The sequence below is a fragment of the Nicotiana tabacum genome, chromosome 18 (genome assembly GCF_000715075.1).
Source record: "Nicotiana tabacum cultivar K326 chromosome 18, ASM71507v2, whole genome shotgun sequence".
Lineage (NCBI taxonomy): Eukaryota > Viridiplantae > Streptophyta > Magnoliopsida > Solanales > Solanaceae > Nicotiana > Nicotiana tabacum.
The window spans coordinates 79,650,009-79,722,097 of NC_134097.1; the positions used below are offsets into that span (position 1 = coordinate 79,650,009).

The 72,089-nt window shown below is 36.5% G+C and overlaps 1 protein-coding gene across 4 annotated transcripts; it reads right to left on the reverse strand.

Moving 5' to 3' along the window:
* Positions 1 to 16,925: 16,925 nt before the first annotated feature.
* Positions 16,926 to 34,569, reverse strand: LOC107804436 (uncharacterized). 4 transcript variants are annotated; one of them, XM_075237007.1, is made up of 10 exons: positions 33,835 to 34,569; positions 28,459 to 28,530; positions 28,248 to 28,372; positions 27,986 to 28,146; positions 27,458 to 27,527; positions 26,549 to 26,603; positions 25,825 to 25,908; positions 25,240 to 25,278; positions 23,479 to 23,525; positions 16,926 to 17,380 (listed from the first exon to the last, which is right to left on the reverse strand). In XM_075237007.1, the coding sequence occupies exons 1-10, from the start codon at positions 33,979 to 33,981 to the stop codon at positions 17,377 to 17,379; spliced, it is 804 nt and encodes a 267-aa protein (XP_075093108.1). In that variant the 5' UTR covers positions 33,982 to 34,569; the 3' UTR covers positions 16,926 to 17,376. The 4 variants fall into 4 exon arrangements, with proteins under 4 accessions (XP_075093108.1, XP_016483835.2, XP_016483818.2 ...); XM_016628349.2 differs by having other exon boundaries at positions 16,926 to 17,397; positions 25,821 to 25,908; positions 33,835 to 34,568; XM_016628332.2 differs by having other exon boundaries at positions 16,926 to 17,397; positions 33,835 to 34,565.
* Positions 34,570 to 72,089: the final 37,520 nt, after the last annotated feature.

Consider the following 72,089-nt stretch of genomic DNA (forward strand, 5'->3'; position numbering starts at 1 on the left):
ATCGAGAACCTTCCATCACGCAGTAATTTCCTTGCTAAAGTCGATATTCGAGGGTAATGCTTCCTAGTAATTGAGGTTGATTATAGAGAGAAGCCTCGGATACTGTTGATGTGATCCTTAATAACAATTCATGATAGGTCTTCCACTCTAAGTTAGCACGATCCATTGTTGCCTCATTAAAAATCTTGCCGAAAAATCCATTTGGGACAAAACCGGTTCAAGGGAAAAAGAGTGCAACTTTCAGACCTAAGACTTTGTACGGCTCATTGTCAGTCACCTGCAAGTGTTAGTTCGAACTATAAATAAAAGAAAATGAATGGGGTCATACCTTAGGAGTAATATCGTTTTAGGTGAGATACATTCCAATTGCATGGTAGTTGTTCTTCGTTTATCGTTTCGAGCTTATAGGATCCTATCCCGGTGACCTCAAGAATTTGGTACGGTCCTTCCCAGTTCGGACCCAACTTCCCTTTGTTCAGATTCCGAGTGTTTAGTGTGACCTTCCTTAGTACTAAGTCCCCGACATTGAAGTATCGAAGGTTGGCCCTTCTGTTGTAATATCTCTCGATCCGTTGCTTTTGGGTAGCTAACCGAACAAGGGCGCTTCGTGCCTTTCATCCAACAGTCCCAAACTCATACCATGGCCTCATCATTTGATTCCTTTATTGCATATTAGAATCTGATACTAGGCTCTTCGACTTCGACCGGTTAGAGCTTCGGCACTATAAACCAACGAGAATGGAGTTTGCCCCGGTACTGGACTTCGAGGTCGTACGATATGCCCATAGGACTTCGGGTAGGATTTCTTCCATTTTCCTTTGGCATCGGTCAACCTTTTCTTAAGGTTTTGGAATATGGTTTTGATGGTCGATTCGACTTGTCCGTTCCCACTAGGGTAATAAGGTGTCAATAAGATTCTTTTGATCTTATGATCTTTTAGAAACTTGGTCACTTTGCTACCGATAAATTATTTCCCGTTGTCACATACGATTTCGGATGGCATTCTGAACCGACATATGATGTGTTCCCAATTGAATTTGATGACTTCCTTTTCCTTGACCTTTTCGTACGCCTGTGTTTCGACCCACTTTGAAAAATAATCAGTCATAAATAAGATAAATTAAGCCTTATTTGGTACCCATGGAAGAGGACCGACGATGTCCATTCCCACATCATGAATGGCCATGACAACAGGACCAAATGCAGTAATTCCCCGGGTTGGTGAATCATCGGAGCATGTCTTATGCATTCGTCACATTTTCGTACGAAGTCCTTCGCATCTTTTTCCATGTCGATCCAGTAATAGCCGGCACTAATTATCTTTCGAACATATGATTCAACGTCTGAATGATTTCTGCAGGTGCCCTCATGGACTTCCCTCAGAACGTACTCAGTATCTCCCGATCCCAGACATATTGCTAGCGGGCCATCGAACATCCTTCTGAACAAGGTTTCGTCCTCAGACAAGCTGAATCAGGTTGCCTTTGTGTGCAGGCCCTCGATTTTTTTGTATCTGAGGGAAGTTTCTCGATCTTCAAATACTCTACGTATTTATTTCACCAATACCAAGTTAGGCTTGTAGAGTTTATTTCGGCGTGACCTTCTTCCACTACCAATCTCGTGAGCTGTACGACTACCCCCCAGTTGAGCTTATCATCTTCGACCGATGACCCTAAGTTTGCAAGGGCATCGACCTAATTATTTTGATCTCAAGGTACGTGCTACAAGGTCCACTCTTTGAACCGATGTAATGTTACCTGCAACTTATCTAGGTACCTTTCCATTCGTTCTTCTCTGACTTCGAACGTTCCATTAACTTGGTTTACTATAAGGAAGTAGTCACACTTAGCTTCGATCACCTCCTCCCGCAAGCTTTTGGCCAGTTCGCGGCCTACAATCATGGCCTCATATTCGGCATCGTTGTTAGTTAATTTCACAATTCTAATGGATTGTCTAACTATATTGCCTGTGGGTAGCTTCAGTACGATACCAAGTCTGGACCTCTTTGCGTTTGAGGCACCATCTGTAAAGAGGTTCCAGATTCCTGAATACGTCCCCGAGTTTACCAACAACTCTCTTTCGACTTCGGATATTTACGTCGGCCACAAAATCTTCCAATATTTGAGAGTTAATGGTTGTCCGAGGTCGATATTCAATATCGTACACATTGATTTCTACTGCCCATTTGCCAATCGTCCTGAGAGTTCGGGTTTATGCATTATATTTCGTAATGGGTAAGTTGTCACAATACTTATAGGATGGCACTGAAAATACGATTTTAGTTTCCTAGAGGCGCTTAGCAAAGGGAGCGCCAAATTTTCTAGGTGAGGATATCTAGTTTCGGCCTCACCTAAGGTCCTGCTAACATAATAAATTAGAAATTGCGTTTCTTATTCTTCCCGAACTAGGACTCCACTTACCATTATTTCCAATACTACCAAATACAAGTAAAGTTGTTCGTTTGACCTCGGTGTGTGAAGAAGTGGCGGGCTCGATAGATATCGCTTAAGTTCTTCCAAGGCCCATTGGCATTCGGGGTCCATGTGAAGTTATTTTTCTTCTTCAGTAACAAAAAAATCGGTGGCTCTTATCGGAGGACCTCGAGATGAATCGTCTTAGGGTGGAAATACGCTCGGTTAGCCTTTTGCACGACCTTCATGTATCAACTATCGTGATATCGTTGATAGTTTTGATCTTGTCGGGGTTAATCTCGATTCCTCGGTTGGATACCATGAACTCGAGAAATTTACCTGATCCCGACTCCACACGCACATTTTTCTGGATTCATCTTCATGTTGTACTTCTTCAATATACTGAAGGTTTCTTGCAAATTCTTTAAATGGTCCTCTGCTCACAGGGACTTAACTAACATATTGACAATGTAAACTTCCATGGATTTCCCTATTTGTTCCTTCGAACATCCGATTTACTAGGCATTGATTGGTGGCCCCGGCATTTTTTAATCCAAATGGCATTAAGTTATATCAGTATGTGCCATACTTAGTGATGAAGGAGGTCTTTTCCTGATCATCCAGGTTCATTAGTATTTGGTTGTACCCGGAGTAAGCATTGAGAAAACTAAGGATCTCATGGCCGGTTGTGGCATCGATCATGCGATCGATGTTAGGCAAAGGGAAAGAGTCGTTGGGACATGCCTTATTAAAATATTTATAATCCACACACAATCTCAGTTTGTTCCCCTTTTTAGGGACTACTACTATGTTTGTTAACCATTACAGGTATTTGACTTTTCGAATGAACCCTATTTTAAGGAATTTAGTTACCTCGTCCGTGATGAAAACATGTTTGATCTCAGACTGGGGTCTCCTTTTCTGCTTGACCGGATGAAATTTCTGATCCAAGCTTAGCTTGTGAGTAGTGATCTCCTGTAGGATCCCTGTCATGTCGAGATGGGACCAAGCAAAACAATCTATGTTAGCTATGAGAAATTGAATAAGCTTTTTCCTAACCTCGAAGGTTAACTCCGTGCCTAGGTATACCTTTCGATCGGGTAGACGCTTGATCAAAGTGACTTGCTCCAGCTCTTCGATCATTGATTTCGTAGCATCGGAATCATCGGGTACTATAAAAGATTTGGGAACCCCATAATCATCATCTTTATCAGTCCCTATATATCTGATTGGGTCGTGGCTGGTGTCGATAAGTGCTATTTAGTTTCCCGCTTTGTGTTTGAACTAGGTTCCTTCGATGTTGTTAATGTTGATATTGGAATCACTTTTTGACTACGAACATTTTATTTGTTGCCGGTTGTTCCCCGTATATTGTTTTAATCCCTCCCGACGTTGGGAATTTTAGCACCTGGTGAAAGGTCGAGGGTACTTCCCTCATGTTGTGAATCCATGGTCTCCCGAATAGGGCGTTATACCTCATGTCCCCTTCGATCACATAAAACATTGTTTCCTGGATGGTCCCAATGGCATTCACTATAAAGTTATTTCTCCCTTAGTAGTTTCACAAGCCATATTGAACCCGCTTAGCACCCGAGCTGCAGGAACGATTTATTCCTGTAGGCTGAGTTATTCTATGGACCTCGATCGAATGATGTTGGCCGAGCTACCTGGATCAATTAACACACGTTTAACTCGAGATTTATTCATGCATACAGATATTACCCGTGCATTGTTGTTTGGGATACATAATTCCTTCTACATCCTCGTCACTGAAAGAGAAAGTTCCTTCTGGGGTTGTAATCTCGAGTGCATTTTTTCCTCGTGTTGGATACTTGGTGCACTTTAACTTCGGACCTTGAGGGACATCGACCCCTCAGTTGATCATGTGGATGATGTGTTGAGGTTCTTCTTGCTCGGTTCCTTTATTGGAGTCCCTATTTCTCAAATAATTCTTGGCTCGGTCACTCAAGAATTCTTGAAGATGTCGTTGTTGAATAATCGGGCTACCTCCTCCCTCAATTGTCAGCAATCTTCTGTTCTATGGTCGTGAATGCCATGATATATGCACGTTTGGTTCAAGTCCCTTTGGTTTGGGTTAGATTGTAGAGGTGGAGGTCATTTGGTATCTTTGATGCGTCCGATAGCCGATACTATAGCAGCAGCATCTACGTTAAAGTTATATTCTGACAACCTCGGTGCTTCTTTGGGTTCGATAGGCCTGTAGAAACCATTCTTACTCATGAGTCCCTGGTTGCTCTGGCCTCGTCATTTCTCCACTCATTTCGTATAGAATTCCACTCGGACCCATTGCTTCTTCGATCCTCATTGTACTGTTGGTATCGATCCCTGTCTGAACATGGTTCACGATCAATATCTCTCTTGACTCTGTTGACGACTCTAATAGGATAACGAACCCGGAAGGAGCCCCCAGTTGATCATCTTCGACTTTGATCTTTGATTGATATCGGTTATGCAAATCATCCCAAGTGACAGCTGGATATTCTATCAGATTTTGCTTTAATTGTTGTGAAGCCACCGAACTTCGAACATTGAGTCTTTAGGTAAAAGCTTGAATGGCCCAGTCATCAGCGATCGGTGGCAGGTCCATCCGTTCCATTTGAAATTAAGATACGAACTCTCTGAGCATCTCATTACCCTTTTGCCTTACTTTGAAGAGGTTTGATTTCCTGGTTTCAACCCTGATAGCCCCAGCATGTGCTTTCACAAAAGAGTCTGCAAGCATAGCAAATGAATCAATAGAATTAGGGAGTAAGTTGTGATACCATATCATGGCTCCCTTTGACACGGTTTCTCTGAATTTCTTCAGCAAGACAGACTCGATCTCATCATCCTCCAAGTCATTTCCTTTGATGGAGCATGAGTATGAAATGACATACTCGTTTGGGTCTGTCATTCCGTTGTACTTTGGAATCTCGGGCATGCGGAATTTTTTAGGGATCGGCTTTGGAGCCGCATTCGGAGGGAAAGGTTTCTGTACAAACTTCTTGAAATTCAAGCCTTTCAATATCAAAGGCACTCCTAGGATCTGGTTGATTCTAGAATTATCTGTTTCCACCTTTTTGTCGTTTCCTTCGATTTTTTTTTCCTCTAATTCTATTCGTTTTGTCAGCTCTTCCATCATCTTTATGATCGGGGTTGTTACTCGACTTGCTTTGACCTTTCTGCGATTGATTCCTCCCCGCGAGTGATCTCACGAGACGAATCTGGCTCGATCTTGCTCGGTACACGGCTCTGGTTTTGTAGTTGAGCTATTGCTACTTGTTGAGCCTGCAATATTTCAAAGATCATCCGTAAATTAACTATGTCTCCTTCATTGTTTTGAGTATTCTGTGTCATTAACCGGGCTCCACCACGGATGTTATTCTCGGGGTCAGTAGGGAGGCTAGTGTCGATAGCCACATGTGAATTAGTGTCCAACGGGTCCGCAATTAGAACTCCAACGGGATCAACGGACGGTATCTCTTTACCGAGCGCTATGTTATTATTTTCACCATGGTGACTAGACTCACTGTCAGTAAGTAGAGGTGTTAATTGTGAGTTTGACATTTTGAGCTTAAGCCTGAAATCAAAGACACTTCAAAGAACTAGTGAAAATAGTGTGTGTTATGAAAATTCATATCAAATAACCACTATTATCCTTAGTCCCACGGTGGGCGCCAAACTGTTTACCACCAAAATCGGATAACAATTGAATTTATACGCGATTTTAAGGATACGTGATATAATTTGACACAAATTGAGAAAACAAATTAATATTGAAATCAATGACAGAAAAATGAATGCAAACCACACAAGTTGAACAGTATTAGCTTTGAAGGTTGGTCATCCTTGCGCCAGAAATTGCCTCAATCGATGTCAGAACAGAGTAGCTAAATAATAATAACTAGAAATAATAATGTATTGCCTTTGGATGCGTGTTACAATACGTATTACAAATAATCAGACCTCATTATATAGTAGCGGAGTCCTACTTTAGATACAATTTCACAAAAAGTAAGAAATCTCATGATTTGCTAATTGGTCTGTCTCTCGTTGATACGTGCCGAGATTCTCACTATAATATCCGGCCGATTACGGATATTTTGGCCTTCTGTTATTTGGTCCGATAGTATTTCCTTGAGCTCGATCGAAGTCAGGGTCAGTTCCGGAGCTACGGGCTCGATGATCTCGAAGACGCATGCTCTATCTTCATACCTTGGTTCGATATAATCCGAAGTCGATCTTTAACCCCTCATGTTTTAGCCCTATTTATCATGCAATAGATAAGTTCGGTTTTGACCGTATACAGCTATGACAGTCGCCATCGATCGAGTGGAAGCGAATAGCCGACCATTTAGTCATGACACTCCGACAGATCCATGGCACACGAATTTGTCACTATTTGTATAGCATTCTATCCAAAGCCTAGCTATGCATTATCAAACCACTCATTTTTTTTTTTCAATTTTTAACTTCTAATGCTTAGAGGCAGATTGATGTTTACAATTCTTTTTTGTTAGTTAGTAGGCTTGATTAATGAATCCAACCCCTGCCTTTGGAAAAATCCGTAATTTGAACTTTTCCGAAGAGGGGAATGAATCTTGATGTCTCTATACATTGGTTGATTTTTTTCCTCTATCTTTTAAATGTCACTTTTCATTGTCAAACACCTTTGCTAGTGACTTGTAACTTTTCTAGGCTCACATTTCTCTAAGGGATATTCCAAGATTTGAAAATTTTGTTGAAGAACTTTGGGATTTGGTTACTCTTGTCCACCTTAGCTAAAGGAAAAAAACAAATGACAACTTTTTCTGTGTCATCATCACTTTAATATGTTACCTCAAGAGATTGTCTAGCTGGTACTTGTAAAGTTCAAGTGGACTAAAGTATAGATTTCATTCTATAGAAGATGATTTTTTATGATTTAGAGGAAGAGGAAGAGGAAGGAGAAGCTCTCTACTGTTAGAATTATACTTACAAAACTAAAAAGGGGCATCCCGTAAAAACTTCTGCTTTATTTTTTATGGTAACAAAGTAATTACTTATTTTAGATTTTTTAATCAATAAAAGAACAGTGAATTAGCGATATGTGTATATTTTAATCCTGCTTGCAATGTACTATCAAACATTTCCATAACATAAGGTTGTCAGAAAAGAAAGCATTTCTTAAAACAACTAATTAGTCTACCATTACTTTCAATAGTCGACTCAAGGTTAAAAAATAGAAATTCATCATCATTCCCTTCTTGTGAGTTTATCACTAATTAGATCGATTATTCTCATTTAAAGCTGATGCCCATATAATTTACTCATCGTGTATGAGGCGCATGTTGCATGCAACCATTTCGGATTAATATTGTGTACTTGACAAGACAAAAATAATCTTTTTATTGGATTTTGGAATTTTCCAAATTAAGACTATATTGAACTAGTAAGCTAGATATTTTACGAAGTATGTTGTACAACAACTCGATAGATCTGTATTTATTTTGTTGGGCTTATTTTAATGGTTCAAACAAAGTAGTTTAGACTTACCAGAGACTTTCATATGTGATGAGAACCATATAATGCTAGAAGTGTATAGCGAGACACATAAGGGTAGTTTTGCAGGGGGGGGGGGGATTACAAAAAATGATCCAATATAAGTTCCACATAAAATTATACAATGCTTGGTGCAGAAAAACAATCCTTAGTATGACCAATACATTGTTTGGTATAGCCGCCTAACAAAAAATAATCTCCGCATAACTAATATAACATTTGGTTTGCATTGTCAAAATATCAACAATAAGTTATGTGAGAATCTATGCGAGATTGAATATTATATTGCTAGTTGGAGTTCAAAGTACTTAAAGATAAATATATCATCAATTGAAGTAGGTAATCCCTACATGATAATCCATGTAGTATTATTTACTGCATAACGATAATTTCTACATTATGCAACCTATATATTGCAGTTCCTTACTATTATTCGCTCCACAAAAATTTATGTAAATATCCCCACGTAATTAGCATGTAAACAAGCGTGTAGCGAGACTTACCACACATGTAGGAACTCAAAATACATGGTTATTAGGCCAACTAGCAAGCTCATTTGAAGCTATCTACGCGTAAAATGACTTAAAGTGCGTGTAGTACAGGGCAATGAACATTGAGTGAAGAGGGGACTTAATGAATATTTAGTGTTGTTATTACAAGTTGAAAACATTGAATTTTCTCTCGACGCGAAAAACATCATTTTCATTTTGTACGACTATTTTTCTTGCAATTGACATCTTTCTTTCTTCAGAAAAAGACTCCACGACCGCATTTACAACATTTATACGGATTATATATAATCTTCAACGGTTCAAATTCCTTCAGTCAAAGGTCGTTCATGTCTTCAATTTGTGGATATGACCAAAAAAAAAGAAGTTTAAAGTACATACTGATTGATGCCGTGTTAAATAGTCTTTGCTACAGCTTGTAAGTCTTTTCTTAATGGAAATCAATTGTTATTTTAGATAATGGAGTTTAAGTGTTATAAATTAGTAACATAAAAACAAACGTTGAACAATGTTTACAAATATCGTCAAGGAAAATACTGAAATAAATAACTGGATTGTTTGTGCTTTGAATAAGTCAATACATATGCAAGAGCAATGCCCTTTGGCCTAGACTTGTGCATGACAAGAATAAATAACAAACCTAGCCGTCCCTTGCAGTTCCTACTTTTAGTTCATAATAATTCGGAAAGGATCCATGGAACATTTATAGGATATAAAATCTGATCTTACAGACAAATCTTGAGTTACAATAGTGCCTTGGCCACAAATATTCTCACGGTGTAAAGATTTTTCACACGATCAGGTAAGATTGTTCACAAAAAATAATATTAATAATCTACAAAATAAGATAAATTATATTATGCAAAATGGAAAGTTAAATTACTAGTGTAAAAGTTATTTATAATGCTAGGATATAACAACAATTACTAAACAAGTTAGAGTTGACGATATGAATCCTCGCATATTTCATTAAACTCAACTTATATGATTATCATAATACAAAATAAAATAAAATAAAAGTGAAGGTGAAAAATAAGATAAAATATAGAACATATATATCAATTAGTTGGTATTACCTCTATGAATCTTTCTCTTTCATTGTACTATATTTTTTGCTAAGTGTTCATTGATTTTAAGAATTTGTAGTAGATTTTTCAAGACACAACTTTCTTTCATTGATTTTAGGTCCACGTCGTTCCCTTTTAATACCTTCATTCATCAAAATTTCATCCCTAAGGACCGATGCATCTATAGGTCGACCCAGACATATATATCACATTATCAAATGTGTGTTACACCTTTTGGAGAACGTGATTACTTTTAATCATATCTAATCATGTGTGACCGCACATTCATTTTAGCATCCATATTTCTACGACACTTATTTTGTGGAAATGTAGAACTTTAACATCCCAACATTCACTATCATATAACATAACTCTCTGTCTTATAGATGTTCTATAAAATTATCTGTAATGTCACCATATATAAGTTAAATCCACTAAATAAAATTGTAGAAATCCTCTGGCAGCTAGCTAAGCACAAGACTGGCAACGGCAATAAAATGTTAGAAATCATTTTTTTGCTATCTAAAATATTTGTTGATTTGCTTTTCTTTTATCAAGGGATTCAAAATAATAAAATAATATTATTCGCGTAATATGATTTTACGATAAAGAGAATTCAATAGAATTCCCTTCCTTGGCTGTGACTTTTCCGGTGCCTTCAAGAACTCTCGTACATTATCAAGGTATCATGATTACGTGTATATATATATATATATATGTATGTTGACTTCTCTCTTATTTTCTTTGCGAGTCTTAACTTTTTATATTTTGGCACCCGTTACTAAAATTCCTGGCATTGCTGCTCATCATCATAATGTACTGGCAAATGCTTTTTCACAATCGTGAACATATATTGATAAACTCCAAAACGATAAAACCTTCATAAAACAGTTGTTTCTACGAGGAAGATGATAAGGTAATTAGAAGATGTAGGCATGACGAGTGGTTACCTTAATTTTTAAGATAATAATTAAATTTATAATGTTGTTTTAAGGATACGTGATTTCACCTAATACCAATTGATAAACGTAAAAATAAGTGATACAAATTGACAATAATGTAAAGCAAACCAATGTTTGAGCAGAGCCCTCGAGTTGGAATACCCTCGAGTTTAGTAGAATAAGAACAGTTAAACAGTTGCAAACTGATAAACAAGAGAAATTAAAGAGAGAATATTGTATTGTTTTAATATGCGTGAATATAAGGTGTCTACAAATGCTGAGACCCCCCTTTATATAGTAAATGAATTCTAATTATGGTACAATTCTAATTATGGAAGTAAATCATATGATTAACAAAAGTAACTGCTCTTGATTTGATCTGCTCCGAGATTCCCGTTGTGATCTTCGATCGGTTACGGATATATTCGTTTTTCCGTTATTGTGCTTCGTTCGAAGTCTGTTATATATGGCCTCAGTCGTTGTTAGCCTCGATCTCGGCAGGCACTTCGATCTTTGGATTCAATGCCTCGTCTTTGAGCTCGGGTGTGATTAATTACGAGGCTACCCCGATGCAATTTCCTTTTCTCGATCAAATGGCACAATTGGACCTTATACACTGAGCTTAAATATCTGCCAACCCTTTCAATGTCAAGTGAGGTATCCACCTCTATTGTACACATAAATTGGTGAAGTTTTGTCACACTTTGGGACAAAAACACAGTCCAAAACGAAAGAATATAATATTGTACTACTCGGTGGACCAAACAGTCCTTTTACATTAAACTCTAGGACACCACATCGACCAAAACCACCGTTGTAATTTGTTTATATTTCATTTATTGATTCACCGATCATAATATAAGATTCGAGTACTCTGTATGTTTGTTTGACTCTCTGACTGACTGTCCGATTTCTGACCTGTCTGATTGACTCTCAGAAACTCATCATTAAATTCTTTCTCTTATCATAACTCACTGAACAGTCCATTGCTGGATACTACAACTAGTACAATCACTTGAATATCAGCTCATTGTTTGTCTCCTTTCGCCTTCACGTCCCTGCCCACCCTCACCCACTTCACCTATACATGCTATAATAAAGATTAAGAAATTCAAAAAAATTGAGTGTGGCAGTTGCAAGAGAAACTAGATTTAGGGTGAATTCAAAGGGAATCGAATATATTTATTAAATCAATTGTATACTCAAAGTCAGTATTTTAACCGAGTAACTATTATTTTAGTTAAAATTATCTAATCAATTATAAATAGTGAAAAGTAACTAAAATTCAAATCAAACATGCATGGGTCATCTAGCCGCGGTCATCTATTATCAAGCACTTTTCTCATATGTATTAATATGGATAATAGAGAAAGAGAAACGAAAATGTATTAACGAGGATGAAAGAGAAATGGATATGTATTTATAAGAATATAAACTAATTTCTTAATTTATGGTCTTTCATTAACCGTAAGTACTATTAGAATATGCTAAGTGTAAATGAATCTGTCAATTTTAAATTAAAAAAACAAAGGTTATATTACTTATTTAAACAGCTATGTAAAATTTCTAAGACTACCAATAATAAGCTTAAAGATTTTAATTTTTTCAATTTTTATAAAACTTTAGTGCACCACTTATAATAAAAATATTATGTTAGTACATACTTTCATAATTAAAAATTTTATTTAATTTGATTAAAATATACGCTTGTATATTTTTATCAAAAGGTCTTATCATGCACAATGTCTGATATTTGAAGATCTGCACGTACAATCTTTTTCATTGGATAAAGTGATGTACTTTCAAGGTTTTGTACCTCTCAAGTAAAAAGAAGAGAGAAAAATAAAAGCACCCTGCTAAAGGTTTTTTACAAAACTAGCAAAAGCGTTCTTCAAACTCACGTTAGAAGAATGTAAGATGGAAAGAAACACCATCCACACGTTCCCTAATCCTGCAAGATTACAAGCAGTGTTGGAAGAAGAATGAAATAAAAGATCAATCACGTTTTTGGAGTAAAAGCTTAGAAAACACCAACATTTATTTTCAGCATATTGAGCCCTTTAAATAGGTTTTACAATGAGTAAAACTGATACGATTAATGAAAATTAACTAATTAAACTAGAATAAGAATAAAGCTAAGAAAACATATCCTTACTAAAATAGGAAAAAGAATTCTACTAGGAAAAGGCTACCAACTTATAATCATAATTCCAGTTTGATAGAACTATAAATATAATCCTACTAAAACAAGAATTAAGAAATCCTAATCTTGGAAAAAAATCTCAGTCTTTAATGAATTTTTGGACTTCTTCAATTTCTTGAGATTCTTGGGCCTCAATTGGACTAAGGCTAATTACTGTAAGCATTTTAACTTTGTGGCCCATTCTCCAAATTCATTGGCACCTTCATCGCCCAATAAGCCTCCATATGTTAATCAGATAATGCTTAAGATTTGAAGAATTTAATTTTTTTAGTAGCATTAAAATGTGTGCTTTAGAGTTTAAACCTTTGTACATTAAGTTATGAATATATTAATAATATAATATTAAATTTTGTAATATTTAAATAGTAAAATATGCATATCTTTTGAGATTTTAAATTTGAATAATTTCTTATCCTTTATATGTAATATTAAAAAAGGAAAAAAAATAACAGTCATTCACTGTAAAAATCTAAAAATATCAAAATGAATGATATTGTTATAAAGAAATTTGATTGTTACTTTGTGCCTATGATTAGTAAAGTTGTAGGGAGGAAGTAGTACGATTGCGACATGAAATGGGCAGGGAAGGAGGACAGGTATCTCGTGATTCCGTTTACAGCCTCAGCTAGAAATTGACCTTTGTTTTTCAACGACTTTTGTATCTTACTTCTCCTTAAATGTAACTGGAACTATATGCAAATGAATGATGCTTATTTGTACTCAAAAGCAAACTCCAAGGTAGGCAAAGTGAAAAACATATACGATTATAAACCTAGACTAGTTGTGTAATCATTGAATGGTAAAGTTTCAGGTTATTTCTTTTTTGCCCAGCTGGTCCAATGACTACAAATTATACTAACTGAAGCTTCTTCTTTTTTCCACTCCTAATATTTACTCAAGGATTTAATCTCCATACGTTATAAATAAATTATATTTGTAGTGCATTTCAACCAGATTATATATTTTATTTTAGGTTACCATATTAAATAAATTATGAATATTTACTACATGTTACACGGTGAAAACAACTATTGTCAGACATCTCTATAATAGCATTCATATTTAAAAATACTTCGTTATAAAAGCCAAATTTTTTCGGAACCAAATTTCATGTTATGTTATAATTTATGTTCTATATAACAGCACTTCGCTATAACATCTAAAAATATTCGGAACAAACGAGACTGTTATAGAGAGGTTTGACTGTATACTCGATGCAGTAAAGGTACAATCCTTATCAAAACTAGTCATTAATCATAGACTTATCAAAACTAGCCACGCACATATAAAATTTGAAAACCTAATGAAATAAGGTTCTTTCTCTCCAAAATTCACACACAAAGATCTCCTTCCATATTTTTGAGCGTGATTAGCAACATTAGATGTAAGACAAAAAGAAAATATAAGGTAGCAAATAAGGTGATGAAATACAAAAAAATATATATATAAGATTCCAAAAATCTAAGCAAAAAAGGACTTTCTTTTCAATGGGTACAGTTGAGATTCATTGAAAACATATAAATGAGTCAATATATAAAATTTGAGGAAGATTGGAGGTGATTTGGACTGATTTGGTATCAAAAGCCGTAGTTAAAATCGAGTTCAAAAAAATCTTGTGCGACACATGAATCACGCATGCATCTTTCACACAGGTATACATGGATATACATGTGATACACATTTGATACAAATATGATATATATGTGATACATGGTGTGATACACCTATCAATTTGTTCATGTTCATCTTCTATTTCGAATTTTCAATTCAAACTATCTCAAAACTCTATTAAATCATCCTAGAACTAATATCCAAACTCCTTAAAGTGTACTCAATCTATTCTAATAACACCTACTCAAAAGAAAGCAAAAATTTGACCTTTTTTTGGTACAAATAGCTAATTGACTAATATTAGTAATATTTTATGAATTGGCTAATTCTAGTAATAAGCTACTTATAAATGGATATAGCTGGTCTAATTTCCACAAGATTTAAGTTATCACTTGTCCGGAACTGAATGGGCTTTTGCGGGTTATAACCCTGTTACATGATTCTGCAAAGGACGACGTGCACAAATAGTCGTTTTTAGAATCAATATTTAATTAATAGCCCAAGTTTAAAAAGTGTTTAAAGTTTTGTCGGATCATAATCAAACTTCATACCCGACAATTTGAAGTTTTAATTAATCATTGGTCTGAAGTTTGAGCTGCTAAAGCCTAATTTCAGACTGATAATCTGATTGCACTTTAATTTAAGACCTTCGGGCAAAAGTTGAAAGTAACTTCAAACTTGAAGGTCTGAAGTTTTTTGTTTCGACGGTTCAAACTTTTGACCACCGTGTATAAAGTTAGGCTCTAACAATTCAAAGCTTCAGACCCGAACGTCTGAAGAAGAAATAGTAGCAGAACGATCTGATATTTGCTAAAACTAGCTAAATTTTTAAATAGTTTTTAAAAACTAGTACTAGATTTGTTTCAAATAGGAGCTCTCAAAGTAGCTACTTGGGTCGGGTGGATAATGGCAAATGTTAACCATTTTGCCACCCTGGGTGAGAAATTCAAAAATAGTCAGATTTATAAGTGGTCATTCAAAAATAGCTACAATTTCAAAAGTTATCAAAATTTAGCCACTTTTCATGTAAAGATAAATCTGAACAAAAATACTGTTCAAAATCCGATAAATACTTCAACATAATATATTGGAATTCTAGTATAATATACTGGAGTTTATAATTGGCTCAGTTGAAAAAGTTGTGTTGAAGTTTTTTGAGTGAAATATTTTTCCTTGAGGAGTTTCTTAAACAAAGCTGTTTTTAAGATAGTTATTGTTGTTTAGAAATTTTTTCTGTTTCTGGATTTTTTATTTTTTTTGGTGAAAACTTTATTTATGTTTACCCGGAAAAAACTTTTATTCTGTTCTCTTACCAAATAAATAAAAAGGAAAAAAAGACAAACACCAAAATTTTGCCAACTTTTTACTAAAAATTGTTGGTCTAATTTCCACCAAGGGGTACTATCACTTTTAGTCAGCGCCAGAAACTATTTACATTTGGTAGCCGAAAAAGTATATAAAATTTGTATAATTTTTTTATATAACATACAGAGTGTGTATATATATATATACAACATACATAATGTATATATATACAAAAAAATATACAAATTTTATATATTTTTTCGACTATTATTTTTACAGCGGCTATAAAATATCATTTTTCCAATTAAATAACCCAAAGGTTCATTATTCTGGGGCAACTGCATAGATAGCCAATTTTAGGACCAATGTTTAAGGCATAGCCGAAGTTTATAAATTTTTGTAAATTTAGCCACTTGAGAATTAACTTTAGACATATTGCAAAAAATGGCGCCGGAAGTTATAAATTTTTTCTGAAGTCATATTGATTGTGCAAGCTTCAGATATAGATTTTTGTCTGAACTTCAGATTTTGACTTGCCAAAGCCAAACGTTAGACATTTATGCTTGAACTTCAAACATTTATTTATGTACTTCAAATATTTCCGACATTACTATTTGAAAATTAACCAGAATTTTAAAAGTAATTGAAATTTAGCTACTTTTTTTATGTAAAAATAAAAACTGAACCAACACTCATTAAAATCCGAAAATTTTTCCAGCATAATATGCTGAAGTTCGAATTTTTTACATATTATGTGCTGGAGTTCCAACATAATATGCTAGAAGTTTATATGCAGGAGCTCCATAAATCTACCATATTTCAGCTAGGGTATTATTGTCCATGCTTTATCTCCGCACAAAATAGTAGCTATTTTTTAATAACTTTGTAAACGCTGACTATTTTGTAATTACCCGATCGAAAACTGGTTAGCCCATACTATTTTCACATAATGATAGGCGGAAGAAGACCCCTCAACCCTAAGAACACAAATCCACACCCAGTACTAGCAACTAAAAAGTCATACGTCCAGGTATATTCAGTTGTTATACGCATGTTCCTAGTGTCCCTAAAAAGAATGAAAGGGTTGCAGAATATGATGCTTGACAATTTGTATTCAATTGGGATTCTGGAGATCTTTTTCTATTCCCGAAAAACTGCGGGGGGTTGGGGGGAGTGGGGGTTATGAAAACAGATAGATCTGTACTTTTATGTGCTTATTGTTTGTTTTCAGAAGGAGAAGGAGAAGGAGAAGGAGGAGGAGGACGAAGAGTTTGCAGCAGGAAATAGGTCTCAAAAGTGATGGGACACTATGTTTGGAATACTAAAAACATCACAGCTAGAATAATAAACTGATCCAACTTATATACCACTCCCTGAAATTAGAGGATGCTGTACAATGTAGAAATGGACAGTTTGTAAATACAACAATTTTTCTGAGACTAGTGTTGAATTAGAAAAAAGGAAATCAAGAAGTAAATGTTTGCATCTCCTTGAGGTAAGCACAAGGTGGAGGATATAACCCACTGTTGAAGGCAGCATCAGCTCCTGACTAGATATGCAGTTAATAATTTTTAGAAATGCATAAATTTATACTGATATCAAAACTACTGTCACAAAGTAGTGAGTGTAATGATGATTTTGCAATCCACTGGCTTAAAATTCTGGCTTCGTCTCGGATATTACCTCACGGGAAACTACTATCACCTGCGTGTCTCATTTTGAGAAAGCTGGTCCCTGAGGTCCTTGAGAGCATCCACAACTTCTGAATCAAGGTTGTGCTTTAGCAATTTACCTTGCATAGAAGTAGATCTGTAAGGAAAATCAATAGATCATGAAACTATTAGCAATGCGTTAGATGTGAATGAAATTACATAATGTGCGAAATCAAGACTGCCATCGATTAGTCATACTGTGACTTCCCATTACTAGTTTCACCAATTAGTTAGACAGCTGGAAAGGAAAAATGTGTCCTGAATTCGACAGTTATATATGGGTGATGAGATTGAAATGTCGGCTATATTCTTCAAATGATAACTTTTTGAAAGGGTGGGGTGAAACGGAAAGCGATAACAAAAACTAAGCAACATCACTACCCCATTCCAATATTGTGCAAATGCAATCATAAAAAATGTGAATTGACAAACTTTTTTCATAAAAAATTCTGATTATGTGTCCTGAGTTAAACTAGAACACCAAGAAAATAATTCACAACGAAACAATTGTCTCTCAGTTTAGCTTAAAGGCAGTTTTGCGAGGTGCGTACTGTTAAAAGTCTTTTAGTTCTAGGGTAAATTTTTTTTTTAAAATAAACATTATATTCTATTGATACCAAAAAAATATGTACAATGAAGTCCGAGGAATAGCTTTGACGGGCTACTCCAAATATACATCAGACGCTCTTCTTCTATCAATTCCAATGTCTATTTATCCTATAATCATTCCAGACAGACACAAATAGCATTTCAGTTCTTACATCAAGGATCTCCTAGTGGTCATTGGATCAGCTAACTATCTATGGAAACCAGTACACAGCTGCTGCTGCAGTGCTCTTTTCCACTTGGCTATGTCCTTTCCTCTGGTGTGCAGGTGCAGTACTATCTCCCTGCAGATTTTAGAAGCATCAAATCCAGCTAGTTCAAATCTAATCTTGTTCCTCTCTCCAAATCAATGCAACAATCATGGCAAACACATAGCTGGTAATAGCATTTGCTCATGCCCTTGGCTTTTTTGCATGCCCATTCCAATTCTGTGTTCCAATCACCAATTCTCTTATTATACCCCAACCACGAACATAAGCTGGACCACAATTGCTTTGTAATGGTGTAATCAAAGAATAAGTGGCTAAATGATTCCAGGCTATGTCCACAGAATGCACAGGCTATAGGAATTTGGATGCCAATCTTCAACCGTCTTTCCACTGTGGCTAGTCTCTGTTGTGCTGCAAGCCATAGAATGAATTTATATCTGGGATGGATGCTTGTGTGCAGCATCAAACTCTTCCAGTCAGCTCTGGGATATGTTGGTATCAGCTTCAGATACATCTGCTTTATCGGGAACTCTGTATTAGTACACATGGATTGTAGCGTGTTGTGGATGCCTCCTTGAAGTTGTTGGTGCTCCATAATCAAGTTCCTGCCATCTAATATCTTCCTCACCACCCAAGATGCAGTCTTAGGTGTAGTCATTGTTTTCAGGTCCTTGTTTTTTATATAGAAGCTATGTACCCACGGTATGCATAGGCAATCCTTCTTTCTTGCTATATCCCATAAGTGTTTTATGATTGCTGCTTTATTCCACAGTTTGATGTCCAGTATACTGAGCCCTCCAGCCGCTATTGGCCAACATACCCTCACCCATGCCACTAGTGCTCTCTTAGAAATAGTAGCAGCACTAATCCATAGGAAAATTCTACATATTGTCTCAGTTAACTTCATAACCTTCTCTGGGAATACAAATATTTGTGCCCAGTAGGTTTGAATACCAAAGATGATAGCCTTTATCAGTTGACATCTACCAGCATAAATAAGAGCTTAGCTGACCAGCAGGTGATCCTTGCAATAATTTTCTCAATAAGTGATAGATATTGGTGAACAAATAGCTTTTTTGAGTCTAAAAAAATCCCCAAGTACTTGAAAGGAAGCTTTCCTTCAGTAAAGCCAGAGTTGTAAGGATTTCCTACCTCAAGGATGATGAAATTCCAGCCATGTATATAGCACTCTTATTCTCATTTGCCTGCAGTCCAGAAACAACTGAGAATCTGTGGAAAGAAGCATTCAGGATCCTTATAGTTTCAATATCAGCTCTGCAGTACATCAGGAGATCATCCGCAAAACAAATATGTGCACTTTTTAACTTCCTGCACCTAGGATGAAAGTTAAAGTCCCCATTCTTGTGTAATTGGACCAATTATCCTCCCAAGTACTTCATTGCAATGACAAATAAGTATGGAGACATTGGATCTCCTTGTCTAATCCCCTTTTGCCTTTGAAAGGTGTGGTTAGGCCTCCATTAAGCATCAAAGAGTAGGATACTATAGTAACACATGCCATTATCCATTGCACAAACTTGAAGGAAAAACCAAGATCAACAAGCATTCTTCTGAGAAATTCCCATTCAAGAGTATCATAAGCTTTCCTCAAGTCTAGTTTCAGCACACATCTAGGTGAGATACCCTTTCTGTAGTATCCTTTAACACCTCATGACTAAGTAAGATATTATCAATAATACACCTCCCTTCAATGAATGTTGATTGGGAATGTCCAATCAAACCATCAAGAACAGTCTTGATTCTTCTAGTGATGACTTTAGAGATGACCTCATACAAGGTAGTACAACATGCAATAGGCCTATAGTCCTTGACTGTTGAAGTGTGTTGGTACTTTAGGTACTAAAGTGATTGCTGTAGTATTTATCATCCCAGGTAGACTACAAGTATTAAAGAAGTTCTTAACAGCTACAAAGAGGTCCTCCTTCACCATGTTCCAGTTTCTAGTGAAGAATTCAATAGGAAACCCATCAACACCTCGTGCTTTATCCCTGGGCATGTCCCACATTGCTGCAGTGATTTCCTCATCAGTTACTTCCTGCCTCTCTGTTGTGGCACAGTTAAAAATGGCGCATCCTTGATTATAGTTGTGTTTGCACAAGGCAGCTCAGTAGCACAATCACCCATCAAGGATCTAAAGACTCTAATAAACTCCTGCTCAACCAGTTTTGGATCAGTCACCTTTATCCCCGTGTCAATATATATAGAGGTTATACTATTCCGGATGGATCTAATCTTCCATTGGGCATGGAAGTATTTAGTATTAGCATCTCCTTCATTAAATCCAACAGGCCCTAGATTTCTGTCTCAGAACTTGCTCCTCAATATTACTCCATTTCTCAATGTCAGCTAGTGTGTCTTTTTCTAGATCAAACAGGTTCTGAGCTAAAGGATCCTGCTGTATCTGGTCCTGGACAATAGCCAATCTCTCTCTTGCCTGCTCAAGTTTTTGCTTGTAGGAAGTCATATAAGCATTAGAAGCTTGCAGTTGCACCTTCATAACCTTCAGCTTGCACCAGACCTGTTGCATAGGTGTGCCAGTATGATTTTGTTGCCACACTTGCTGAATAATACTCTGGAATTGTGGAAGATCCATGACATTTGTGTTTAGCCTAAATGTCTTAGGATGTAATAGTTTCTATCCACCATATTTGATTAGGATAGGGGAATGATCAGAAACTGAAGGCTTCAAGAAGTCTGCCTCCACATGACCATATTGTTGAATCCATTGATAATTTCCCAGAGCCCAATCTATCTTGCTATACACTCTTTAATCAGTTCCTTATTTGTTTGTCCAAGTAAAGTGTCACCCTTTAGCTCTAAGGGGGGTAAGCTGCAGAGAATCAATCACATCTTTGAATCCCTATGTTACAGGGGATCCTATTCTATCATCAGAAGATAGGACATTGTTAAAATCTCCACTAAGTAGCCATGGGATATGAGCCTGCATATTTATCCGTTTAAGATCCCTCTATAAGGTCTCCCTTTGCTGCCATCATTCCGGGCATATATGATGCTGAGATATGTTGTAAACTGAGTTCTGGTATCCTCCACTAGACAATGGATGAATTGATCTATAGTTTGAATCATCTGAACATGAGCATGAGCTCTCCACGGAATCCAAATCCTACCATTAGGAGCAAGGGAATAGTTACAACAAACATTCCACCCCTGGGCAATCCTTTTTTGTATTTTCTTAGCCTAATGTTCTTCAACTCTGGTTTCAATACACCCCATTATATCTACCTTATTTTTAGCCAGAAAGATTTTCACCTCCTTCTACTTGTGGGCTTGGTTCAGGCCACTGGTATTCCAAGTGGCAATGATCATGGGGGCTTGTGAATTGGAGAGCATGTTGGACCTGGATCCACCTGTTGCCCTCTTCTCCCAGCATGCCTTGGCTCAGCAGCTACCTTCCCTTTGTCATTGTAGTGCATCATTTCAATCACAAGATCCCACACACTGTATAGTCTCCCCATCTTAGGCACACGAGCATCATGTGATACAGGATCTATATTCCTTCTAGTAAGACCAGTGCATTCAGGCAGATTAGCAGGGCCTGTTTGCAGAGCATCATCACTATGTGGCTCTAGAGCATTACCAACATTCACTTCTGGTTTCTTCAGCGGCCATGCCTGCTTTACAGTCCTTGCTGGCCTCTTTGCTCTTCTTCTCGTCCTCCTTGGCCTTTCACCTCTGGCTTCTTTGCTTTTCTTCTCTTCCTCCTTGGCCTTTCACCTTCCTGGTGATCCTCCCCTTCATCACAGCTCTTGTTGTGCCAGCGTTCAGAGGAATCATGTCCAAATTTCAAACAATCGTTATAAAAAACAGGTCTCCAATTCTGTATCAAGGTGACTCTATCTCTAGCTGGTCTGGAAGAGGATATGCAGCATCCACCTCCACAAGTACCCTAGCATATGATATCTTCTCATAGTGAGCAGTGAACTTATCAGTGTATAGGGATTTTCCTACAACACTGCCATTTTGCTTAAAAACTCAGTCAACCAATAACTTACTAGTAAACTAGGGAATCTCAACCAAACCGGCACTATGCTTAGAATGTCTCTATTGAATGAGAAGTCAATTTCCCATAGCCTCAGCACCATTGGTTTGTTTCCATAGGTATATGGCCCTGACTGTAGTACTTGATCCCTATCAGCTATGGTGTGAAATTTGAAAATACAATATCCCTCGGAGTGAATTAAGATCTAAAGTTTAGTGACAAAATTCCACGCGTTCATGGCAAAATTCTCCATAGCTTTTTCATAAGGATTCTCTCCTATTATGTACCCAATTAGCGAGGTTTTCCAATAATCTGCCTAGGATTGTAAATCTTCCTCGCTCAATTTGACAATTCATTTACCATCTCTACCAGTTAGAGGACCAAAATACAAGGGTTTACCCATTTGTGAGCTGCGATTCCCTCGTACAATGTCAGCTGCTATAGGAGTTGGTTTCCCCGACCCACCCACATCAGACTACTATAATTGCCGAGCTGCATGTAGTGTTGTTCCTTCCGCTTTGACAGATTGAAGTTGCACATCACCTTCAGAACTGTAGTTTCATGAACTACCTCGATAGATTGGTATTTCTGCGGTAGAAAACTCCCAAATGTGAGTGGTGGTAGTTCCTTTTGTATGCCATTTGCTGGAGTGATTAGCTTCCCCGACTGCAAATTGGTGTCATGCACAGTTTTCCGGCGACGAGCCATCGTTTTCCGGTCACAATCGCATTCCTTGCTATTGTGCGCCGAGAGCAATGGTTAACGTGCGCCCTTGATTCAGGGTAAACTTGTTTGTCAGGCATAACATAGCATTTTCTTTGTCATATCAAAAGACACGAGAACTGACTGACAAGTCATTAGACTTCATTAACATGCTAGACTTTACATTCTCAGTGGCTTAGCTGAGGACAAGGGGCTCAAGCGGTCAAGTACTAAATGGCTTTTACCTACTTAGCGTAAGAAAGAGGAAGGATTCTGCAATGTCCCTCCAAACCTCAACTAGAACGAGCATAAAGTCTTAATCACAAGAAATGACTTTAAAACAACTTTAAACAGGTTCAAAAGTCATACATATTATTAAAAACTCTCTTTAAAATAGTTTGGCACCTTATATGCTTTACAACAAAAAAGTGTAAGGTAAGTACAAGAACATATAATTGAAAACTAGCGTCCCCTGTTTTAAATATATTTCATTGAAAGGTCAAGAAGAATATGGAAAATGTGAGTGCCGTCAAGCTTTTGCAAATACCATACCATTCAGATGAATCTTTTTCCCACCCAAGGAGGTGGGGAATATCCAGATTCGAGAAGAAATGAAAGATATTCAAGCTACGCAACATACCTATGTTCCCGCAGCATTCTCTCAACCTCCTTATGTGAAGCTTTGATCTACATTATCTCAAAGGATCAGAGAAATAACATCAGAACTAGGGAGCAGATTATACATAGCAGTAGTTGTTATTTCTAGCGCAAACACTTTATCAGAACATTCAAGCACCTATTCTTCATATCCATGAGATAATACATTTGTTAGAAAATTTGCACTAAGACAAAGTAGGAAAAGGTGCCAAAGCCTACAGTGGTCTATTCTTTGGTCTCTAGTCCAAATGTTAGATAGACTCAAAAGAATACCATTCTACAGAGTTGTACAGGTATTGTACAAAAAACAATTTTATCAGTAAGTTCTTCTACACAATACATAAGGGGCAAAAGAAAACTTTACAGAACAGTATCACATAAGCTCTTATACAATTATTACTCTGATCTAAGCCCGTGAACTTCCTTTTCAAACTCAACAAACCCCTTTCTTTAAGTTTAGCCCATTAAGTTGAGGATCAACTCTTGTATTTTTCAATTAGAAATAAAATGGAGAAGGAAAGAAGATACAACGAGGATCAAGAAAGGAAAAAAAGGGAAAGAAAAGAAAGAGAATTACAAATATTAAAGAATTATAAACAAGAGATATTGTGTTCTGGAGCAATACCTCTACTGGTTTCACAAGACTGAAGGTTTCTGAAATTTCAGAATATTTTCCAATTCAGTCATGAGTGAGCCAGATTAGTAATAATTAGTTTCAGAAGAAAATGACCAATCCAATCATTGCCAACCCACAAGTTTCTCCTTTATGTTCTTAAATGATCAAATTGCCATAGCATGGAGCCATAGACCAAGCTTACTTAACTATACAGGGTGCACTGATGCTGGTCATGTTTGACTTAACTATAAACAGAATTTGGAATCCTGTAGAAAATCATACTATGCGCTACAAGATTGACCCTGGGACCCAAGCAGCAAGTGGAGCTAAGAGTTAGACTCAATTGTTTTTCAGTTCAAAGAAATAATAAGGATAAAGGACCAATCTCCTGAATCGTAATTCTTACAAGCTAACCAAACATCTTGCAGCGCAGATCTTAACATAAGGTTATACTAAGGGAGGGAAGTAAAAAGTGAGAAATGAAAAAAAAAAAGTGAAGAAACTTATTAGTGGGCGTTTGGACATAAGAATTGTAAAATTCTAGAAAAAAAGTGGAAAAAAATTCAACCGAAAATGGTATTTGAAAACTAGAGTTGTGTTTGGACATGAATATAATTTGGGTTGTTTTGTGAGTAATCCGAGTGAAATTTGAAAAACAGCTTTTTGGAGTTTTTCAAATTTTCGAAAAATTCCAAAATTCATATTCAAGTGAAAATTTGAAATTCTATGGCCAAACATTGATTTCGAAAAAAGGTGAAATTTTTTCGAAAAACGTGAAATTTTTCTTATGTCCAAACGGGCTCTTATTATCCTTTACTTCGGGTAAGTAGTAAAGTGAGAAAGGAAGAAAAATTGAAGAAACTTATTTTCCTTTACTTCGGGTAAGGAGTATGGACTAGAATACATACAAACTTTTCATCTCACTCAACGAAATAAAAGCCCAAGGAAAACAAAACAAACTTTTATTATCTTTGCTCTTCATTATGCAGAAGAAACAAGGGAGAAAAATTATGAAACTCCCAACTTCCTTTTCCTTTCTTCTGTTTCGAAACATAAAGTAACAAAGCAAACTGACAGATGAAAGGATTTATGCCGAGCACAATGAAGAAGCTGATATTTGCACATTACCTCAGAGATTAATGCCTTGCAGCTCCAAACAAAAGCCCCCTGGTAAAACCGTCAAAGTTTGAACAAGGAAATCAGTCTCTACCCAAAGGATGTATAGGCTAGACTACTAGAGAATGAATGGTGATGAAAGGAGGTTGCTAACTGTAGTACATTTTACTTTTTTTTGTTTTTTTATATTTGAAACAGATAGCTAATCCTATCTTTCATAGAAGATTAGAATACCAGAAAATGTTGAAATGCTTCAGTGCTATGATAAATATATAATCAGATTGGAGCAGAGGGAAAAGTTATTGGTGCACTTCAACTAGCATATGAAAGATCCTGACATCTAAAACCAGTATGCAGATAACTCAAAATACCAGCTAAAGAAGTCTGTTTCTGCCTTCTGATTCAAGAGGTGATGTTAGTAATCATGCATCCTTTTTTTTTTCTTTATTTGATAAGTAACACTAACAAAGAACTATTTAAATCCAGAAAATGTCCTTTGAACAAAGAGATGCAAAATGTGCAACTTGAAGTGGAGTAATAGTGGAACAAATTATTCTTTTCCTTTTAGATCACATATCACAAGGTAGAAGTACCTACTGCTCCATAGGCTGCATGCTGCTGATTATGATCAGACGTGACAACCCAAACTTTTGGACACCCATCCTCCCTCAATGCAACCACCTTTAAATGTTAAGGACAACAAATCTATCAGTGCATCATCAGCAAATTATTTCAGATAAAGGTATGTGAATCAAGCAAACCAATTTCTGATAACCATTTTAAGGCCCCAGTTTTGCATCTAATGGTGGTGTTGCAGATCACAATAAAAACGGAGAGGTAACTTTCAAGTCCAACCATGCCAAATATTATTCCCCCTTCAACCTCTCGTGGTCCAAACTCTAATGTCAGGAATAGACTAGGAAATATTGGGACACATGAATACCATGCATTAATTTGGAATAAACTAAACATGGCTTATTTTTTATTTTTAAAAAAAGGATGAGTACAGAAGTGCATTATCTTGATCCAATAAATGAAAAAATTTGACAGCAAAATCTGCACTGAACTTATGATATGGATATAAAGGTAAGAACAGATGAACATCAACCCATACTAACTCAAAGCAACGATTCAACTTTTGTTTTTAACTTCTAATGCGAATTGAGCATGCATTTTGCAATTGTTCTTGCAGAAATACTCTACCATCAAAAAGGAGTATCAAGACAACAGACTTCTAATACTAGTTAAAGTCATTTACTCACCAACTTGACAATAAAAAAAGATAAATCTTCTCTAAAATTGAGCTTCATCACATTCTCACCTCCTTCTCAATCCATGCATCAGCACATGTTTCACTTGAGTATACTACATCAACACTGCAAAAAGAAGTAGCTGGTCATGGAACTCAACCTCTAGACTGCATTCAATAGGACAAGAAGATTGATAAATCTAAAAATAGACACATAAATAAAGTGTCATTACAAGTTTGGTTTCTGAATCAAATAACCACCAACATGAAAAATATGATTATAAAATCAGATTTCTTCTTTAGATCACCTGAATATCTCAAAAGTGGGGGAAAAATAGACTGAAAATAACCATAATAAGAAAATTCTTGAAGGTATATTCAATTCAAGACTTAAAATCTTTTTATAATATTAAGCAACAATGAAGCAAGTAAATATGAAAATAGACATGATATCACATCAGGGCTAAATATGAAAATAGACATGATATCACATCAGGGCCCAAGAATATTTCACGAGCATGTGTCACTGATTTACTATTTACAATCAATAGCATACAGCATTAGTATGCAACAGCATATCCACATGTTACCTTTTGAAAGGAAGAGAAGAATCTGACTTCATAAGTTGAGACTACAACAATGACAGAACAAGCAGAAAAATAATAGAAAATTCTGAGTGCATGTCCATCAGACAGAAATATATCCAACAACAACAATTGTGTCAGTCTAGGCCGTGTCTCATATATGAATTCTCATATTTTCATTTAAGCTCAACTCAGATCATCAACATACCAAATAAAACAAAAGTGAAAAATAAGTTAATTATATATATAAATAATAGTAACTATAACAATAATATTAGAATTTTCCTATAGGTCGAAAACCTATTCTCAACTACTACTCCCTATCACTTATATCATACAGAAATATATCCACAGAACATAATTATGGGGTTGCTTTTGTTTGTATAATAGGAATTACCCCTCAAAGTTTTCCTTGTGTGTAGGTAGTCCAGACATCATGGCATCAAATACAGCCACCACTTTCACCTCTGCAATATACTGAAATGAGATGGCGACATTTTACCCACTGACAAGTGATTAGACATGAATAAAGTATACAAAGAGCAACTAATTTTGAGCATACGGGATTTATACCAGCTTATTTCGTATGCTAGATGCCAACTATCTGATGGAAAACAGAAGAAAACTCCAACATATAGCTTAGGAAGAAAAATATAACAAGTGTTAGAGAAAAGTCACCTCATAGAAAACAGTAGCAGAATTTGTATCTGATGACTAGTTCATAAAATACAACTATTAGAAGAAGGGATTCGCTTTTTCAAGTAATTCTTGAGATGCATATATCTGATGGAGAATCACGAAAGTTAAGCTTATCCCAGCTGGAAACCTTTTATTCATGCAATTGTAGAGCCAGGCAAGACCACATGTGCTCTAACAAGCGTTTATGCGACATAGAAACAGGCTCATTGAGGGGGGAAAAACAAACCTCTTAGCAAACTAAATGATACAAGTTCATCAAGAAGCTTTTGACGAGCAATGTCAAGCATTCCATTCATAAAATGCTTCTTCAACTTTGGCCAATATCCACACACATTATATCCATCAACGAGCAAGACGGGAACAGCACCATCCAAGACCTGATTTGTACTACAGAAAGTTCAAGGAAAACAAGTAGCTTTTCAATTCACCCATTATGATGTCTACTGAATGGGAAAATTCATTCTAGACAAGGCCTGGAAAAGATTTACTAGTATAGTGCTAAAGTAGGATCACGGTAGATCTCTTCATCTTCGGGCAGTTCTTCCTTCTCCACCTTCTTCTTACGATAACTGGTAGCAGGCTTCGGTGTACTGGATTTTCTCTTTTGGAAGTCCTAAAGGATTTTTCCACAACATGAATTGCTGAAAGGGATCGACTAAATCTAGTTATAGGCTCCATTGATATTAATTGAAGACTGACCTTCCATAATCTTAGGAACTGCAAATTCTGCTTCAAGTTTGATGTAATCCTTGGAGGAGGTGTCTCAGTATCCTATTTGAAGAAGTAAAGTTCGTAAGATTCAAATGACTTAGCTGGACATTCAAATTAAAGAGCGATCTTTTCATTTCTAGGTGGAATTATTAAAATATTTAAAAAATTGTAAAACGTAAGCAAATATCGTTTAAAACACTGGGAAAGATTAGCAAACTAGGACTGAATTCCACTCAAAGGATTACTACATGGTTTGGTATCCCATGCCATCCAAACAACTGTTTGCTGCTATCAGTTCTCAGCAACGGTAAATTTGTGTTCAATTTAAGAATTTCTCAATTTGTTTTTTTTTAAAGGTAATGAGATTTTCTCAATTATACATTTGAATGATTCTCAGATAACTTTTCAATTGACCAGCTCCAGCACTCAATGAAAATTTTGCTCAAATCCTCTTCTAGCACTTGCATAGCCAGAAGAGCATTTTCCATCGCTTCAAAACAAATGGACTATCTGTAAATTTGACAAAGCTAGCTAGTGTTTCTTCATACTTCTATCCTTTCTGATAACTCACCTTATCCAAGACATCACAAATATTGTACTACTTGTTAACAAGGAAGCCATTTAGAGAACGTCAAGAAGAAGAAAAAATTCTTTTGGTAAAAAAATGATGCCAAGTTCTGTACATTTCTATCCTATGACTATGGTATTGGAAACAAAGTACTACTTCTCTTCCAACTGCTGAATAATGCAAAGTACTTATATTTTGAGATTTCCTGGGGTTCATGATCAAAACAAAACTTTGCATCATATCCCATTACCCATATATTATCTATCTTTCCTTGTTACTCCTTAAGTCCAATACTCCAATTATACTATCTTCCCTCTTGTTTGTAATTACAAGTGCTTTACTTCATAGACCTAGTAATTTTTTACATTCTAAAATAAAGTACAACCAACCAGACAAACCTAAATCTACAGTAGATTTTATTTCCTTTCTCTTTCTTGATCGAAATCTTGTAACAATTTACAACTGATGATTCTCTAGATTAAATACGATACGAAATTTTGATTTTTCAAAATTTGACATAACGTTAAAGTTATTTATTTATTTATTTACTCTAATTTCTAAAACAATAGCAATCATTTGTACAACGAATTTGTTATGATAAAAGAAAAGTATGTCTGAAAGAAATTCCAGACCCCACTTGTGAGAAACTACTGGGTCTGTTATTGTTGTTGTATGTCTGAAAGAAATTAAAGATTTACAATAAGGACAAAGCAGAAAGTAAGAGGAGATGCACGGATGCCCCAATGGGAAGGTGTGTGAGGTTGACCATGGTGGGTTTAAGGAGAGGTAGAGATACACCAAAGAAGTATTGGGGAGAGGTGATCAAGCAGGACATGACACATCTTCAGCTTACCAAGGACATGACCCTCGATAGGAGGATGTGGCGGGCGAGGATTAAGGTAGTGGGTCAGTTATTGTCAAGCGTTTTTCTTTTCCATAGCTGTATCTCGTTCCCTCACTATAGTACTAGTGTTATTCTCGTATTTCATATTCTTAGATGTTATTATTACTCCCTCCATTCCAATTTATGTGAACCTGTTTGACTGGGCACAGAGTTAAAGAAAAAAAGAATACTTTTGAAATTTGTAGTCCTAAACAAGTCAAAAAGGGGTCCAGAGTATTTGTGTGGTTATAAAAGCTTCTCATTAAGGGTAGAATTGGAAGTTTAAACTAAATTGTTTCCAAATTTAGAAAGGAGTCATTCTTTTTAGAACGGACCAAAAAGGAGATAGGTTCACATAAACTGGAATGGAGGGAGTACATGTTATTTATTTTGCTTCGATTTTCTTATTTTGCTGATGCTATAAATGTTCCTTTTCTAAAGCTTCTCCACTTCCGTATTTCTTTATCGTCTGTTGTGACCATGCTTTCTTTAAGACGAGGGTCTATCGGAAACAATTTTTCTACCTTCACAAGGTAGGGTAAGATCTGCGTACATACTACCTTCCCCTGACACCAGTTGTGGGATTACATTGGGTATGTTGTTATTGTTGTTGTTGAAGTCCCATTAACCTTTATATCTCTAAATTCGAATTATCCAAAACCAAAATGACAGTGGCTCCTTATCATTCTAGAACAAACCCGATGCAGCATCGCAACCAACTTCTCTGCTAACTCAAATGTGCAATTTATAATGTATTAAGGGGACAAAGATGAGAAACACTTCGTTGAATGTGGCTCATAACCGTCACCGGTGCATTTTCAATTGGAACACTGATTACCAAATGAGTATGACAACTCCAAGTGCTTTTTACAAAACTTCCCTCAAGAGAAATGATCAATCACTTTCCTTTTTCTAGTTGAGCATCCACATATACTTAACATTAGCCCCTCAACCACAAAAAGTGATGTTCCATGTTTTAGGCTACTAAATGTTTATGAACATTATCTATATTATATTAAAATCAAGAAGCCCCTAACCTAAAAGTCAAATTACCAAAATATCCTTTTCATTAACTAAATATCCTATTCTAAAAAAAGAAAAAAAGAAAAACTGCCTACTACTAACAGGCTGTTTTGAAGAGTTGCCATCGTTTCTGATAAGAATGGTGTTTCAGATATTTTATTGAAGGTATATTTACGTATAGTTGCTAGCACTTGGCTTCTTCTAGCAAGTACCAAACACAGTATGTATTACATATATCAGTAGACTGTGATCTGCTCCTTTTTCTTGGTTGAGTGCTTGTTTCCACAAGAACCAACAAATCATCTGTTTGATTGCTCCATATTAAAAGACTTAAATTCAGGTTTTTGGCTTTTGAAATACCTTTCTTATCATGTTTAAAAGTGCATTAATTGTATCATTCTCATGAATATATAGATAAACGTATGTGTATATGTGTGTGAATGTAAGTATGTAGTGAACTATATCACTTTAATTGATTACTGAGACATTTAATGCTAAAGAGACTTTTGAGTGGCAAACGACATGGATGTCAAACGTAAAATGCGCAGTATTTTTAAAAGAATTGCCCTTCTGTTGGACTGTATTACACATGACAAAATCCTTTTAATTAGTTTGATTTTCTTAGGTGCGATAAATGGTTGAAAGAATGTTGAACAAGAGGTTATAATTTATAAAAAGTCCCTGATTTACCCCTGATTAGTGTTCAATCAAGTACCTTTAATATCTAACATAATTTAAACAATGTCTTAATGTATTCGTCTGCTTATTTGTGTTGACTGACTTTATGCTAAAAGCAGATATGTGCTAGCAGGTTGAGGGGAGACAGAATTGTTATTTTTTGGTTAGTTGAATCAAAACATTAATTGCACACATAGAGTTTTCTTTACTAAACAAATTTTATGAGACAAAGCTAATTACATTGTTCTAGAGATTTAGCTATGAGATCTCATTTAGTGATTGCTTGTTTCTTGCTTTGCATTTGATGAGTTTAAATTTCTGAGTTATTTGATGATCGTAAAATACACATGCTAGCCTAGAAGCTAACATATATAGGGTTCATTTTTCAGTCAACCTTTATTCGTTCCACTATTTTTCTGTGGATTTGGTATCTTCATTTTCTCTTTGTCAGCATCAAAATTTTTGTATTGCACCAAGTTAATATCTGTTTGAGTACTACTATGTCCTTATTAATATTTTTTTTACTTTGTTTTGTTTCAATACATGTCACCCGATTCTTTTGAAAAGATTGACCCTAGCGAAATAGTCTGTTCATTAGAAAATTAAAAAAGAATATGAGCCTATTTGTGGTAAACGGTTCATACTTTTAAAATAGTTTAAAAGGTATAACCTAACTCTGATAAGAATGGACCTTAGGCCTAACTCAACCCCAAAAGCTAGCTTATGAGGTGAGGATTGCCCAAGACTATATAAGGAGACCAAGATACCTATAACCCACCGATGTAGGACACAACTCAACACCCCCCTCACGCCCAGGCCTGCAACTGAAGCGGACTATATAAATGAGGGCCCAATATCGGTAACAATAAATTGGGATGGGTCTGGCTCTGATACCATGATAAGAATGGACCTTGGGCCTAACTCAACCCCAAAAGCTAGCTTATGAGGTGAGATTGTCCAAGACCATATAAGGAGACCAAAATACCTATCAACCGATGTATGACATAACTCAACAAACTCTATTGATCCATGCTCCTTTCAAAATATGACTAATTACTCCCTACACTTTGATAATTAACTGCTTTCGATGTATGTGATGCTACTTAGTACTTCTGATTTGTTAGAAATTAGTTCTTGACTTATTTTTCATAAAATTAAAATATTCTCAACTTTGAAGTGTCCAATCTTGCTAATTTGGGTGAGTTTCATACCGGAAAGAATCATAAGATTTTTGTGAGAAATATTTTATCGCAATAAATCAAACTGCCACAGTGTTGATAAAGGTGACGGTCACAAACAAGGTTTAATTTTCAAATACTCACTGATAATAAATTTTAATATGTTCTCTAAGTTTCCTTATTTTATGAAATTTTGCACTTTCATTCATAAAAACTTGTACTTTAATCTTTAATGTATAATTATTTACTCATAGCTTTATTTTTATAATATTGATATTATCTTACATAATCGTATACTACATGACTTGGCATACACGTGCAACGCACGTGTGGAGAAACTAGTATACTTAAAAGATGAACCAGACGATATATCATTTGAGTCATCAATTCTTGCACCAGGCCCCAGTTTGTGAGTATTCAATCCCAGATAAAACACATTCCTAACCTGCACCCAAGAGTATGGCCTAAGGGTCAAACGCTAGAAGATTTCTTCTCATTTGTCCAAAGCCTTGGTGAACAGAGTTATGTGGTACCCATTGCTGGTGGGAGGTAGATGTATCTCCGTGGAATTAATCTAGCTACACGCAAGTTGGCCCGAACACTAGGGTTATCAAAAAAGTACGGCGTAGGGGTCAATGAAAACCAATGGAGACGAGGTTGAAATCTGACCAGAAAGCCCAGGTGATCTGTTCTCACCCATCCTTGATGGGTAGAGTTACTTAGTACATGTGTCTGCTGAGATAGTTGAGACATGCTCAAACCTAGATACCACGGTTGTCCAAAAATAAAATAAAAGAAGACATGTCTCCCCTATTCATGCTCAGTGAAGAAATAATATCAATAATATCACTTTTAGCAGTAGCCACAAAAGTATATAAAATTTGCATTTTTTTATATAACATACAAAAATGTATATATATACAAAAAAATATACTTTTTTCTGCTCTTATTTTTTAGAGTGGCTGTACAGTGGTAAGCACCAATATTATCATAGGCATAAACAAGATTAGGAAAAGGAAGCAAGGAGAAACTACCTTAGGAGACGGAGTCTCGGAATTCTTGCTCTTCTTAGCCACAATTCTGGAAGCATAGTTGGGCTTGATGTACCCATTACATTTACCACAGCCAATGTATGCCAATGCAAAGGCTGATAGTGATTCAGAGAAAGATATACCTTTCATGGATGTAACACTACTTCATCATCATTTTTCATTTTCTTGAATTCTGACCACAGAAATAACTCACTTTAAGATAAATCCTTCAAAATCCCCAATACAGTTATTTTCTGAGTAACCAATTCTACTTTGCTCCAGCACTAGTACTATGTTCGTGAGCGTTCAATGAGTCTAATTGCTATGTGATCGGTCTATTTTGCTTTCTACGTACAACTATGGTGGAGTACAGCAAGCAACTACCAGACCCCTGACTTGTTGAAGGAAAAAAGCAGAACTAATTAAAGATTTGCCATGTCGCGGATTATTGGAGTCGTGGCGTGAACATAGCCACCCGTTTCGTTTTCACAACCTGCCCACTTGCCAGTTGTTACGGAATGAGGTTTTTTTCTACTTGTCAGGCACAGTTCAACCGTGTTGGGGATTTATGGAGTAATACTTGACTAAGGTGTTCATGGTTACTTTTAGGGAGAACTGTCAAATTTGTTCTTAGAACTACGCGAAATCAAACAAATTTGTAGTCAAATGTATCCTTGCCGTTGTCAAAATGAGCTAGATTTAGAGATGTTAGAAGGCATAATAGCTCACTACACACTTGTACTTATACCATTTTGATACCCCGGTTTATCGTATTTATATGGATGATTTGGACAAAGCGCCTGATTTATACACATATATGAAGTGAATTCACTCAATTGGTGATTTTACTTCAACGAAAATAAAAAAAATGACAAAACCAAAAGATAAACAAAAAAAAAAAAATATATATATATATATATATATATATATATATATATATATATATATATATATATATATATATATATAATCCCCTTGATACTCCTTTTCTCCCCCTCCCTCTCTTTTCTTTATCAAATCCTTCCCCTTCCCCTTTCCCTTTCCCTTTCTCTTTCTCTTTTTCTTTTTCTTTCTTTATTCTTTTCTTCATAAGATTTTTGCTTTGTGCATTCTTTCTTTCATCAAATCGTCTCCAACCGTCTTCTTCCCCTTTCCCCTTTCTATAGTTCCACCATTTTTTCGGTGGCTAAATTTTCTAAATCAAATTTTCTTCCACCAAAACTCTCCAAAAACAAAAATATATTAAAATAAATAAATTTTGTTTGAATTTTAATACTTCTTAAATACTAAGCTTGTTGGGTATATTTTTGGCGAGTGAAGCATTTCAAAATTTTGAGCTTGATGGTTATCTTCTATGGCTACTATTTCTTGTCGCCGGCGGAAGGAGTGGTGTCGCGATGGTCACTAGTAGTTCTAAAAATGGGTAAGATTGGAAAGTTGACGGTGAGGGGTGGAGTGATTGTGAATTTGTCTGTGAGTGTCAATTAAAATTTTGTAAATTTTGTCCATTTGGAGAAAATATGCATATGAGCCATTGTTCCGGAGGGTTGACTGAAACATGATTTAAAGGACCCAAAAATGGGTGAGAAAACGTGAAATCAGAGGGTTTTAATTTTACTTTTTCAAATGAAATTTTTAATTGACAAAGATAAAAAACGACATGGCAAGTGATGTGGATCTGATGTGTCATTCCTGTCAAGCAAGTGAGAAACACGTATCATAGTCAATGGTCAGAGATGTTTAAAATACTCTTTTTAGACACGTACAAGTGCTTAGATGAAACTTCGCAAAGTAGTGGGACCGGGATGTCAAAGCAGTATAAGTACAAGTGTCTACTAGGCTATTTTGTCTTATTAGAAAAATAATATATATGATATCTCAAAAGGAAGTATCCGGACTTATATTTTCATTTATTTTGTTGGACATTTAATATCTTTATTATTTCATATAGTAATGGGTCATTATTCAATATTTGTAAATGTTGACCATTACTCACCTGTTATAACTGTTACACTCTACATTTTCGTATATGAAAGTGCGCCATAAATAAATTGACGAGAGCTCGGAAATGAGATGTTACGTCCCATATTTTTTTTACGTTAATGTTTCGTCGTAAGTTAATCGACGTAAGCTCGGGAATGAGATTATTTTGGGATTATAAGTATTATGCTATTCCAAACAAGTGATGAGAATATTCATGAAAAAGATAGGGTAAGCAAATAGGAGAAAATGAAATTCCTCGAAGTTTGACAATTTGGGATAAAATACGGTCTGAGATATCATACTCGGTATTTATGGATTAGTGCCATAAAAGGTACCATATGGCCATGATAGGATGATGTATAAAGTGTATTAAAAAGGAATACCATTTTAAGAAATTTGAGACAATTTTTAATTATGTGGGCAATTGATTAATTATTGGATTAGTGGGAGAATTAATGAATTGAGTAAAAAAAAGGATGGATAATTGGATAAGTATGGGGCACTCACGTGGCAGCACCCCGTAAACCCAAGAACGACTCATTAAGCTATTATACTATGTGGCAAGTTGTACAAACAAGTCACTAGACTAAGTGACAATTCATTTTACACGTAAAGAATTCTTGACCTCTTTAGTGGAAAAGCATAAGACTTTTCAAAATCAAGATAACATTCATATACCATTAAATGAGAAAATAACAATGTTCCAGTGTGAATTTTCTCTAAAATCTTACAAGATCCAACGTGAAAGGCTAGTTCAAAGAAATTCCGGTACAATCATTCTCAAGAATATCATACGGATTTTTTCTACTCCGATCTTGTTGTCATGTGTTTTGTCAAAATTAACGTGTGTCAGGGGGATTGTCAAGAGAACCGGCTCAGGTATGTTAAGGTTATCCCTTCTTTCTTTTTGGCATGATCTATACGACACAAGCAAAACGAGCAAATGCACAACTTTCATAAATTACTCTATTCGTAGAAATGCTAGAGATGTGTGTATTCTTATTCTCCCATGTGTCATATTATTCTATCATCTGTTCATGGATCTCAAAAATACGTAAGTTGGTAAAGTTTATTTCATGATATTAATCAGAGGCATAATGGTCTTATGACGTACCGAGAAATTTTATTAATGTATTTCACATGCATTTATACATGTACATTGACCCATGACCAGATGGCGTTATATATATATATATATATGTATATAGAATATGGGAAATGTTATGGTGTTACATATGCACCACCACCTGATCAGCTGGTATACGTTGATGATTTTGCCCACAGTGGCCGAGATGATATGATGGGATGCCCTTAGAGGCTTGATGATATTAGGAACACATGTACTTATGCATGACATGATATTCATATGCATATGCATGACACTATAAGTGTTTCATGATTTACAGAATTGTCCAGACTTACAGGTTGAGTCATATACTCTATATTTCCTCCATGTCTTGTATGTACTTATTTATGTGCCTTACATACTCGGTACATTATTCATACTGACGTCCCTTTTGCCTGGGAACACTGCATTTCATGCACGCAGGTCCCGATAGACAGGTCTAGAGTCCTCCAAGTAGGCTATCAGCTCAGCGAAAGATGTGGGTGTCACACCTCCTTTTTCCGCACCCGCGAGGGTGCAAGGGAGTTTTTCCAATTAAAGGACAATCGAGACGGGATTGGTTTATTTATTTCAGAGTCGCCACTTGGGAGATTTAGGGTGTCCCAAGTCACCAATTTTAATCCCGAATCGAGGAAAAGAATGACTCCATATTACAGTCTGCGTACCAGAAATCCGGATAAGGAATTCTGTTAACTCGGGAGAAGGTGTTAGGCATTCCCGAGTTTCGTGGTTCTAGCACGGTCGCTCAACTGTTATATTCGGCTTGATTCTCTGATTTTATACAAATATGAACTTATGTGCAAATTTTATCTTTTAACCGCTTTATTATTATTGTTTTTAAAAGAAATGTGAACATCGCTTAAAACACGTCTTTGGACTGCGTCACATGAAATGCACCCACAATCCGGAACACGTTTTATTTGATGTTTTGGGATTTGGATTCGGGTCGCATGAAATGCACACCCAGGCTTAAGAAAGTAAAATATTAAACACGCGCCTAAAGAGACTATCGCGTTATTATTTTGGGGAAGACCGTGAAATTCGCTAAACGGTCCTTCCGAATTCTAATTAAACCATACATTTTGTGAGGGCCCCGCAATCTATACGTTTTATTTGGCGAGGCTCGTCTCATTTTTATTTTTAAAGGATAAACCTACAATGACTATATTTTCTATTAAGTTCGTCTCTAAAATAAAAGAAAATCTCTTAATTATTTACATGCTGAAAAACGTAACTTATTAGTTATTAGTTTACGGCTAATGCGAAAGGAAAATTGTGATCGAGTTTGTACAAAGAAAAACTGCTTTCATTTTATATTCTGTTATTCAATAATACTAGAACATGAGATTGACCATAATATCAAAACAGATTAATTATTCTCTGATTAATTTAAACTAACATTATTAGATGAAGAAAGTATACATATGCAACCTCATTATTCATTAATCATTCAACTACATCTTTATACGAAGAAAGAAAAATTATATTCAACCACAAATCTAAACAGGAGGAATTCAACAGGAACAAAGCCTGATTAATATTTCATTTTTTGCTTCAAGCCGAGATTGTACAAATGTGTACCTGGAAACAGCAGTACAAGAACAAAAGAAGGAGAAGTCAGCAGCAGTAATAACACAGCAACAACAGATTCAGCAACACCGCAAACCAGTACAGTAGGAATAGCAGAAAACCCAGGAGACTATAAACGACTCCAAGTATAGAGAAGAAGTAAAAGGCAGGAAGGTTCTGACTATTTCAGATCTTAAGCGAGGCAATGAAGCAGTAACTATTCTTTTTCAACTTCAAAACTCTCCAAAATGAATTCTGCCCCTGTATATTCAGTGTATCCAGAATGTATATCGGGTGTATACTTCTCACTCCGCCCCCTCTTTTTTTCTTCTCTCTATCTAGTTTTTCCTCTCTTTTTTTCCACCTCTTCTTCCTAAATTTTCTCTTCTATTTATAGCAAAATTTTTGAAATTTTCAGATTTGTTTTTTTATTATTTTATTATTTTTTAATTAAAAGAAATCTCACTTACAGATTGCTTTTATTTTTTTAGAAAAAGAAATCCCACCTTTATTTACTTTTATTTTTAAAATTCCAACTTTAATTACTTTATCTTATTTAAAATCCCACTTTTTATTTTTTTAAAAGAGAATCTCACTTTATTTAACTTTTCTTTAAAAAACAAACCACTATCTTTTCTTTTTCTTTTAAAAATGCTACTTTCAATTACTTTAAATTTTTTAAATTTTCAGATACCTTTATATTTATTTTTTAATTCCAACCTTATTTTACTTTTAAATTTTTTAAAACTTTTTTACTTTTTTTTAAATTTTCTACATTCTTTTACTTTTTTATTTTTTTTATTTTTTATTTTTTTAAAATCATTTCCGAAATTACTATATATATATATATTTTAAAATAAAAATAATAAATAAAATAAAATATTTTCGGATTTTTTTTATATATAAAAAAAACAAAAAATAAAACTATTAATAGTGATAATTCACTTTTTATTTTTTATTTTTTTGGTTTTGTTTTGTGTTGGACAAAAATGAAGAAGGGGTGTTGGGTTAATGGAGCGGACCGGATCGACCCGGTTTGAAACGGACCGGGTCATGGGGAAAGTTGAGCAATTATTTGGGCCTGTGGTTTGAAATTGAAGAAGTGGCCCAATCCGATTTTTCTTTGTATTTTTGTTCTCTTTTCTTCTTTTATTTTTCTAAAACTAAATTATAAAAGTACTTAAATTATTATCAAGAACTAAATTAAGTTATAAAAGCGAAAATTAACTTCCAATAACAATTAACGCACAATTAAGTAATAATTAAGCATAAAATTGTATATTTGGACATTAAATGCTAAAAATGCAAAAGGTGCCTATTTTTGTAATTTTTAATTTTTTTAAAACTAATTTAATTACTAACAATTGTAGAATTAAATCCTACATGCAAAATGCGATATATTTTTATATTTTTTATTAATTTAACAAATAAGCAAACACAAACAAATACAAATAATTATCCAAAAATATCACAAAAATACTCAAAATTGCACACCAAGGAAAATTATTTTATTTTGCATTTTTTGGGAGTATTTCTCATATAGGGCAAAAATCACGTGCTTACAGCTGCCCCTCTTTGCCCGGAGACACGAAGGGTTTTCGTGCAAAGATAAAGCGAGCGATTTTTGCCCATTCGAGTACTCCGTGTGAAGCATTTTTTTTGAAAAAGATTTAACCGAACCTTTGCTTTAAAGGTTTCCTACATATCCCTGGCTAAAGGGGAATCGGGTTAATGTAGTTCGGGAAGTTTTGGTAGCTGGGACTACCGTGGGACTGCGATGTTACTGCTGTTGCATGTTGTTATCACTACTTACCGATCTCCTTGTTACACCGTGCTTAAAAGAAAACAAGAAGCTAGGCTAGATTGAAATTTGTTCTTGTTGCCTTGCTTTCTTGTCGACTTGTGTTTCCTCCGGTGCTTTTCTTCCGTGAATTTTGGAATGATACTGGCCATCTGCTTTTCTGAATACCAGTTTTCATCATTTTGCTCGGTCCGCTGGGGACATGGCTTTCTTCATTAAGCTTTTGGCGGTTCCTCTGGTGGGTACGGCTTTCTTCATCAGACTTGTTATGCTGGGCATGATTTAATGTTCACCAGCTGCTTCTTTCAAGACGCGTCTTTTCTTCCTTTTGAGTCATGCGCCTGAATTTGTGCTGGGACCTCTTGTTGCAACCTTCTGTTTCCGGTGCTGAGATTTTATTGTTTCCTGTTGGAGATTCTTGTTGTAACCCTCTGTTTTATTGTCTTCTGACTTGATCTTGAAATGTATGCCTCTGTTATTATGGGCGGGCTCCCAACTTCAACACTTGAAAAGTAAAGACTGGAATGTATGCCTCTGTTATCTGGGCGGGCTCCCAACTTCAACACTTGAAAAGTAAAGACTGGAATGTATGCCTCTGTTATCTGGGCGGACTCCCAACTTCACTACTTGAAAATTAAAGACTGAAATGTATGCCTCTGTTATCTGGGCGGGCTCCCAACTTCAACACTTGAAAAGTAAAGACTGGAATGTATTCTTCTGTTATTATGGGCAGGCGCCTGGCTTCATCATCTTGAATTTAACAACCTCTATTCTCCAGGTGGGATCCTACAACCAAAACAAACAAAACAAACGAGAATTTCCTAACCCAGTTTGCACTGGGAAGATTTGTGAGTCATTAGCAAAATTGTAACCTATTTATACTACAGATGCAATGATGAGAGTAAACTAAAGACTAGGCTAGGATGTGCATCTCCTACGAGTAAAACCAAAACTCTTGCTAGCAAATGTGTCTGCTAAAAAAACCTCAATGACTCAAACTAGAAAGTGCTTCTTCTATGGTTGAATCGGAATGAGCTAAACTAGGAAGTGCGTCTCCTAAGGGTGAAAACTTCAAAAAACTAGACTAGGAATTGTGTTTCCTATGGTCGAATTCAAAATGAATCAAACTACGAAGTGCATCTCCTAAGGGTGAAATCTCAATTCCGGAAGTGCGTCTCCTGAAATAAAGTATAACCTGAAAAAGCCAAACTAGGAAGTGCATCTCCTAAAGTAAAAGTATAACCTGAAAAAGCCAAACTAGGAAGTGCGTCTCCTAAAGTAAACTTAATTCAGGAAGTGCGTTTCCTATGCACGAAATTAAACTTAGGAAGTGCGTCTCCTAGGGGTTAAATAGTCTTAGGAAGTGCGTCTCCTATGGGTGAAACCTTAATGATTTTGAACTAGGAAGTGCGTCTCCTATGAATGAAAATAATTTAGGAAATGCGTCTCCTATGCGTGAAATCTTAATTTAGGAAGTGCGTCTCCTATGGGATAAAAGTAAACTTAGGAAGTGCGTCTCCTATGGGCAAAACTAAACTTTAAGGAAGTGCGTCTCCTATTGGGTACAATAAACTTAGGAAGTGCGTCTCCTGTGGGTACAATAAACTTAGGAAGTGCGTCTCCTATTGGTAGAACTGAACTTGGGAAGTGCGTCTCCTATGGTAAAACTGAACTTAGGAAGTGCGTCTCCTATTGGTAGAACTGAACTTAGGAAGTGCGTCTCCTATGGTAAAACTGAACTTAGGAAGTGCGTCTCCTATGGTAAAACTGAACTTTAGGAAGTGCGTCTCCTATGGTAAAACTGAACTTAGGAAGTGCGTCTCCTATTGGGTACAATAAACTTAGGAAGTGCGTCTCCTATTGGGAAAAACTAAACTTAGGAAGTGCATCTCCTATTGGTAAAACTTACTTAGGAAGTGCGTCTCCTAGGGGTTAAATAGTCTTAGGAAGTGCATCTCCTATGGGTGAAACCTTAATGATTTTGAACTAGGAAGTGCGTCTCCTATGAATGAAATTAATTTAGGAAGTGCGTCTCCTATGGGATAAAAGTAAACTTAGGAAGTGCGTCTCCTATGGGCAAAACTAAACTTTAAGGAAGTGCGTCTCCTATTGGGTACAATAAACTTAGGAAGTGCGTCTCCTGTGGGTACAATAAACTTAGGAAGTGCGTCTCCTATTGGTAGAACTGAACTTGGGAAGTGCGTCTCCTATGGTAAAACTGAACTTAGGAAGTGCGTCTCCTATTGGTAGAACTGAACTTAGGAAGTGCGTCTCCTATGGTAAAACTGAACTTAGGAAGTGCGTCTCCTATGGTAAAACTGAACTTTAGGAAGTGCGTCTCCTATGGTAAAACTGAACTTAGGAAGTGCGTCTCCTATTGGGTACAATAAACTTAGGAAGTGCGTCTCCTATTGGGAAAAACTAAACTTAGGAAGTGCATCTCCTATTGGTAAAACTTACTTAGGAAGTGCATCTCCTATGGGTACAACTATACTTAGGAAGTGCGTCTCCTGTTGGTGAAATAAACTTAGGAAGTGCGTCTCCTATTGGTGAAATAAACTTAGGAAGTGCGTCTCCTATTGGTGAAACTTTTCTTAGGAAGTGCGTCTCCTATTGGGTAAAACTAACTTAGGAAGTGCGTCTCCTATTGGGTGAAATAACTTAGGATGTGCGTCTCCTATTGGGTGAAATAACTTAGGAAGTGCGTCTCCTATTGGTACAACTAAACTTAGGAAGTGCGTCTCCTATTGGTGAAACTATTCTTAGGAAGTGCGTCTCCTATTGGTAAAACTTGGCTTAGGAAGTGCGTCTCCTACTAGTGAAACTATTCTTAGGAAGTGCGTCTCCTATAGGTGAAACTATTCTTAGGAAGTGCGTCTCCTCTTGGTGAAACTTATCTTAGGACTAACTTAGGATGTGCGTCTCCTCTTGGTGAAACTATTCTTAGGAAGTGCGTCTCCTCTTGGTGAAACTATTCTTAGGAAGTGCGTCTCCTTAGGATGTGCGTCTCCTATTGGTGAAACTTAGCTTAGGAAGTGCGTCTCCTATTGGTGAAACTTAGCTTAGGAAGTGCGTCTCCTATTGGTGAAACTATTCTTAGGAAGTGCGTCTCCTATTGATGAAACTATTCTTAGGATGTGCGTCTCCTATTGGTGAAACTGACTTAGGATATGCGTCTCCTCTTGGTGAAACTTACTTAGGAAGTGCGTCTCCTCTTGGTGAAACTTAACTTAGGATATGCGTCTCCTGTTGGTGAAACTAACTTAGGATGTGCGTCTCCTGTTGGTGAAACTAACTTAGGATGTGCGTCTCCTCTTGGTGAAACTATTTTTAGGAAGTGCGTCTCCTTAGGACGTGCGTCTCCTATTGGTGAAACTTTTCTTAGGAAGTGCGTCTCCTCTTGGTGAAACTAACTTAGGATGTGCGTCTCCTCTTGGTGAAACTATTTTTAGGAAGTGCGTCTCCTTAGGACGTGCGTCTCCTATTGGTGAAACTTTTCTTAGGAAGTGCGTCTCCTCTTGGTGAAACTAACTTAGGATGTGCGTCTCCTCTTGGTGGAACTTACTTAGGATGTGCGTCTCCTATTGGTGAAATTGACTTAGGAAGTGCGTCTCCTAATGGTGAAACTTATCTTAGGATGTGCGTCTCCTATTGGTGAAACTTAACTTAGGATGTGCGTCTCCTATTGGTAAAAATAAACTTTAGGAGGAAATACATCTCCTATGGGTAAAAAACAAACTTAGGAGGAAATGCATCTCCTAAGGGTGAAACTAAAACAAACTTAGGAGGAAATGCATCTCCTATGGGTGGACCAAAACAAACTTAGGAGGAAATGTATCTCCTATGGGTGGAACTAAAACAAACTTAGGAGGAAATGCATCTCCTATGGGTGGACTAAAACAAACTTAGGAGGAAATGCATCTCCTATGGGTGAAACTAAAACAAACTTAGGAGGAAATGCATCTCCTATGGGTGGACTAAAACAAACTTAGGAGGAAATGCATCTCCTATGGGTGAAACTAAAACAAACTTAGGAGGAAATGCATCTCCTATGGGTGGACTAAAACAAACTTAGGAGGAAATGCATCTCCTATGGGTGGACTAAAACAAACTTAGGAGGAAATGCATCTCCTATGGGTGAAACTAAAACAAACTTAGGAGGAAATGCATCTCCTATGGGTAAAAATAAACTTAGGAGGAAATGCATCTCCTATGGGTGAAATAACTTAGGAAGTGCGTCTCCTATGGGTAAAGCTTAGGAAGTGCGTCTCCTATTGGCAAAACTAGACTTAGGAAGTGCGTCCCCTATTGGTAAAGGCTAGGCTTAGGAAGTGCGTCTCCTATTGGTAAAGGCTAGGCTTAGGAAGTGCGTCTCCTATTGGAACAGACGTGGAATGTATTCCCTTGTTATACAGGTGGGCGCCTAATGGTAAAGACATGAAATGTATTCCCTTGTTATACAGGTGGGCGCCTGGCATGAAATTTAAAGACTGAAATGTATTCCTCTCGTTATATAGGTGGGTGCCTGGTAAGAAATTTAAAGACTGAAATGTATTCCTCTCGTTATACAGGTGGGCGCCTGGTAAGAAATTTAAAGAATGAAATGTATTCCTCTCGTTATACAGGTGGGCGCCTGGTTTCATCAATACTTTTGAAAATAACATCCTATTTGAGGGCGGATGAACCCAAACTATCCTATTTGAGGGCGGATGAACCCGACATATCCTGTTTGAGGGCGGATGAACCCGACATATCCTATTCTGAGGGCGGTTGAACCCGACATACCCTGTTTTGAGGGCGGATGAACCCAGCATATCCTATTTGAGGGTGGATGAACCCAACATATCCTGTTTTGAGGGCGGATGAACCCAACATATCCTATTTGAGGGTGGATGAACCCAACATATCCTGTTTGAGGGCGGATGAACCCGACATATCCTGTTTGAGGGTGGATGAACCCGAAATATCCTATTCGAGGGCGGATGAACCCAAAATATCCTTAAGACTTGAAAATGTCTTACCTGGAAAACTTGGTGGGGATTATTTACTTACCTGTTGGGGGGTAAAAATATTATCAGCTGGGGGTACCTGACTTCCAGAAAATTTTCTAAATGGAAGGAAAATTTTCTGCCCCAATTTGATAATATCCCTTGTGGCATGCGTTTCTGCATCAATGCCATTTCCTTTACCTGTTTCAAATCAAACAAAATTTGTTAGTTTAAAACATGGTGGTTGGCTGTGATACTCCTACTGGGATGGCTTTTCCCTTTCTCCTTCATTGCGCTGTGCTCCACGACTTGTTGGGGATGATATTATGTGCTGGGGATAATCCCTTCCTGCTGGGGATATCCCTCTTCTTTTGTGGCATAGCTTGGAAACTGGCATTTCCCCGACCTTTTAGTCTAGTATGGATTTCGCCAAATCATGCTCACTGCTCTCCTTGCTTTGTTCACGGGCCTTGTCTTTGAGGTTTATAACCTTGGTTTTGGCAAGGATATCCCTCTTGATGCTCGTCAATCCTTTTGTCAATTCCCTTTTGCTGGGGATATCTTTATTGACACTAGCCTCGCGCTTGTTCCTTGCTGACCATACCATTTGGATGTACTAGTCAGATCTCATCTTGAAAAGCTGATGGCATATTTGAAGTCATTTCATACTTGTTCTGACCAGACAGACTCTATTGGGAAATTTTTCTATGAAAGGAGAAAGATAAAAGAAACAAAATAAAAGACAAAGGAAACGATGACTCTTTTACAAAAGAAACTATAAATAAAAATCTATCAAACGCAGATACCGACTCTAATGGCCATGACATGCGTATGTGGCCTATCCTCTACCGTCAATCATCTTTCAAGATCTTCAATTGGCAATTCCCCATCCAATTCTCAATCTTATTCGACTTGTAGTGCCCGAAGGGTTTTCACTATCAAGTCTCTCTCATTTTGGTTTTTCTCTCAGCTTTCATCGCCTTATGGTGTCCGTAAAGATTTTCACCGATAAGACTCTCTCATTTGTATCACTTTCCAGCTGGGGATTTGGAGTGTTGCCGGTATGACTCTCTCTGCTGGAGGTTAGAGTCCTTTCTGCTGTGGAACAGAATGTTATGTTCGCCGGTAAGACTCTCATTTGTCTGACTTGGCATCTTTTGAAGACTGGTCAGAAGGTCTTTCTTTGGACCGTAATGTGGGTTTTGGATAGGGTTAGAAAGAAAGGATATAAAAGGCTCAAAAATTCAAAATAAATTCTGGGTTAAAAAATTACAACCTTCGGAACTAGATTTATTTACAACAAACGCAACCTTTGCCCCAATTTCTTGCTTGGGGATATTTTGATTGATTTTTTTTCCATTTTTTCCAAAACTATGACCGAGCCGTGAAGCGCCTACGCATCCTCTTTGAGGAATCAGGTCAAACATTGTTCCCAATTCCTCTTTTTTCATTTGACTTTCCTTTTCTTTTTTTTTCTTCTCTTTTTTCATCATTTTTCTTTCCTTCTTTTTTCATTTTTCTTTTGTCGTTTTGTTGATTTTTCTTTTTTCTTTTTAGTTGCTACTGATTCCGAACGAGGGGTATGAAAGAAAATAAATAAGGCTCAAAAGGGGTAACGAAGGATAAAGTGTTTAGGTAGCAGAACAAAATGCTTTCGTCATTCCAGTCTTCAAAACATGCCAAGTGCAAACAACACGATTAAACAATAGATTTATAGTCTCTTCCGATGGTGCTGGACTTGACAATTATATTCAACATATGTTTGTTCATTTTTCACTTCTAAAGCACCGTTGGGCGACACTCTCATTCTCATTATTATGAACGACCCTCATGCCAATTTAGGCGAATCTTTCTTTAACGGTTTTCTTTGTGTTTAACTTGCCCCAGTTCCACATGACTCGGGCTCCAAATAATCCCAAACCGTTCTTATTTCCTTTAAATGCTTTGATCACCTTCCCAGGGTTTTATGATTAACTTTTAAGACTAGGCCCAAACTGGGTGCGCATGTCATGTCCCTAGAATCGGCATTGAACAAAAATGATAAAAGGACTAAACAAAAAGATGACTGGAAATAATAAAAGACCGGATTTTGTATTAGACTACCGGTGAAATGGTTTAAATAACAAAACAAACAAAACAATCCAGAACAAAATCCTAAAACAAACTGGACAAGACAACATCCGACTTATAACCCTACTAATCAGAACAACAGAAATGACAACAAAATGAGCCACCACAAGCTTCTCTCTTGCTAACAAAGGAACGAAACGTCCTCCCACTTTATCAAAATTGACATTTTAGCCACTGAGCTTTGCATCAATACTGCCGAGACCATTACCAACTTCAATCTCATCAACCTCCGTCGGCAAGTTCTCGAGGGGGTTCGAGTGCTCCATGTCACTGTTATTAATCACAACCCGCCCTTCTCGGATCATTTTCTCTACTTCCCTTATCCAACTATGACAGCTCTCAATGTTGTGCCCTATGACATTGGAGTGGTAGGCGCATCGCGCTGCCGGATCAAAGCTCCTTGCAAGTGGATTTAGAGTACATGCGGGGAGTGGCTCAATCGAGCCAGATGCCTTAGCCTTTCAAACAGACTGGCATAAGATACCCCGATGGGGGTGAGAGCCTTTCCTCGTTTCAGCAGCCTCTTCATTCTTGCATGTTGACAGGGCCGGAAACCTGATCCAGGTGGCTTTTGGTAGGCTTGTGTAGGTGGGTAGGCATTTTGTGGAGCCGGGTGCCTGGAAAGTGAAGTATGGCGGGGAAAGAAGTGATGTTGGGGAGCGGAGAAGCATTGAGGAGTGATGGAGCTACTCGGGTAGCTGGGAAAGCTGCCATAAGTGGGTTGGGATGGAGAGTGTGGGGGATCTTCCGTTATGGTGTTGGGTGCTTGGGAAATGACAGAGTTCAAGAGGCTTGGCGGTGGAGGGGGTGCTGCTTTTCCAGTTATCCATGCCTGATACATATCTGCCACATGTTGTCTCAGCATTTTCACTTCCTCTACCAACCCGTTATTCCGTTCGACCAATTGTTGTCGGTCATCGATACCGACCCACTCGGTTCTGCAGTTCTGAGCCATTGTTCTTTGATTTTGCTTTGCAGGGAAGAGCTACCACAACCAACCACTTTTCTATATATGAACACAGCAAAGGGAAGCCATCAACGTTAGTGTTAGGGCATTTGACAGACAATCATATATCAGAGATACAATTGTGCCCCTCCGAAAATTTCCCACACTTTCCTTTATTTATTTATTCTTTTTATTATTATTATTATTTTTATTTTTATTTTTTCTTTTTGTTGTGGTCGAATCTTATGGAGATTGCCTACGTATCATGACCCCGCATGAATCAGACCTTGCGTAGTTCGGACCAATAAAGATAAACAATACTCAACATTTTTTTTTATTTTCATATTAAAACAAACTGGGTTTCAAAGGTTTAAAGATGACCTACAAACTTGAAAATCAAACAACCCGCATATTCTAATCAAAAACTCAAAAACAAACGCTAGCTTCCTTTCCCCGTTTGTCAAATGCAACCAAATGGCTATTTTTGCAAATGTGGCCCCTTCCAAATTTCACATAAATTTTGAGGCCGAGGAGGATTATTTTATGACACTTTACAAGCTTGTCCGTTCTTTTACGAAAATAGCCTTTCGACAACTGAAAGATACTCTAAGGCTATTTCGGCAAGAACGGTTTAAGACGCGGCTGAAGCTGGCTTGGCTTATTTTTGACAAAACCCAAAGGTATTCACCTGACCGCTGACTTTTTTCCAAACTACAATAAAAACGTGGTGTTGCAAACACGGCCCTTCAGCGCCTCGGGGACGAAGATTTATAAGGCTGTGTGGGTCGACTAGACCAAAAATCCTAAACATGACCCAAAGGTGGCTATTTATGCAAAGTCAGCCTTCCGGCGTCCCTTTCGGGAACATTCGGCTATTTATGACAAAACAGCATCACCTGACTTATTTATGACTCTTTTTATCATTTTTTCAAATTAGAAAACTCAATATTGCAAGCACGGCCTTTCAACGTCTCGGGGACGAAGATTTTTAAGGCTATGTGGATCAACTGGACCAAATCTTAAAAAATGACCCGAAGGTGGCTGTTTACGCAAAGTCAGCCTTCCGGCGTCCCTTTCGGGAACATTCGGCTATTTATGGCAAAACAACATCACCCGACTTATTTACGACAAAAATCAATATTTGACATATTATTTGTTTTTTATTATTATTATTAATTAATTGTTTTTGGCTTTTTAGCAAAAGATGGGGTTGGACCCGATGAGGGTTGCCTACGTATCTCACATCCGGTGAGAATCAAACCCGCGTAGTTCGGGCAATCAAGAATAAGTAGATGAACTAACTTCCTTTTTTGAATTTGTGAAAGAACTACTTTAAAAGGAGAAAGGAAATATTTTTTATTGAATTTCTTTTTAAAAGAAAGACTTCTAAGATATATATATATATTTTTTAATTTCCATTTGTTTTTTTTCTTATTCTAAAGGAAGAAGAAAATATTTTTCGGAATTTTACCTTTAATAAAAGAAATGCTTCTAAAAAATATTTTTTTTTTTGAATTTTCTTTTCAATTTTGAAAGAAGAAAAATATTTTCGGATTTTTTTCTATCTTATTATACATTTTTTTTAAAAAAAAAATAGTTAAAAGACTTTCTAAAGAAGTTAATAATGGAAAATATTTTTGGATTTTTTTTTTGTTTTTGAAAATTGGGGGTCTAAAAACCTTTCTAGACTTTTTGGCAAGACAAATATTTTTGCAACAAATAAAGACATATATATATTTTTTGGAAATAAAAACTTTTGGATATATATATATATATATATACATGTATATATTTGTGACAAATAATGAAAGACTCTTTACATGTATATATTTGTGACAAATAATGAAAGACTCTTTTTTTTATTATTATTATTATTATTTTTTGAATTTTCATAAAAAACCCATTTTAAAAAAGTAAGACTCTTTTTAATTTTTATTTTTATGACAAGACAAACTATATATTTCTATATATATATTTTTTTTTGAAAAACAAAACAGAACAACGATTTTTTTTTCTATTTTTCCTTTGCTTTTAATAAAACAAACTAATAAGACGTTTTTTTTCTTTCCAAAATTTCGGCAGAGTTTTGACAGTATTTGGGTATTGGGTTTTTTCAAAAATAAACAATCAATTCCCTAACCGCTATTTCCTTTTTTTCAATTTCACAATATTCATAATATTCAAACACCGGTCAGCATGCGGGCATGAGACAAATAAATGCACGGAAAACAAATAGGATGCATCAGGATGGCCTTTTCATATCAGGTTGCTAGTCCTAGACGGACCCAACCCCTGTGTTGAGTCCCCTAAGTCAAATGCAACGTGATGCAAATAAGCGTTCCTACTAGGGATCTGGCATGAAGTCACGTTATTCTATGTTCAAAACCTGGGTCGGTGTTCTAGACAGTGTACCCGAGCGGACCACTCGAGTTGAGGAAGGAGCTCCTGTCCGGGAACCAAAAGGCCAACCGACTTAGAAACTTTCCGAGCCTCTTTTATTTAGGGTATGACACTAACAGAATAGGGAGTCTTAACCAGTAAGCACATCCCCGGAGGTAAGAAGAGTAGGTTTCGGCACAGTTTATATACAGTTCAGATAATATCAAAGCGGTAAAGGCAACATTTAGCACATTAGGCTCAAAACATGTAAAAATCAGATAAAGCCAAATATAACAATTTATCTAAGCTCGAATTTCTAACCCTGAACCAGTGGTTCTGGGTCATCCATCCCCAGCAGAGTAGCCAGAGCTGTCACACCTCCTTTTTCCGCACCTGCGAGGGTGCAAGGGAGTTTTTCCAATTAAAGGACAATCGAGACGGGATTTGTTTATTTATTTCAGAGTCGCCACTTGGGAGATTTAGGGTGTCCCAAGTCACCAATTTTAATCCCGAATCGAGGAAAAGAATGACTCCATATTACAGTCTGCGTACCAGAAATCCGGATAAGGAATTCTGTTAACCCGGGAGAAGGTGTTAGGCATTCCCGAGTTTCGTGGTTCTAGCACGGTCGCTCAACTGTTATATTCGGCTTGATTCTCTGATTTTATACAAATATGAACTTATGTGCAAATTTTATCTTTTAACCGCTTTATTATTATTGTTTTTAAAAGAAATGTGAACATCGCTTAAAACACGTCTTTGGACTGCGTCACATGAAATGCACCCACAATCTGGAACACGTTTTATTTGATGTTTTGGGATTTGGATTCGGGTCGCATGAAATGCACACCCAGGCTTAAGAAAGTAAAATATTAAACACGCGCCTAAAGAGACTATCGCGTTATTATTTTGGGGAAGACCGTGAAATTCGCTAAACGGTCCTTCCGAATTCTAATTAAACCATACATTTTGTGAGGGCCCCTCAATCTATACGTTTTATTTGGCGAGGCTCGTCTCATTTTTATTTTTAAAGGATAAACCTACAATGACTATATTTTCTATTAAGTTCGTCTCTAAAATAAAAGAAAATCTCTTAATTATTTACATGCTGAAAAACGTAACTTATTAGTTATTAGTTTACGGCTAATGCGAATGGAAAATTGCGATCGAGTTTGTACAAAGAAAAACTGCTTTCATTTTATATTCTGTTATTCAATAATACTAGAACATGAGATTGACCATAATATCAAAACAGATTAATTATTCTCTGATTAATTTAAACTAACATTATTAGATGAAGAAAGTATACATATGCAACCTCATTATTCATTAATCATTCAACTACATCTTTATACGAAGAAAGAAAAATTATATTCAACCACAAATCTAAACAGGAGGAATTCAACAGGAACAAAGCCTGATTAATATTTCATTTTTTGCTTCAAGCCGGGATTGTACAAATGTGTACCTGGAAACAGCAGTACAAGAACAAAAGAAGGAGAAGTCAGCAGCAGTAATAACACAGCAACAGCAAATTCAGCAACACCGCAAACCAGTACAGTAGGAATAGCAGAAAACCCAGGAGACTATAAACGACTCCAAGTATAGAGAAGAAGTAAAAGGCAGGAAGGTTCTGACTATTTCAGATCTTAAGCGAGGCAATGAAGCAGTAACTATTCTTTTTCAACTTCAAAACTCTCCAAAATGAATTCTGCCCTTGTATATTCAGTGTATCTAGAATGTATATCGGGTGTATACTTCTCACTCCGCCCCCTCTTTTTTTCTTCTCTCTATCTAGTTTTTCCTCTCTTATTTTCCACCTCTTCTTCCTAAATTTTCTCTTCTATTTATAGCAAAATTTTCGAAATTTTCAAATTTGTTTTTTTATTATTTTATTATTTTTTTAATTAAAAGAAATCCCACTTACAAATTGCTTTTATTTATTTAGAAAAAGAAATCCCACCTTTATTTACTTTTATTTTTAAAATTCCAACTTTAATTACTTTATCTAATTTAAAATCCCACTTTTTATTTTTTAAAAGAGAATCTCACTTTATTTAACTTTTCTTTAAAAAACAAACCACTATCTTTTCTTTTTCTTTTAAAAATGCTACTTTCAATTACTTTAAATTTTTTAAATTTTCAGATACCTTTATATTTATTTTTTAATTCCAACCTTATTTTACTTTTAAATTTTTTAAAACTTTTTTACTTTTTTTTAAATTTTCTACATTCTTTTACTTTTTTTTTTTTTAAAATCATTTCCGAAATTACTATATATATATATTTTTTTTAAAATAAAAATAATAAATAAAATAAAATATTTTCGGATTTTTTTTATATATAAAAAAAACAAAAAATAAAACTATTAATAGTGATAATTCACTTTTTATTTTTTATTTTTTTGGTTTTGTTTTGTGTTGGACAAAAATGAAGAAGGGGTGTTGGGTTAATGGAGCGGACCGGATCGACCCGGTTTGAAACGGACCGGGTCATGGGGAAAGTTGCGCAATTATTTGGGCCTGTGGTTTGAAATTGAAGAAGTGGCCCAATCCGATTTTTCTTTGTATTTTTGTTCTCTTTTCTTCTTTTATTTTTCTAAAACTAAATTATAAAAGTACTTAAATTATTATCAAGAACTAAATTAAGTTATAAAAGCGCAAATTAACTTCCAATAACAATTAACGCACAATTAAGTAATAATTAAGCATAAAATTGTATATTTGGACATTAAATGCTAAAAATGCAAAAGGTGCCTATTTTTGTAATTTTTAATTTTTGTAAAACTAATTTAATTACTAACAATTGTAGAATTAAATCCTACATGCAAAATGCGACATATTTTTATATTTTTTTTATTAATTTAACAAATAAGCAAACATAAACAAATACAAATAATTATCCAAAAATATCACAAAAATACTCAAAATTGCACACCAAGGAAAATCATTTTATTTTGCATTTTTTTGGGAGTATTTCTCATATAGGGCAAAAATCACGTGCTTACAGTGGGTGTGCTCCATTTGCTCTGGAGTTGCTTATTTGGTCAGTATGATTAGTACATGCATTGATTGGTATGACGGAGCTCTATCCCAACCTTTATGATATTATGTATTCCTAGAGGCTTGTAGACAGATGTTATGTATGTGGATTCTTGCACGGCCTTGTCGGCCTATGTTTTGAGTATATAAAGGATTATGTCGGCCTTATTGGCCCGTATGTCATATGTATAAGTTTAGATTACATGTTGGGTCGTCCAATGTCGAGTATTTCCCATATTTTATTCTACTTATCTCATGATAGCCTCTCTGGCTCATTTACCTATGATAGTATGATACGAAAGATACGTTATGTAGGTACTCGGTTGAGTAAGGTACCGGATGCCTGTTGCTCCCATTGGTGTGTGTCGTGACAATAACATCTTGATTTACTTCACTTATACACATTCTTTTGTGGTAGAGACTAAGTATATAGAAAACACTCTCCTTCCTTCTACTGGATTTCTACCAAGAATAAATCTTTGTTAGTTTTTGTTCCTAGTTTTATACTAGAAGAAGTTGTTGAATCCTGGGGATACAACCAATCCGGGTAAAATATTCTTAAGGACAGTGTCTTTGGCATGCCTCAAGCTTTGAAGATTTTCGTACATGTTTTGTGATCAAGTATTTTCCGTAAGATTTACAACAATCTTAAGAAGATTTTACTTTGTTCTTATGGAGAATATTACTTATGGAATTCTGATGGACTTTAAAGGCATACGGTAATATCTTCCGCTTGATAGGTTCTTGCGTAACATTATATCTAAGTATCAGGTATGCGTAATTGAATTAATACCTCCTCAACATTTATTTTTCCATGCTTGTTCTCGTGAGAATATAATTGGCAGATAACTTTGGCCTTAAGATGATACATATAATCTCCTTCTATTTTTATTAGTGTTTCGGGTTGTGCATTATTTGCTGAAGTGAATTTGTAGCGTGTTATTATGTAGGTGCATTTTGTATTGTAAAAGAAAATGCACGTTATTCTTTTAGTCTTGTAAGAGATCTTTTGTAGTTCTCTTTATCTTGACTGTTTTGAATTTTCTCTCGTAGCATTTTAAAGAAGCAATATATTATTTGTTTTCAGCAGTGGTAAAACTTAATATTTTTAATGCATCAATATTTTACAATTTACTTATGTTGCTAGCTATCATAAATGACCAATTGAGTGCTCTAGAAATGACTATCTTAACATGATTATTATACATATATCTAAAAGTACTCATGTATGTATATTGTTGTCAATTGCTTTTGTCCGCCAACATTTTTAAAAATAATAATTTAATGTCAATATAGAAGAGCCTTACGAAATTTGTGATTCTTGTGGCGACAGTGTATATATATATATATATTGGAGAACCAAAATATATTGCTTTTTGGTGAAAGTACTTTGTGTTCTAAAAATAATCTTTGCTTATCTCTTGATCATTTAGGTGAATGTTAAATAATGACTAATTTTTCTTCATATAACTAAGAGTTATTTATTTGAGATCAAACTTTATGGAAAATAATAATTGTTTTGTGGGACACACTAAGCCATTATATATTTTTCAATGTAGAAGAGGATTCGGTAGAAATGATAATCCTGCAAAGTCAAAAATAAATTTGACTAAGCAGATGATATAATCGTTGTGGTCATTCTCAAGCGAATCTTGTGCTAATATAAGAGGTTGGGTGTTAACTCTAGTGTTACTAAGTATATTTGTGCTAAGAAAGTTAATTTTGTATCCTACACTCAAGTTGAATAATATAAAGAATGATTTATTTATTTTGGTAATACTTCTTATAAGTTATGAAAATATTATCCTCTACCTTAAAATTATTGAAAATGTAGGGGTCACAGTATTTTACTTTGGGTCTCTTACATATTTAGGTGAAGAAATTATTGAATTATGACCCGTTTCATATTTAAGATATTTTTGCAGAAGTTAAAGTTGATTCTAAGTTTAGAAAATTTTACTTTGGTATTTGAATATGAAAGATACCAAAAGAAAATAAATTCTAGTATGTGTTGAATATTTCAAATGACACTTGTGTGGAAGTCAAGTTTCTTTTCATTTGGGATGATTTTATACGTTATTTGAGAAGTACTATGAATTAGTATTCTGTATATGGATTTCCACTTATTAGAAAGATACAGTGATTATATTGAATCTCTGATTAAGATTAATAAAAACTCATTAGTGGTTATTTGAACACCTTTTGGTGGTGTAACGACCCGGTCGGTCATTTCGAGAGTTGTAGCCTCGTTTTTTCATTTTCTGCTTCTTATGTGTGTTATAGTTGTTATATGACTTACCAAGTTAGTTGGTTCAGGTCTGGAGAGATTTCAGAATGAATTGAGACACTTAATCTCATAATGAAAAACTTAAGTTGGAAAAGTTGACCGGATATTGACTTATGTGTAAACGACCCATAATAGAATTTTGATAGTTCCGTTAGCTCCTTTGGGTGATTTCGGACGTAGGAGTGTGTCCGGATTGTGATTTGGAGGTCTGTAGTGGAATTAGGCTTGAAATGGTGAAAGTTGAATTTTGGGAAGTTTGATGGGGAGTGGACTTTTTGATATCGGGGTCGAATTGAGATCCGAAAGTTGAAATAGGTTTGTGGTGTTAATTGTGACTTATGTGTACAATTCGAGGTCAATCGGGCATGATTTGATAGGTTTCGGCGTTGTTTGTAGAATTTGGAAATTTTAAAGTTCATTAGGTTTGAATCTATGTGTGATTCGCGTTTTGATATTGTTTGAGGTGGTTTGAGGGTTCGACCAAGTTTGTATGAGGTTTTAAGATTTGTTGGTATGTTTGGTTGAAGCCTCGGGGGCCTCAGATAGATTTCGAGTGGTTAACGGACCAAGGTTGGAAGTTGAAGAACTGCTAAAGTTTGAGGACTGCTGGTGTAATTGCACCTGCGGAGTGGGCACCACAAGTGCGAGCCCGCAGAAGTGGGAAAGGAAGTGATGAGCAGAGGTCGTAGGTGCGAAGATTCTTCCGCACTTGCGTGGTCACAGAAGCGGGGTGATGGGCGCAAATGCGGGTGAGTGCGCAGGTGCGATGGTCTGTTCTGCACCTGCGATTTCATAAATGCAGTCGAAGGCTTGTAGAAGCGGAGGCAGCTGGGTAAGTGAACTCTACAGAATCGGAGATGTAACCGTAGAAGCGGGTCCACATGTGCGGATAAGTGGCCGCATGTGCAAAGAGACTGGGCAGAATGTAAACGTTGAGTTCCGAGGGTTTTATCAGTTCTTGACTTTGCATACTCGAAACTGAGCGATTTTTTAGAGAGATTTCGAAGGGATTCTTGAAGTAAGTCACTTGTGGTTAAACTTCTTCAATAATTATGTTTCCCCATTGATTTTTCCATCTAGTTGGTGTGTTTTTGAGGTGTAATTTGGGAATTTGAGGCTAGGAATTTGGAGAGTTGATTTTAGGGATTTGAGTAGCGATTTGGTGTCAAATTTTGATGAATTTGATATGACTAGACTCGTGATTGAGTGGGATTTCAGGTTTTGTGACTTTTGTTGGATTTCAAGATGTGGGCCCGGGGGCCGACTTGAAGCTGATTTTGAATTTTTGACTTATAATCTCGTAATTTTTTTGGAACGGATTCCTTTAGCCCGTATTAATTTTATCGTATTATTTGTGGTTAGATTCGAGGTATTTTGGCCGATTCGCGAGGCAAAGGCGCGTTGGAGTAGAGTTTTGCTTGGATTGAGGTAAATAACAGTTCTAAATCTGGTTCTGAGGGTATGATACCCTAGATATTTTGTTATATGATTGGTATGGAGGTAACACACGTGCTAGGTGACGGGTGTGTGGGCGTGCACCGTAGGATTTTTGACTTGGTCCATTCCGTGGAACTGTAAAGTTGAATAACTTGTTGTTAGCTATATCCTCTCCATGTATTATAGAAATTTGACTATAAATCATGTTAGAAATAATATTTAGGCTATGTGTTGGTACTATTGGGACCCACAGAGGTCGTGTTACCTGTTGAATTTCCTGCAAAATGCTATTTGTACTCAGTCTCAATTTTTACTCGCATATCATATCTAAGTCTCTATTATTTTCTTGTTGATACATTATATCATTGCTGTTTTGGCTGACTTTTCATGATTCCTAAGAGCCCGAGAGACTGGAGAGATTGATGACTGAGTGAGACCGAGGAGCCTAATTGTGAGAATGTTTATGGGATCGGGTTGCACACTGCAGCATGTTTCATTGATTTTTTCCATGATTGGCTTGATATAGAGCTTGGGCTGAAGGAGCCCCTCCGGAGTCTGTACACACCCTAGTGAGTGTAGGTACCTATTGAGTGCGAGTGCCGAGAGTGTCGAGTGCCGAGTGACTGTGAGGGCTGAGTGATTGTGAGGTTTGGAGTGACTGGGAGGGGTGAGTGACTGTTGCTCTGAGAGGCTGTATATGATTTCATTGTTGTTGCACATAGTTGCCATATATCACAATTTTGAAAACTTTTGAGAGATATTTTATCCGGTTTTCACTTGAACTTTTCATGTATAAAGTGATTTGACTTAAATTGCCGGATTTGAAAGCATGTCTACTTTCTTCGTTGAGATTACTTAAATTGAACTATAACTGTGTAGCTCGTCACTATCTTCAGTTCTTTATTTACTCTTGTTACATACTGAGATGGTTGTACTGACGCTACACCTTGCACTTCGAGTGCAAATCCATGTGTTTCTGGACACGGTGAGTGTAGATATTTCGCACAGTTGATCGTTGGAGACTTCGAGGTAGCTACCCAACATTCACAATCCTTTTTTCTCCTTCCTTATATTTTCTTTAATTGTATTTTGATCCAGACTTTCATAGATATTTCTTTTCTAGATCGGTGATGTATAGATGCTCATGGGCTTAGTGACACCCCCGATTTGGGAGTTGCTTTACGCATTTGTGTTTTGGGTTTCTACCCTATTTTATGAAAACTTTTTGGTATTTAAAACTACTTTGACTCAGTTTCTATTGAATATTGGAATGTTTTGGAAACGTCGGCCTTCCTAGTACCACGATAGGCACCATCACGCTAGGTTAGGATTTGGGTCGTGACAAGTGGAGTGTTATGGTATTGAAATTGCCTGGCAATGAGGGTGATTAAGCAAACCATTTGGTGAGTATTCCACTGGGAATTAGACCGAAAATATTTGTGTCAATAAATTATGATTGCCAAGTCATAATATTCCACTAGGAATTAAACCGACAAAATTTGTGTCGATGAATTGTGATTGACAAGGTGCAATAGCCATTGTAAGGAAATAATCTTTTAATGGGAAGAGTAAACACATTTCTTAAAATATAATAAGATAAAGCAATTGCTTAGAGATGAGAATTTTTTCATACATATAATGTGTAGTCAAAATAGGAGTTGGTCGATCCTTTGACTTATAAGTAGAACATCGATGGGTTGAGACTTTTGCCAATTTGAGTTATATCAACGATAATGGTAACCCAACCTATGTGATTGGAGATCCCATGAAGTAGGTTCATATGGGTAATAACAAGTCATTAATTGATCAAATGTGCACTATTAAGTTATGTCTCTTCTATGATATGTATATAGTGCAAGACTACAAGGAATGTGGGGCTGAGTTATTAAACTCTTAATCCAATAATCCATAGACTTTTATGGGTGGTGTATTGTGATGCAAAATACAGTTGATGGATGAACCTATATGAGTGTGGAGTGAGATTGCTCCTACGAATTTATGACAAAATTTCTAGAGCACTCATGAAAACCAGGCGTGTGCATGGCGTTTTAGCGTAAAACCGCGATAACGACAAAGATTGTGCGAGTATAATTTGATAGATAAGACCTGGGATTACAATAGAATTTTTGGTTCATAGAAGTTCTAAACTTCACCAATTGTTCTGTAAGTTTATTCTTATTTTTTCTAGGTCTGGTTCATAGTTATGAGACACCAGATTCGATGCATTATACTCATATGTAAAAAATCCAACAAAATACTCTATCCTTCTATTCCTTTTGAGATATGTGGGGGATTGTTAGAAAAATAATAGATATTATATCTCAAAAGGAAGTGTCTGGATTCATATTTTCTGAAACTGACTAGATTCATTTTGTTGGACATTTAGTGTCTTTAGTATTTCATATAATAATGGGTCATTATCCATATTTGTAACTGTTAGACCATTACTCGCCCATTATAACATCTTGATTTTCTTCACTTATACACATTCTTTTGTGGTAGAGACTAAGTATATAGAAAACACTCTCCTTCCTTTTGCTGGATTTTCTACCAAGAATAAATTTTTGTTCGTTTATGCTCCTAATTTTATATTAGAAGATGTTGTTGAATCCTGGAAGATACAATTAAATCGGGTAAAATATCCTTAAGGACAATGTCTTTGACACGTCTCAAGCTTTGAATAATTCCGTACATGTTTTGTGATCAAGTATTTTCCGTAATATTAGAGTTGTGCATAAGTTGGTAAAATTGAATTATTGTATAGAAACCGAATATTTTGGTATTTAATATCAATATTTTGGTATTTCTAAATTTTTAAATTTTTTATATTAAGTATGCTATCCGATAATTAATAAAATAATGATATTGTATAGAAATATATCATAAGTTACACAAAATACATTATCAATTATAACATACTAAGTTACATAATTCTTCTGACATTCATATTGAAGTTGGAAGTAAAACCTATGTACCTCTTTAGAAATTGGAGGAACAAGGTAGGTTGCAGATTCTAACTTTTACTCAGGTTGTTAAGCAGTTTAACGTAATATCTTTATGATTCTAGGATGTTCTCGTGTATTATTGTTGAATACATTGAACTAGTCCTTGTTGTATTCTCTAAGTTTTGAAATTAACTCTAAGCAACTAATAAGATATTTTCAATGATCAAATTTATTCATTTATGGATACCTTTTTTTCTCTCTATATGTTGATACTTGCTAGTTTGGGACAAAGATTTTGTCAACTGTCAGGTGAATTAGAATGTTTTTATTTTTGTATTTATGAGTAGTTTAATTAAGAATATTACATTTTATAGCTCTATGAACTAGTTAATATATAAGCCGAATAAATCGAAGTAACTAAACCGAATAAATTTAATTAAAAGAAGAAAAATCGAACCATACCGAATTTAATTAGGTATGATATTAGTATAGCATTTTAAGAAATTAAATATTGAACTAAAATATCTCAATATTGTATCGTAACTACCGATGAATACTCTTATCTAGATTTGCTCTTATTTTTCAATGACAAAAGTTTAACACCAGATGTTGCAATGTTTCCCACAATAAACTTACAAATTTTTAATGGAACTCACCTTGTCTAACTTATATCAAATTTTATCACGTGACATTATCTTAACCCTCCATTACTTAATAGCCCCCTCCTTTTTTCATCTCCTTTTACGAGTGACATATATCAGCCATTTTGTTAATTCAGTAGCATTATTTGAGCCTTTTTTCCAAGCCGCCACCACCATATCCTAATCATTGTAGAATCCTAATTCTCACCATGAACATATACGTACACACTTTTAATTCACATGCTTATACTTTCCATATTTAGCTACACCTCACTATGGTCCCACCTTTATAAGTACCAAAACAAACACCACAACTTACCAATTTCTTTCCGCCACCTCTAGCCATTGTTCTTCATCTTTTTGGTCGTCCATCGACTACCTCTATTACCGTAAGACGATCTTCATCTTCTTTCAAATCACCTGATGAGCGTAAAAATATGAAATTGATGCTCGCTAATCAAAAATAGTTAGTAAAATATTGTCTCCACTAGGATTAGATTTAAATAATGTTCGAGTAATTTCTAGTTTAATTGCTATTAAAACGGATCAACACTTGAGTTAAATGATTATGAACTACGTTAACTACTAAAGTAAAATAATTGACAATTGACGGCAAGGAATTAGATATTCACAAAGTTGATTTCTTATCAATGTGAAGAATAAGAGTCGTGACAGGATATGTGCAAGATAACTATTTGGGATTTAACTCTAGTTTAATTCACTCTAATGTTCTAATGATTCTCACGAATTCACTCGATGATTAGTTCAAACGTGTAGTCAAGACTCCTCTCTCGATTAAATTTTAACTCTACGAGATGAACTAATATAAGCACTGTGAAAGTATGCAAGCATGCGTTAATGGATTAGTGTTTAGGAAAATGCCTCTCTAATATTCTCCTAAGTTGATTTAATCAACAATTCAACAAGTTCTTTCGATAACTTAAGAGAATTACTGAATTAAGCCAAACAAAATAATGCAGATATAATCACCAAAATATTCCTCTTTCGATTAAATAAATTGGTGAATAAAGTTGCAACAATTCAATAACCGAATTCAAGCATGAACTAGAGTTAAAATCCACAATTATTTATCACAACATCATATCCGTCAAACCCTAAGGTAAACTACTACATAATCATGGAGGAAGTTATCACAAATATAATCAAAGAATAAGGAAGCATCAATCTAACGTTACAATCTAAACTCCCGTATTGAATTGATGGAAGGATGATGAAATCCTGGGTCTTGTAGCCTCCAATGCTCTCTCAAAGCTTCCAAGGTATATCCGTCAAAAATGTCTTTTTAGTGTATTTATACCATGTAGGAATATCACGAACCAAAATCACAAGTCGTGATGGCACCGAACTCAACCTGCTAGGTAAGCCAACTAAAATGAAAAAAATACAATATGTCTGAGATAATAAGAAAATAAAGAATGACTAACTGAACCTTTACAAGTTTACCAAGACCTGGTAGTACGAATCATGAGCTTCTAAGATTTGGAATTTTAAAACTGATACAAATAAATACACCTTCTGTTTGAAGGTTACATAAACAAATTAGCAGAACTCTAATCTACCAAGAACAAGTGGCAGTTGTATCCAAACGCACGAACATCTTCCGAATCAGCACCCGACGTGACCAGCAACTCCGATCCAAAGTCTGCACGGAACGTGCAGAAGTACCGTATCAGTATAACTAACCACATATGCTGGTAAGTATTTTGTCTAACCTCATCAAAGTAGTGACGAGGTTTTGAGTTAAAAGATGCTTACTATTATAACCTGTACATTAGACTAACAGTAAAAGCAGTTCGAAGCATAACAGATAAAAACATCATAAACTACTCGGCGAGACAGTCAAAATTTACAAAAAAAGAACCATAGTAAAATATTTACGATCTTTCCTGGTATGAAGTATATGTCCAAAATGTCAATTGTCAAATCATATGGCACAGTAATACCCTTCGTGCTTTTATTTCATCCTCACCATGTATAAATAGATTATGTAACAATTCAATTAGCACGGCAACACCCTTCGTGCGTCCAACCCATCCTTCCAAATGAACGTATAACAGAACCCACCATATGACAGAAACGCAATGACAAAAATTACAAAGTAGGGAATATGTAAATAACAACAATGGACAGGGATATACATGTGGGCAACAATAAAGAACTAGACAGAAAGCACATGAGTAATAGCAATAATTGGAGAGAAAGGAATATCAACTTCAACCAACTAGCATATTGGAGGCTTAAGTGCAATTATAATAATTTAGACGGAAGCACATGATCTTTGCAAGTTAACAAATAAGAGCATGAATGACTAGTATGGTAAAAGACTTAAACTAAAGTGCAACATAATAGATACAACATGAGTATAATTATAAAAGCAGGAAGTAGACACAGTATTCACAAGTTAAGCAAGTAAAATACATGTACAGTGCAAAAACAATTGAGTTAAAGGTCAAGTACATGACAATAACAACAAGTTACACAAAACACGTAAATACAACAATAACATCTCAAGGTAAGGGCACAAATGTATACATAGAAAACAGATATCACATCATAATGCATGTCCCTCGTCCTCACTTGCACGGAAACACCCTTCGTGCCATGACCTTACCATAACGTACAAGCATAACAATATAAATAAAATGGCACGGCATCACCCTTCGTGATTTTACTCTCAAATGATATGGCACGACATTATCCTTCGTGCTTTTACTCTCAATAATATGGCACGGCATCACCCTTCGTGCTTTTACTCTCAATAATGTGGCACGACATTACCCTTCGTGCTTTTACTCTCAAATGATATGGCACGGCATCACCCTTCGTGCTTTTACTCTCAATAATGTGGCACGGCATCACCCTTCGTGCTTTTACTCTCAATAATATGGCACGACATCACCCTTCGTGCTTTACACTCTCCCTCACATGATAATGTATAAACAATGGCACGACATCACCCTTCGCTTTACACTCTTCCTTACCAAGCACATATAAAACAAGGACAAGCATGGCAGGAAGCATAAATGACATCAAGGAGAGTGTTTTTATCGGATATACCAAAAATTCCCAATCACAACTTTCCAAGTCAACACTGGTTCAACAATTCTCAAGAACTGTATTATTCCAATACTTCCACAAATCTCATAAATGATCCACAACATAAGTATAAAGTCTAGCATCTTAAGAATATCGTTTGTAGTAATGTAGTAATAATTTCGCATAGAGATGGCCGAATTAGACACATTGATGTATTCTTACAATTTCCATCAAGTTTGAACAAGTTATAACAATTTAAGTCTTGACATCTACCATTTAATATTATGTCCTTAATATCTAAAAGTCAAGTAAGGCATTTAACAAAATGTCACAAAACAATACAAACACAAATATAACATAATCCACTCCACTCCGAGCAGGATTAACCCAGGCACATACATATACGCTCGTCACCTCATATATGTATCACCCCTGCATGTGGCAAACAATGGCAAATAGGAGGAAAAATTCCCTCAACAAAGCTAGGCAAAACATTTACCTCAATTCGGCTAATCCAAAACTTAATTTAGTCTTTTTCTCTACAAATTCGCCTCCGCTCGACTCAATCTAGCCAATGACGACTTGAATACACCACACAATGCAATAGAAAATAATTCCAATTAAAAAAACTATGATTTTCATTCAATTTCTAAAAAGTCAACAAAATTCAAACCCCGGGTCCACCCGGTTAAAACCCGGGTCCAAGGGTAGGTATTGACTACCCATAACCTCACGAGTCCAATATATGTTTTGTTTTCAAATCCGAATCTTATTTGACTCTTAAATCTCAAATTATTATTTTCAAAAATTTGACAAAATTCCCACATTTTCCCATAGATTTCCCATGAATTTGATGTTAAATCTTGTATAAAATCATAAAATATAGTTGGAAATTAGTTAAAGATACTTACCTAATGATTTGGTATAAAAATGCCCTCTCAAAATCGTCTCACCTCGAAGCTAGGGTTCAAAAATATGAAAAATGAAGCAAAACCCCGGAATTCTCAGCACTTAACAGGCTGCAAATGTCGCATTTGCGAACAAAACTTCGCATTTGCGAATGAACAGTGTTTTCACAATTTCCATAAAAGGTTTGCAATTGTGGATGAACAGTGTTTTCACAATTGCCATAAAAGGTGGGCAATTGCGGACGAACAGTGTTTTCGCAATTGCCATAAAAAGTTCGCAATTGCGAATGAACAGTGTCACACCAGAAACTAGCAAAACCCAAACTTTTCCGAAATGATCCGAAACCACCCCGAAACTCATCTGGAACCTCCAGGACACAAACTATATGTGAATTTCAATCATAAATCATGCTACGGACCTTCTCGCACACTCAAAACACTAAAAAGAGGTCGTCTTAACCCGATATTGACCATGGTCAAACTCTCAAATTTCTTAACTTTACTAGTTTCTCAACCAATGATCCAAAATACACCAAGCCCTTCGGGACTCCAAACCAAAAGTGCACACTAGTCTAAAAACATCATACGAATTAGCTCGCGTGATCAAATCACCAAAATAACACCTAGAACTACGAATTGGATACCAAATCAAATGAAATTTTCAAGAAAGTTTTGAAATCTCTATTTTTACCACCGGACGTCCGAATCATGTCAAACCGACTCCGTTTCCCACCAAATTTTACAAAGAAGTTAAATATTATAGTGAACCTGTACCGGGCTCCGGAACTAAAATACAGACCCGGTATCAACAATGCCAAACATTCAATCAATTCTTAAAAATATTAGATTTTTCAGACTTTTAATTTTCAATAAAAACTCATAACTCAAGCTAGGAACCTCGGAATTCGATTCCGGGTATACGCTCAAATTCCATATTTCAATACGGACCCACTGGGACCGTCAAAATATAGGTCCCGGTCCATTTACTCAAAATGTTGATCAAAATCAACTAAAATTAATTTTTTAGGTAATTTTTTTTTGTTTTTATCAGTTTTGTTTTATCATATAAGCCTCTCTGGTCAATACTCGAACTGCACACACAAACTAAGAAAGGCTAGAATGAGGCTCTAATGGCTTCAAAACACAGAGTTTGGTCCTAAATCACCGAGCGAAGTGTAGATACTCAAAACGACCGATTAGGTCGTTACATCCTCCACCACTTAAACACACATTTGTCCTCGAACGTGCCAGGAGTCCTTCCAAAGCTATCAAATCACGGTGTAACCTTACTATGCATAACCCGGGGGTGATCCCACATCACCCTGTTCCACATAAGCCCGCCAACATAACACAATTAGAGATCCTTATTTCAACCTTGGTCCTGAAACCTTAGAACTCAATCTCTATCATCCATAATTCATTGTAAGACCCGAATCCCATATCTACATACTGTACAAGTCTGAACAAAATGTATCAAGTCACAACCATAACCCAAGATGTAATCACATGATATACCCCATCACTTCGACACTCATAATAGAATCTGCTGACCACCATTACTGCCCAAAACAAATACAGTGCTAGTAGCAAACCTCATATCAATTAGAACCTCGTTCAAAACTTTCATACCCTACCGATGATGAAAGAAACATGCATAACCACTTAACCACTCATCCGATCAATAAGCTAAGAAACTCTTTCACCCGACCAGGGCCATTGTCCACATCCTCAACAAAATATAGTGTAATTCTTCCAAACCTTCCTCATCCTAATACAATAGCGTGAATCTAGGTCTAGAAACCTCATATCAGCCAATACGAGCAGCCACACTCAACCCGATTCCATACACTAATAATAATAATTCAGTATGACGACCCGGCCAGTCTTCTTAAGAATTAATGCCCTGATCCTCTATTAACTGCTTTTTCCATATTTATTTCTGCTATTTTGATTTGCCGGGATGTTCAATTTTCAGTTTCAAAGAGTTTTGGGATACTTAGTCCCTAAATGAGAGTTTAAGTATTGGAAAGTTGACCGTAGTTAGAACAGTATGAAGACGGCCTCGAAATGAAAATCCTATGGTTCTGTTAGCTCCGTTGGGTGATTTTGGGGTTAGGGGCATGTTCGGATTGTGTTTTGGAGGTCCATAACTAATTTAGGCTTGAAATGTCGAAAGTTGAATTTATGAAGTTTCCGGTTCGATAGTGAGATTTTGATCCGAGGATCGAAATGGAATCTGGAAGTTGGAGTAGCTTTGTAGTGTTTAATGTGATGTGTGTGCAAAATTTCAGGTCATTCGGACAAGGTTTGGTAGACTTTTTGATCGAAAGCGTATTTTTAGAGTTTTTGGAATTCTTAGCCTTGAATCCGATGAAAAATAGGTGTTTTGATATTGTTTTGAGCATTCTGAAGGTTGGAGTAAGTTTGAATGAAGTTATGGGATATATTGGTAGGTTTGGTTGAGGTCTCAGGGGCCTCGGGTGTGTTTCGGATGCCCAACGTGTCATTTTTGGAACTTAGAAAATTACAGAAAATCTTGCAACAGTCAATTCTGGTTTCCTTCTTTGCGTTTGTGAGTGGGGTCTCACGTTTGCAAAGAGGAGCTGGTGCTAGAAAGGAATTTGTGCTTCGCATTCGCAAAGTGTCTCCCGCGTTCGTGAAGCTGGGAGTTCTATACCTACGCGTTCGCGATGGCTTTCCCACGTTCACATAGGAGGAGAAAGTTTTGAATCGTGTTCACGTCCCGTGCATCGCGTTCGCGATGAAGAAATCTGGGTCCAAGTGTAATTGTGCTTCGTGAACGTGAGGGGCCTTCTGCGTTCACCAAGAAGGAATTTGCTGTGCAGAATGTTTAAGTTCAAAATCGAGGATTTAGCCATTTTTTGTGAAAACTAGAACTTGGGAGCTCGGATTTGAGCGAGGTTTTGAGGAATTTTTAGAGATATAAATTGGGTAACGATTCCTTCCTCCTTTTTTCTTGTAACCCATTAATCTAAACATGAATTCATCATTTAATTTCGGATTGGAGATGAAAATTGGGGAAAAGTTGGAAGAAAGTTCTTAGGCCTAGAATTCGACTTTTGATTGGGAATTTGACCTTAGATTTGGATAATTTTGGTATGCATGAACTCGTCAGAGTATGAGGATTATGAAAATATAAATTTTACCCGATTCCAAGACGTGGACCTGAGGGGCGTTTTGGTCATTTTATCTAATTTCGCGTATTAGCTTAGAATTTCTTCATAGAATCAGTTACTTGAAGTGTTATTTACATTATCCAATTGAATTGAATAGATTTGGGCCATTTGGAGTTGAGTACGCGTGGCAAGAACGTGGTCTCGGGTTGATTATTGAGCCGGTTCGAGGTAAGTGGCTTGTCTAACCTTGTGTGGGGGACCTTCCCCTTAGGATTTGGTATATTTGGTAATTGAAATGCCTTGTACATGAGGTAATGAGTGCGTACTTGTGCTAATTGTTGGAAATCTAGTTTTCATTAAGTAATTACTAGTATGTTTCCTTTCCTGTTTATATTACTTGCACTATTAAGCCTGTTGTTAGCTTAGGAAAGCATGTCTAAGTGACTTAATTGCTTTACTTGCTCAAACTGCCTTACCTGAATTCTGTGCAGCATGCTAGGCTAGAATTACTTGTTAGCCTTAATATGAAATTTGCCATTTCTTAATATTTTCCTGTTGCTACTATGTATTTACATTGGGACTAGGGACGTGGGATTCCGGTAGCTCCCCCTTACCTGTTTATTTTGGGACTACGGATGTTGGATTCCGGTAGATCCCCCTGCACAATTATATGGAACTACGAGAATGCACCCGGTAGATTCCCCCAGTACTGGGTATTTATATTTGGGACTATGTAATGGGATTTCGGTAGATCCCCACGCACTATGAGTTGGACTATGGGACAGGATCCCGGGCGATCCATTGGATATGTATATTTGGGGACTACAGGACGGTATCTTGGGAGATCCCCGATTGTTATTTTGGTGTTCAGCCGTATTTTTTTCTGTGTTTACCTTGTCTCTATAATAGTTGTTGTTGCCCTTTATATCTGGTGTTACTCTTATTGCTGTGCTTATTTATATTGTTCTGTTCTATACTAGTGAACTTTATATTTTATTTAACCTCAATAGGGCCCTGACCTTCCTCGTCACTACCCGACCGAGATTAGGCTTGGAACTTACTAAGTACCACTGTGGTGTACTCATGCCCTTTCTGCGCATGTTTTTCATATGCAGATCCAAGTACCTTGACTCAGACTTACCATCCTTGAGGCGAGGCGACCCTTCGGAGACTTTGAGGTATATCTGCCTCGTCTGCAAACTGAGGAGTCTCTCTCTCTATTCTCTGTTGTAGTTATAGCCCTTATGTATTTACTTGTTTTTAACTATTCTGGAGTTAGAGCACTATGTAATATCCTATCTTGTGATTCATGGGTTTTCGGGTTTCTGGAGATATATATATATATTGGATTTGAGAGTTATATTTTGTATGCCGAGCGGCACTTTAAAAACAGTATTTTATTACATTATTTCAGTTTTGAATTGTATTGTTCCGCAAATTGGTTTATCTTCTGCGTTTTAGGCTTACCTAGTCGTAGAGACTAGGTGCCGTCATGATGGTTCACGGAGGGCGAACTGGGGTCATGACAAGTTGGTATTAGAGCTCTGGGTTCACATGAGTCATGAATCACAAGTCGGTTTATTAGAGTCTCACTGATCGGTATGGAGACGTCTGTACTTATCTACGAGAGGCTATGTAACCATTAGGAAAATTTCACTTCATTTGATTTCCCTGTTGTGCGAGATTTTTGACATCACGAATGCTAAACCTTTATCTTCCATTCTCTCACAAATAGTGAGGACATGTGCTACCAGAGATAATCAGACACCTGCGCCCCCTGCGAGAGCCGTCAGAGGCGGGGCCAGGGCCAGGGTAGAGGCCGAGGATGCGCACGCGATGCAGCCAGGGCACCTGCGTGAGTTGCCACCGAGGTACCACCAGTAGTTCCAACCGAAGTCCAGGAACCTAATATGCCTACTGCTACCGCTACTCCAGCTCTTCAGGAGACTCTGGCACAGTCCATGAGCATGTACACCGCTTTGGCTCAGAGGTTTGCTTCCCCTTGTTGCAGCTACATCTCAGGCCGAAGGAGGAGCACAGACTCCCGCCACCCGCACTCTTGAGCAACAAGTGCATGTTGAGCAGGTCCTTGATATTATTCCTATACAGCCTACAGTTTGAGATCAGCCCGAGGACAGGGCAACAACTTCCAAGGATGAGCAGATGAGGCTTGAGAGGTTTAAGAAGTACAAGCCTCCTGTATTCAGTGTCTAGCATCGGATGATGCTCTGGGATTTCTAGATGAGTGTTACCGCATTCTCCGTACCATGGGTATATCAGGATCGAGCGGGGTTTCCTTTACTACTTTCTTGCTTCGAGGGTCCGTCTATGAGTGGTGGCGCACCTATGAGTTAGATAGTCCGGATGACGCTGCTTCACTAACCTGGACTCAGTTTTTAGATCTGTTCCTGAGAGAATATGTTCCTCAGAGCCTCAGGGACGCATGGCGCATAGAGTTTGAGTATTTGTGCCAGGGTGCTATGACTGTCTCAGAGTATGCTATCCGTTACACTAGCTTGGCTAGACATGCCCCAGCCTTGGTTTCTACTGTTTGCGAGAGGGTTGAGGGACTTATTCCCACCATCAGGTCTATCATGGCTCGTGAGTTGGAGATGGATATTTTGTATCAGTAGGTGGTGAGCATTGCTAGGAGGATTAAGGGTATGCATGCTAGGGAGAGGGAGGCCAAGAGGTCTCGAGAGTCGGGCCATTTCTCTGGTGCCCGTGCCTCTACAGTAGGTCATCATGGTAGGGGTTATATGAGTCACCCCGTTCATTCAGCTATTCCAGTAGCCAGTGGTATTCCAGCTCCTCCTAAACCTTAGGAGCCTTATTATGCACCTCCGGTATCTAGCGCGCCTCCTGCGCGGGGTACTTCCAGAGGTCAGTCCAGTAGACCTGGCCCGAGCCAGCCAAAGCTACCACATCCTCCCCCAGCTTTTTTTGAGTATGGTGACACACGCCATATGGTGAGGGATTGGGAGAGGTGCACCTCCATAGACTTCTCAGCCATAGTGTGCCCCATAGAGTTCTCAGGCTATGGTTAAACTCTAGTTGCTACCCCACCTCTCAGCCAGCCAGAGGTGGAGGTCAGGAAGGTAGAGGTCGCCCTAGAGGGGGAGGCCAGGCCAGATACTATGCCCTTCTTTCCTGTATCGAGGCTGTTGCTTCCGATTTTGTCATCACAGGTATTATATTGGTCTGTCACAGAGATGCATCGGTTCTATTCGATCCAGGCTCCACTTACTCTTATGTGTCTTCTTATTTTGCCTCGCATTTGGGTGTATCTCGGGATTCTTTGAGTTCCCCTATTTATGTTTCTACTCCTATAGGAGATTCTCTTGTTGAGGACCACATTTATTAATCGTGTTTGGTTGCTCTTAGTGGTTTTGAGACCAGAGTCGATTTATTGTTGCTCAACATGGTAGATTTTGATATTATCTTGGGCATGGACTTGTTGTTGCCCCATTATGCTATTCTTGATTGTCACGCCAAAACCATAATGCTGGCTATGTCAGGTGTACCGCGTGTTGAGTGGAGGGGTACTTTAGATCACACTCTTAGTAGAGTTATTTCTTTTCTTAAAGCTTAGCGTATGGTTGAGAAGGGTTATGACGCGTATTTAGCCTATGTGAGAGATGTTAGTATTGATACCCCTTCGATTGATTCAGTTCCAGTAGTATGGGATTTTCCCGATGTGTTTCCAGCTGATCTCATGCCGCCTGATAGAAATATTGATTTTGGCATTGATCTGTTGCCGGACACTCAGTCCATTTCTATTCCTCCGCGTCGTATAGCTCCTCCCGAGTTGAAGGATCAGTTACAGGAATTGTTTGATAAGGGTTTTATTCGGCCGAGTGTATCACCTTGGGGTGCTCCTGTC

Bases quoted from the DNA above. Each gene is read 5' to 3' on its own strand.
- LOC107804436 (XM_016628332.2), bottom strand. From the start codon at position 33,981: ATGAAAGGTATATCTTTCTCTGAATCACTATCAGCCTTTGCATTGGCA. The intron at 28,531-33,834 runs GTAGTTTCTCCT...TTCTTCAAATAG, and splicing joins CCGAGACTCCGTCTCCTAAG to GATACTGAGACACCTCCTCC. The intron at 25,279-25,824 runs GTAGGTACTTCT...CGGTTTTACCAG, and splicing joins AGCATGCAGCCTATGGAGCA to GGGGCTTTTGTTTGGAGCTG.